The 69861-nt window shown below is 51.9% G+C and overlaps 2 protein-coding genes across 2 annotated transcripts; both read left to right on the plus strand.

Moving 5' to 3' along the window:
• The first annotated feature begins 14732 nt into the window (after nucleotides 1-14732).
• Nucleotides 14733-39055, plus strand: SEPTIN5 (septin 5). Its single transcript, XM_048822095.2, has 11 exons — nucleotides 14733-14896; nucleotides 22386-22482; nucleotides 23460-23546; nucleotides 24977-25100; nucleotides 25567-25701; nucleotides 26744-26861; nucleotides 27912-28013; nucleotides 28761-28857; nucleotides 31149-31284; nucleotides 33560-33662; nucleotides 34626-39055. The coding sequence occupies exons 1-11, from the start codon at nucleotides 14807-14809 to the stop codon at nucleotides 34680-34682; spliced, it is 1146 nt and encodes a 381-aa protein (XP_048678052.1). The 5' UTR covers nucleotides 14733-14806; the 3' UTR covers nucleotides 34683-39055.
• A 2360-nt stretch (nucleotides 39056-41415) lies between these two features.
• GP1BB (glycoprotein Ib platelet subunit beta) lies at nucleotides 41416-43817 on the plus strand. Its single transcript, XM_048822107.2, has 2 exons — nucleotides 41416-41840; nucleotides 42799-43817. The coding sequence occupies exons 1-2, from the start codon at nucleotides 41774-41776 to the stop codon at nucleotides 43419-43421; spliced, it is 690 nt and encodes a 229-aa protein (XP_048678064.1). The 5' UTR covers nucleotides 41416-41773; the 3' UTR covers nucleotides 43422-43817.
• The last annotated feature ends 26044 nt before the right edge of the window (nucleotides 43818-69861 follow it).

Raw genomic sequence — 69861 nt, forward strand, 5'->3', positions numbered from 1 at the left:
AGATTGCCTGGCTCAGGCAGGAGGCAGTGGGCTGCTCACGTGCATGAGGGCTATTTATGTGCAGGGAGGGGCCTGGCCTGGAGTGTTTGAACTGAGAAGTGCAAACCTGTTGTCTGTAGATTGCTGGTGGATGATGGAAACAGCATGCTTTGCCCTAAGGAGAGAGTCTTGCATTGTCCAACTGTGACCTCTTTTTGGCCCATTGATGGATGCAACTGATGGGCTCAGGAGAGAGCCTGGGGGAGACGTCTTCAGCAGCAGGCTGGTAGCTGGGCAGGGAGTGGAAAGGGAGCTGCCGTGGGGAGGGGAAGAACTAGTTACCGCCAAGGGGGATTGCCTTGTAAAATGTCGGTTGTGAGAGGTACTCCGGTGGGAATGCCTCTGTGCTGTCACAACTGGGCTGCAGCAACGAGATGGGCTTGGCACAGACCTGCCCTGCCAGCTCCCCGTGGGTGATTCGGCTGCCGCCTTCAGTGCCGTGTCGTTTTTCTGAGCTAATGGCATTTAAATACTGTGGGGCAAGCCAAGAGAGGACTTGTTTTCCTCTCTTGTGGACATCAGATACTCCCAAAGTTCTGCTAATTATAGCTCTGGGCACCAGACGGCGGCTTGGAAGGGTCCCAGCGCGGTCGGCATTGATTCTTCCAGAGTTGTTTTCTGGAGTCTGGCGGCAGCGCAGCCTGGATGGAAAATGCCTCTTTGCGGGACGGAAGCATCCTAGCGGTGGGAGGAGTGGAAATAAACAGGGGGCCCCTGGGGTTAGGCTCGTGCTTCTCTCAATAGGCAGAAATGCCTTCCCCCGCCTGCTCTTCGTTGGGCCTGGGCCACTTTCCGTGGTCACCGTTTTGTGCGCCTTTTGCAAGCGTATCCTCCTGCAGCTTGACTCCACTGACTTTCACTGAGTTACCCTGGCATGAGGACGTCTTGACAGTGATGCCATCTCCAGCTTGGAACAAGCCCTCTTTGGTGTATGGGCCCAATCTTGGCATCTTTTACTCCTGTGAGCTGCCTTGCCCACTTCAATGGGGCTCTTCTGTGAGCAGGGATTGCAGGATCGGGCCCTCTGACTGTAACTTGGAAACTGCCCTTTGTTAGGATTCTTTCCCAGGGCTGCGGTGTTCCTTTGGGTTATTCTGTACCAGTAGTGTGCTGCCTTGATGCCGACTGCCGGTGCTGTCGTTTATTTGGAGAAATCCCCTGGGTTTGGATGGAAAACTTGACATTTAGGAGGAGCCGGGCTTGTTTCCTTTTTTAATGAAGCAAAATCCTCACTGTTTTCCACCTTCTCTTTCCAAACAGCCCTCAGCCCAATGTATTTCAGTGCAGTGGAAAGATACGTCCCTAACTTTCTCCCGAGCTTCCCTATTTACATGCCAAGCTACATATACATATACATATAGCTATATGTGCTCTGTCCCTCTCCATTTTCCAGCTGTGGCTTTGAGATTAGAGGAAAGGAATCCTCACTGTGGAGCAGATAGGAACATGCTCAGGGAAAGGCAAGTAGTGCGGGCAGAGGTTTGGCAGTGCATACTGCAGTGGTTGCTAACCGTTCCCACTCTGTCTCCTCTCCATGCATCAGCCTCTCTGTCTCTCTACCCTCCGGAAGGTGATGTGCACTATTCAATCACATCCGGAACCTCTCCCTTCGCTATGAGCCCAACGCTCGAGCCTGTCACTCATGCAAGGAGTCTTATTGACCTCAGTGGGAGTGCTAACGTCAGTGAGGGCTCCAGGATCCAGCTCTTCAGCTGCGTCTGCAGGTTCTACTGCCAGTCCAGCTAGAGAAAAGCCAGCTTTCAGAGTGACTGTCTCTGAGGGATCAAGTGACTTGCCCACAGTCACTCAGGAAATCTCCTGAGTCCAGTCCCAAGACCATCCTTTCTCTCTCTCTCTCTACTTATTGCTCTTTGTAACTTACTCTAGACCTGAGACTGTTCCTGCTGTCCGAGTGCCTCTGTGTGGATTATAGGGTGTGTCGGAAACAGCTCTGAGCCGACCAGACTGTGCCTACTAGCTGGCAAGCTGTGAGTGAGACACTGGGTAGTATCTAACCTGCAGGGAGGTGCCCTGTGGCCAGCATGCACATCCATTGTAAAGCATGGAAATGGGAAAGAGATTGAAGGGACTTTAATTAATGAAGCATATTCCTTTGATGCACCTGGAACGTGTGATTTGTTACTCTATTGCTGTTCTGTGAATGACTTTGACATACTTTACATGGTAAAATAAGGCTGGCTCCTGTTCCCATGGAAGTCAGTGGAGCAGGATCAAACCCATGCCATCATTCTTCGCTTATTATAAGCGCGTGTATCACTCTTTGCCTCGGGATGTCTCAAAGTGCTTTACAAAGGAGCTCAGTATCATTATGGGGAAACAAGAGATTGCAGTATTGCAAATAGGGAAGCAAGAGAGGCGAACGGATTTGTCCAAGGTCACCCAGCAGGCTTGTGGCTGAGTCAGGAATAGAACCCAGGTCTGCTGAGAACCAGCCCAGTGCTCTATGCATTAGGCCTCACGATCACTCCTGTACATAAAGAATAGCACTTTACCTTTTCAAAGCACTTTACAGATAACAATTATTGAGTCCTCCCAACACCCACATACGCTGGGTAAGATAGTTTCCCTATTTGTGTAATGGGGCTAATACTGAGGCAGAGAAATAAATTTGCCCACGGCTACACAGCACACCAGTGTCAGATGCAATTAGGAATTGTGACCACCTGATTCTCCACCCCCATGCACGTTCCTTCAGATCATCCTGAAGCAGAGACAAAAAGCCCTTGAATAATGATGTAAAGAGTCAGCAGTAATATTTAATGCAAACCTGCCCTTTGGGGACTTTTCTTTTTTCTCATGAAGAAACGTCAGGTCACTATTTTATATATAAAATAGGGGCATTAAAAGGTGGATTTGACTCTGGTCTCTCCTGAATGAGCATAAAGTCTTTATGCGGCACGGGCCATAATGGTTGGGCCAGGATTTTTCAGTCTAATTGAGCCAAGTTTGGAAAGATCTATCCTTGGTTAAGATTTTTAATATGGTACAAATCCTGCAGTCCTTACTGAGCAAACACTCCCATTGAGGTCCAAGGAATGAGTAGAGCAAGATTTGGCTTGATATCTGTGGATTGCTCTTTCGTCTGCAGTCACACTGGGCGTCAACCGTGAAAAATGGTCTATAGCCCTTCACAACATCCGGGAGTTAATCTCTGTGGTCAAGGTAGCAACTGGAGTTGCCCATTCAATAGTCTAGTGTCTCCCTCTTGTGGAGGAATATAAAACTGCATTAAGGATGATGGCGTAGGCTTGGCAGAATTCAATTTATTTATTTTTTTATAATGTCGATGGGGAATATTGATTATTTTTGAGCATTTTTTTCACTTAATTTTCTGCAACTGTGAAATATGGGAGGGTCAGACAATAGTTATTTGACAGTAGACACTGAGATTCAACATCACACATCAAAATATACAAAGTAAATATCCTTAAATTAAACTCTGGTAAGTTTTCAAGCAGCATTTTTCTTAAACTCTGGTAAGTTTTCAAGCAGCATTTTTCTTACTTTCCCTATTGGTGGAAGTATATTTTTAATAGATTTGTGTGTGTGTGCCATGAAATCGACATTTACCAATAAAAATTCAGTCCTCCCAAGCCAGTCTCTGACCGTCAGTCAAAGCCTGCCTGTTACCGTGCTCCATCAAGAGCTGGTTGGAAAAAGGCACATTTGGTATGAAAATGTGCATGAGAAATGTCTAGTTTCCTTCTGTGTTTTGCTGAAAAATTTCAAAATCGTAATCTGTTCCGACCAGCTCTGCTTCCATCCATTTCGGCGTACGTACAAACTATGCCATAGTCATGAATACGCTGGCCGCGTGTTCTCATCTGATTTGCATGTGAGTAATGGCACACAGCCCAGCGAGCAAGAAGAGCTGGTGGTGCTGGGAGCTCTTAGTTTACATTTTATTCAGATTCGTGGTTGATTTCTCCCCTCTGGGGCCTAACAGCTGCACAGTTCCTGACTAGGTTTGAATTATGATAATTCTCAGCAGTCCCAGTTGTGCTCAGGGCTGTCCCTCTAGTGAGAGAGCGTCTCTGCCCCAGAGAGATCACAGGTATAAGACAGACAAGGGTGTGAGAGAGGCTATAATAGCATCCAGTTTCACAGAGAGAAAATGGAGGCATACAGGGGAGTCTATGGCCGAGTTCCAGAACCCAGCTTTCCTGAGCCTAGGGCTATGTCTGCAGTGTAGTGGACAGAAGAAAAGAGACCCCAGCCAACTTTGGAAGAGCTAGACCGAATCGCCAGAGCTGCGGCGGAACGGGCTGCTGCTCCAGGTCCATACCCAGAGCGCTGGGTGGGCGTGTACTGCTGCCGCTTTGCTGCTATGGTTATTCAAGCTTGTTAGATTAGAGCTCCCTTGGACGTGTTTACATGTGCTGCAGCTACGCCTTTCATCGCAGTGTGGACCTGCCCTCAGGCCAGGGCTTTCGCCACAAGACCATCCCTCCTCTTTGCCTCTTGTTCGCCCAAGGGCACGTTTTCAGCACAGCAGGCCGAGAGCTGGCCTTCTTCTTCCCATGCTCTCCGCTGAGGCTTGTACAGCACAGTACTCAGGAGATTTACAAGCGTGGCAGAACTCGGCACTCCCAAACGAGGTGAGAGTGGAGTTCCCACCAGCCCTGAGAGAGAGGAAGGGCAGGAGGGGTGCCAGGTTGAAGGAGAAAGGGTAAAAGAACCCAAGCATGTTGGTTGCTAACTGTTTGCCTGACGGGAAGGTGCCGATGAAAATCTGCAAGGATGGGGCTTCCTCATCCTCGGTTGGCAGCTTGTTCCATTGCCCAAATTCTTCTAGTTAGAAATGGTTTTTTTTCTGCTGAACCTTGAGCTTGTTACTTTATTCTGCCCTGACTGACGCTGAATAACTAGACCTGCTCTTCCTGGTAACGTCCCTTTGCTGCTTTGTGGAGAGTGGTAATCTCCTCCCTTTGCTGTAGGCTGAACAGTCGCACTTCCTTGAAATTCGCCTTCCGAACCTGTCATCCTTTGGGTTCTTCCCTTCTGGTCTCTCTCCAGTTTGTCTACACCCTTCTCCGAGCGTGGCGCCCAAAACTGAGTGAAGTCCGTGCCCCAGCTGAGGCTTAACTTGTGCCAACCAGAGTAAAACAACCTCCGCGCTTGGCTTCCATGTGATACACGAGGTTGAGTTGCCTAGACAGGGCGCAGCATTTACCTTCTTTACCTGAGAGGTGAACAAGGCTGCCATTTTCAGAACTGCTCTATGCAACCAAGACCTTGCATGCTCCTTGTTTCTGGTCCCCAGAAATGCATTAGGTGATGTGCAGCTTTCTGTGCTCTTCATCAAGTTGCTCTCTGTGTGATGTGCCTCGATCAAGCCTCACTGGGGATTGTAAGGAAGAGGGAACCAGTGGGATGGAGCTATTGTATTGCTTGGCTCTCTTGTTCTTCAGTTGCCAGCACTTCTCTGTCTTGTTGTTTGCATCTAATGCTAAGTCCTTCTTATCAACAGCACGCTAATGATCCTCCGGCGACACGTGAAAATTCCTTATTCTGCAGCATTAATTATATCCAGGTCCATCCTGCGAACAAGGGTAAAGAAGCTGAGCTGCAAGGCTCTGACCAGTGCCTTTCTGCACACTGGGCATGAGGATTTGGACTCTTCCCCCTGCTTGAGAACATGGTTTGAGCCCACCTCTCTCATCTCACCACATATGGAAGTGAAGCCTCTACCCACTTCAAAGCCTGTTGTGAGCCTGTCCCACTAGCCATTCCCTTAGCTTCTCTTTCCACTTGGCACTCTGGTCGAAGTGGAGTGAGGGCGCAGATACCAAGTGCTCTAGCTTCAGCTCTCTTGATGCTTGGACAGTGTTTTTGGCATCAAAGCGAGTGGTTTGAGCGGCCCAGCCCTGCAGCCAGCTGAGCATCATGGGCTCTTTCAAACAACGCTCTTGGTGTTGCTCGCCTGTTGCTGACAAGAGGCCTGTGGTCGGGGCTGAATGCCCACGTTTTATTGCCTTCAGAATGGCATCCAGGCAGTGACAGCACTGGCAGCCCATCTGTGTTTCCACTAGGCAGATCAGGGAGGCTTGATCTCATTAGCTAAGGCTCAGGCGAGAAGCCTAGTTCAAGGAGTTGGCAAAGGGTGGCACTTGCCTGCAGAAGAGCCGCGGTGCTGAAGAAAGCCATGCTGTTTGGTTCTCTCTCCGTCTTGTGGCACTTGGTCACCAGCAAACTTGGCTGACATCACGACTTACTTTGGTTTGGCTGTGGGTAGAGACTTGGCTGCAATATCAGGCTCACGCCCAAAGGGGCTTTTACAGAGGTCCATAAGTTGTGCTCAGTTGTACACCCTGGAGAGAGGACCCTCTGCCCTACACTGGCCGTGATGGAGAAGGTTGTCTGTTGCCTCTGCTCCATGCTTTGGTGTGCGGTGAGGGAGATACGCTGGGTTCTTCCCATGGCTACTGACACCAGGCCTGGATTGCGCAGTCTTAGCCAAGGACAGAGTCTATCCCACCACGATTTGTGAGCTGATCTATGTAATTTTGTCTTCGTTCGTTCCTGCTGCAGTTTCCTTTCCCCATTTGTCCTGTTAACCCTTGCTGTTCACTGGAGCACTCGTGTTCTGCTTGTCTGAGCTGTGGTTTTCAGTTTTGCCAGCGAACCCAAGTCAAAGCTGTGCATCCTTTTTCTCCAGGGTATAATTTTAGGTTGGGCGGCTGTGTGACGGCATAGCCCATTTCTGCTTTTAATTAAAGGGACCTCATCATGGTCCATACGGCCAAATCGGAGTCTCCTCTTTGTCCTATGTATGCTTACAAAGTGCACAGAGAAGGAAATTCACCTTACAGCCTATTTAGGGGGGTTACGTAGTGCAAGGCCCTTGTACTCTGGCCTGCTGCCCAGTGGGGAATTTCACCCATCGTTCTTTATGTTTATACCTAAAACAAATTCTTTCAGTGGTTTGTCTCCCCTAAGGTAGTCCAGTATTCGCTCTGCAGCCTGGCATTTACCTTCCTAAGGAGAAAACAATATATTACCAATAACCCAGTTCCTTGCACACAGCGTGCCCTGCCCCGCCCCAAGCAGCTTGCAATCTAAATAAGACAGGCCAAGAGCGAGAGACGCAGTGCAGGAGAGGGCGGTGGTAGGGATCACTGATTACGAGGAGCTGGGAGGACGATGGCTTGATATTATTCCTTTATTAATGGGTACACACGTGGAAGAAAACTGGAGTTCAGGAAGACCAGACTGTGCCAGGCGATGCTGCTGCTAGTTTCTGTGACCATGGCAAAGGGCTTTATTACAAGAAGAAGAACTGACCCATGAGATGGAATCCGCTTGGTACCGGAGTTCATACCATGCAGTGTAATGTCATTTTCTGTTCCGAGAATATTTGACAAGAAGCTGCGTGGCCCTGTGGGTAGAGCCCTGGGCTGGGACTGGAGTCCTGGGGTCCAGTCCCAGCTTTGCCGCTGGCCTGACCTTGGCCCAGTCACTTCCCTTCCTGTTCTTTGTCTGTTTTATCTATTCAGATTGTAAGCTCTTCAGGGCAGGGGTTGTCTCTCCCTTCGTGTTTGTACAGCATCTGTCAAGCTCAGTTGTATTCTGTGCCCTCGTCCAGCTCAATCCCAGTGATAAAGAGTTAAATTGGAGTGAGAGATCATGAAGTGGAGAGGCGCAGGCAAGGTGAGAGGACAGAGTGGGGAGGAGAGAGAGAGAGACCAAGTCCAGGAGCTGTTGGAAGAAAAGAGGGCCCTGGATCCTGAAATGACCCTATGTCCCTGCTGAGCTCCTGTCTAAAAGCTAATGACCTCAGAGAGCTGAGATAGAATGTGTTGGTCCTCCCCTTGTCAGAGTTGTCATGCATTTGACTTCTAATTTTTGGGGCAGGGTGAGCTTTACCACGGTGACGGAGTGAGGTGTTTCGAAGGGCACCAGCAGGGTAAGGCTGGACTTTGATGGGCCTCTGCAAGTTTCCACCTGGAGCCCTGGGAATTCCAGTCAGTGTGGCTGAACCCAGCTCTGCGACCATCTTGAGCTGATGGGGTGGGTCTGTAGACGGGTGTGTTTGAAAAGCACAGAACGTGCTTCTCTCTTTGCCCTGTAATTTCTGGTTTGGTGGCTGTGCCGGGTCAGGAGCCAGGATGACTTCCCCTAAAATTGCAGAAAAAGGCTGGGTTTGTGACCGGTAGCCACTCTCCCTAAAGCATTTTTCAATACTGTAGCTCAAACCCTGTAGCTTTAAGATGCACATTGTAGCCAATACCTGCCCCTCTGCATTTCCCTTTTTTTCCTTTTTCCTCTGTTCTCCTTTGCATTCCTTCTGTGTCCCAGGCCATTGCCTCAGAGGCTCAGCATACGGGTTTCTTGTGCAGAAAGCCGTGGGAACGTTCTTGCTCTTCACCCGCAAATGAGCGCCAGGTTCTAGCTGTGGGATCCTCCATTCAGTGGTGGATGGGGGCAGAAATCTTGCCTTCAGGAGAAGGCCGCAGCAATGTGAGCACTGTCCAACTATCCACTGAGCAGGAAGGACGCCCCTGGGCTATTCACACCTGGCACCAGGCCTTTTGATTAGCAAGGAGTATGGAGCGGTGGCATCCTGTGAGTGAATTACAGTCGGTGGGCCTGATTCTGAGAGGGGCCGAGCCCCCACAGCACCACACGGCAGTTGCAGTGGCTTAACATATCTCAGGATCTGGCCTTGATGTCTGGTGGCCTGAGCTCAGCACTGGTAGGGAGCGAAACACAGCGGCTGCAATTGGAACAAGCTGGGAGGCTCAGGGGAGGGTTACTCATGTGTGATGACAGCTGCTATACGGAGGGAGTTTTCCTGCTCTGGGAATGTTTCCCAGCTCTCCTCCCCTCCCCCTTTTGAACCATCATAACGTCTATTTGTAACTCCCTTAATGACATGTTTGCTGTGCTTCTGTATCCTCCTCCCCCCCATTGTCCATCCCTCCGTCTCTCCCTATCGTTACAATAAAGATCCAGTGAATTTAGTTTCTTCTCTGGGGGGTTCCATCAGCTGAAGCCATCCTCGGACCTGCTGTGCCCATGGGCCAGTCGCTTCCCTGCTCTGTGTCTCAGTTGCTCAATCTGTGAAATGGGAATAAGGATGTTCACTTTTGTGCTTTGAGATCCATGGGCGGGAAGTGCCATGCACGTGCTAGGTAGTATTCCTTGTGCCCAGGAGAGCCAGCTGAGGCTGTTTCCGCAGGGGAAGGGCTGGAATACCAGTTAGGACTGAGAGAGAGAGAGACTGGCACTGGGTTACAGCTTCAGGGGCAGGGGAACATGGGGGAGAGAGCAAGATCAGATGACCTTTGACGACGACTCCTTAGTGCCTCTGCTAAAGCACTTCAGCTATGGAAAGTTACTGCCAAATATTCCAGAGGAGAGGTCGGAAATGAAAACATGAGGAAAACACCCTGGAGAGATGGAGCTGAGCAGAGGAGGAGTGGAGCTGATAACACATTCTTTTCCCCGGCAGCTGGAATGGAGTTCTGTTCCTCCTTGTTCATTACAATGGCTCCTTTGCAGCTGGAGGCTGAAATCTCCTGCCTTCCTACACCCACCTACCTTGCTAGGATAGAACGACCAGGGGGAGAGTTTTTTAAAACAACAGCACTGGGCATTTAATTGGAAAGATAATGATCATCTTTGGAAAAAGGAATAAGAAGCAAAACTTAGGGAATTTGCTACAGACCGAATCCTCCCACTGTGTCTTTAAATAGCAGTCAGAGCCTGGTCTCAAGCTGCAGCAAAGGGTCAAAAATCCAAACCCAGCCTTAACTCACGTCTTGGTAAACTCCCTTTTCCCTCTCACCCGAGCCTGAAGAACAAACAAGCGAAGCAGATTGGGGCCTTTTTTAGCCCCAGTGTGTGGGCTCAGGCTGAGATGAAGCCCTGGACTCTTGGCCCTCGCTCTGAACTTCAGGGACTGTAACATACATGCCTGTGGCAGATTCAGCTGTGTTTAGTTTGAATGCAGCTGTTGTTGTTAGGGGCCTGTTGCGTGTAGTGGGAGTGTCCGCATCACTGACGGGGGCTGTCGCAGCTCAATGGTTAGAGGGGCTGCGTTTCACCAGGTTGCAAATCCAGCCAGCCTCCCCGATTCCTGCCCATCACAAGAGGCCTCAGGGGTGGGTCTGTAGTTGAAGGAGGCATTGTATGTATATGTAACATCGTTCCCCAGTGTTGGGAACCAATCCTAGTGCTCCTTAACAATCCTGCCTTGGCTTACTTTGTAAATATCTCTATTTGCTGAGTATTTTTCATACCACTAGTCACTCAGTAGGCTGGGAACATAGCAAGGCTTTGCACCCGTACAGCCCTGTCCATCTGAGGGGCTTGGAGCAGTTTACAGAGTGGCCAGGTGGAAACTTTAGGGCACTGGCAGCCAATAGGGAACTGTCTGGGAAATGGGTCCTCCAGGAATCAGTCCTGGGTGAGGATGAGATGTAAGCAGCATCCATCCATCCACCCACCACCCTGTAGATGTTTTGTCTGAGCCAGCTCTAGGCCACCTGGGCACTCGGTGTTTTGAATAAAAAGAACGAGGAGTACTTGGGGCACCTTAGAGACTAAAAGAAAAGGAGTGCTTGTGACACCTTAGAGACTAACCAATTTATTTGAGCATAAGCTTTCGTGAGCTACAGCTCACTTCATCGGATGCATGCTGTGGAAAGTGTAGAAGATCTTTTTATATACACACAAAGCATGAAAATATACCTCCTCCCACCCCACTCTCCTGCTGGTCATAGCTTATCTCAAGTGATCACTCTCCTTACAATGTGTATGATAATCAAGTTGGGCCATTTCCAGCACAAATCCAGGGTTTAACAGGAATGTCGGGGGGGTGGGGGTGGGGGGGTTGGAAAAAACAAAGGGGAAATAGGTTACCTTGCATAATGACTTAGCCACTCCCAGTCTCTATTCAAGCCTAAGTTAATTGTATCCAATTTGCAAATGAATTCCAATTCAACAGTTTCTCGCTGGAGTCTGGATTTGAAGTTTTTTTGTTTTAATATTTCGACCTTTAGGTCTGAGATCGAGTGACCAGAGAGATTGAAGTGTTCTCCGACTGGTTTATGAATGTTATAATTCTTGACATCTGATTTGTGTCCGTTTATTCTTTTATGTAGAGACTGTCCAGTTTGACCAATGTACATGGCAGAGGGGCATTGCTGGCACATGATGGCATATATCACATTGGTGGACGTGCAGGTGAACGAGCCTCTGATATTGTGGCTGATGTGATTAGGCCCTATGATGGTGTTAGCCCCTGAATAGATATGTGGGCACAGTTGGCAACGGGCTTTGTTGCAAGGATAGGTTCCTGGGTTAGTGGTTCTGTTGTGTGGTATGTGGTTGCTGGTGAGTATTTGCTTCAGGTTGGGGGGCTGTCTGTAGGCAAGGACTGGCCTGTCTCCCAAGATTTGTGAGAGTGTTGGGTCATCCTTCAGGATAGGTTGTAGATCCTTAATAATGCGTTGGAGGGGTTTTAGTTGGGGGCTGAAGGTGACGGCTAGTGGCGTTCTGTTATTTTCTTTGTTAGGCCTGTCCTGTAGTAGGTGACTTCTGGGAACTCTCCTGACTCTATCAATCTGTTTCTTCACTTCCGCAGGTGGGTATTTTAGTTGTAAGAATGTTTGATAGAGATCTTGTAGGTGTTTGTCTCTGTCTGAGGGGTTGGAGCAAATGTGGTTGTATCTCAGAGCTTGGCTGTGGACGATGGATCGTGTGGTGTGGTCAGGGTGAAAGCTGGAGGCATGTAGGTAGGAATAGCGGTCAGTAGATTTCCGGTATAGGGTGGTGTTTATGTGACCATCGTTTATTAGCACTGTAGTGTCCAGGAAGTGGATCTCTTGCGTGGACTGGACCAGGCTGAGGTAGATGGTAGGATGGAAATTGTTGAAATCATGGTGGAATTCCTCAAGGGCTTCTTTTCTATGGGTCCAGATGATGAAGATGTCATCAATATAGCACAAGCAGAGTAGGGGCGTTAGAACAACGCTTCCTCAGCTCTCGTCCCCTAAGTCAGTCATAAAAATGTTGGCATACTGTGGGGCCATGCGGGTACCCATAGCAGTGCCGCAGATCTGAAGGTATACATTGTCCCCAAATGTAAAATAGTTATGGGTAAGGACAAAGTTCAGCCACCAGGTTAGCCGTGACATTATCGGGGATAGTGTTCTTGACGGCTTGTAGTCCATCTTTGTGTGGAATGTTGGTGTAGAGGGCTTCTACATCCATAGTGGCCAGGATGGTGTTATCAGGAAGATCACCGATGGATTGTAGTTTCCTCAGGAAGTCAGTGGTGTGTCGAAGGTAGCTGGGAGTGCTGGTAGCATAGGGAATTCATTTGCAAATTGGATACAATTAACTTAGGCTTGAATAGAGACTGAGAGTGGCTAAGTCATTATGCAAGGTAACCTATTTCCCCTTTGTTTTTTCCTATCTCCCCCCCCTCCTCAGACGTTCCTGTTAAACCCTGGATTTGTGCTGGAAATGGCCCAACTTGATTATCATACACATTGTAAGGAGAGTGATCACTTGAGATAAGCTATTACCAGCAGGAGAGTGGGGTGGGAGGAGGTATATTTTCATGCTTTGTGTGTATATAAAAAGATCTTCTACACTTTCCACAGTATGCATCCGATGAAGTGAGCTGTAGCTCACGAAAGCTTATGCTCAAATAAATTGGTTAGTCTCTAAGGCGTCACAAGTACTCCTTTTCGTTTTGCGAATACAGGCCGACACAGCTGTTACTCTGAAACCTTAGAGACTAACAAATTTATTTGGGCATAAGCTTTCGTGGGCTAAAACCCACTTCATCAGATGTATGGAGTAGAAAATACAGTAGGAAGATGTATTGTACAGTACATGAAAAGATGGGAGTCGCCTCACCAATTCATCTCCAGAAATAAGGCTCCATCAGAGGGAAGGATGGGAAACCAGGCATGAAATATTTGGGCTGTTTCAGATCAATGTTGCCTGGACACATTTTTCCCTCCTTTTCCAGGTTCATCCGTCTGGGTCAGGTTGATAGAACTCGCAATCACTTTCCCAGGGCTTGCAGGGTGTCCAGCCTGATTCCTCTTGCTTCCTCCTATGCCTGTGTTTCTGTATGATATGAGGCCTCTGAGAGCATGTTCTCCAACTCCTCCCTGCTCTGATATTTACCGCCGAGGCGTAAAGCCATTGGCTGCTCTGTGGAGGACCCTCAGAGAGACAACGCAGTAGAACTTAGAGCAACCAGAGCTCCCACTAATAGCGGTGTACAGAGCACACAGGCGGGGCCCGGGATTGCAAGTGCTTATGTGACAGTTGCCATCTGGGCTGACGCGCTGGGGTTTGAACTGGGGACCTCCACAGCTAAAAGCATGAGCTGAAACAAGCTTGAGCTAAAGAGTCAAGGCCCTGGAGCCAGTTGTATCCCTCTGTGTATTGGCATCGAGGGGGACTTGAAACATGCAGTCCCCAGTGGGGTGCACAGAGAATATTCAGGGTGAGCCTTACCGATCAATGATCCACAGCATGAGAACTGGGGCGTAACAGGCCCAACTAGAGAGTGTGACCTGGGAGAAGGGGGACTGACAAGGAACTTTCTTCTGTGTGCCCAGCCTGGAACACACTCAGAGCCAATGGCGTTGAGCGTGGTACAAAAAGTTAGAGGTGTCGTCCCCCCCCCGCACCACCAGTGTTGTCATCTCTTGCGATTGTATCTCAACTCTCGTGATGGTTGATGTATTTCTTAATGTCCCAGCTCCTGGAGTCATGTGATTCCACGGGAATCTCAGCATTCGTTTTTTTAAAAAGTAAGTTTCTACCTGTTGTGGTTGCAGAGGAGAGCCTGAAAACATGGCCCAGTTGCCCTCAAAAGGTTTCCAACCCAGACCATAAATAAAAACACCCCCCATGTGGATTATTTTAAAAAAAACAAGCAAAAACCCTGCATTGTTCTTAAGCCAATTTCTTGGTTTTTAAACTAATCTGATGTTGGGGGAGGGGACTAACACACACGATTTTGGAATGATTGGGTTTGGCAATACTGTTTCCTGTGTGTGTCCCCTGTTCCCCCCCCCCCCACTTTTTTGTACCTCCATCCAAACTTAAATGACTTCCCTAGGGTCCAGCAAAGGTCATTTGCCCAATAGAGGTGGGTCTGTAACTAAAGGTCAAACAAACCTGTGCTCGTGCCCGGAGATGGGCCTGCACTGCATCTAGGCAAATCCGGAGGCGTTTGGATCTGGGGTGTGATCTGAACCCATGTCTCCTGGAAGCTTTGTGGACCCTTGAAACGTTCAGCCACAGGATTGCCTCTCGTCGGGGGTGCTCAGGGCCCGCTGCACCTTTGCTCAGCTCCACCAGTCAGCGTATGTAAGGAAAACACCAAATTTAAGAGTCCGGTTGAAAAACTGGATTCGGTTTCTGGGATGGGGCTGTGTCCTGTTTGCTTACAGTGCCCTGCGGGGCCATCCTCCCGTGAACGAAATTGGCCTGGGTTATTGTGAGCTCCCCCCCCCCAGTCGCTGTCACTTTGGTCCTATTCTTGTTCGCACGCCCCTCCCGCAGGCCAGGGAACCTCAGCACCACAGGAAATGGCTGTCGTGGGAGCGCTCGCCCTGGCAGAGGGGCCGAGCTGTGCGCGTGCGTGTGTGTGTGCACAGGCGGGGGGTGGCTGCCTTATGGATTTATTCAAGGCTGGGAGTGAACACATGGGTGGCTGTTGTTGGGTTTCTTTGGCCCGGGGCAGCTTTCAGACTTGCCTGCCGGGGTTATGGATTCAATCGTTATTCAGGAGCGATTAGTGGAGCGGCTGCTTTCTCCCCGGACGCAGGCACAGAGAAGCCGCCTGGTCAAGCTGAAGGTACAGGGTGTATTTATAGCTTGGGGTGGGGGTGGGGAATGCTGCCCGAGGAAAAGGGTTTAACCGCAGACGGGACCTCTGAAGGCAGAGGAGCGGAAAGACGCTGGGAAGGGGAAGAGCCAGGAAACAGACAGCGGGACTGGGTTGGGTGTGAGGGGCTGCAGGGAGGTGTCAGACAGCTGGGAGACACATGGCAGAGCAGTATTGTTTCACACAGTGACTCCCCTCCGCTCCCATCTGAGTAGGGCAAGGGAGGGACACTGCGTGGGTGTGTACATGTACACACTGCCTGATTTGTGTTACCATGTTAACGCTGCATTTCACTAACCAGGCTTTTTTTTTTTTTTTTGCTGCTGTTCTGGGCTGGTGACCGTGTCTCAAGTTCACCCACACACTGTCCTGCTAGGCTTGGCCTGGGAAGGGGGTGTGAGGGGAGCAGGCCATAAGAGCTGTGGTTTTTGATCCAGGCAGTTGCTTTTGCCTCTTGTCTGCTCAGGTTTCTGAAAAGGGAAGGGGAGTACAGGTCCGTCGCTGTACGCTCGCTGCCCTGGCAAAGATGCGGTGTCACATATGCCCTATACAGAGCAGAGTGGCTGCCCTGCGTTTATCTGGCCATCAGGAGGGGCACTGAGGAGCTGGCTGGGAACTGAGCACTGACCAACGTGGTTGGAGCACTCTCTGCACCAGTCAGGGGCCAGGACAATGTGTACGGGGCAGCATGCGCTGTGAGCCGGGGTGCAGGCAGGGGGGCCGTCAACATCCTGGCTTGGGATGGATCATTTCCTGCCGTCTGCCGTTCTCGTGGCATCTGGCTGATTTTCACCATCACACAGCCTTTAACTAGTCCCTAAGTCTAACTAAACCCACTGGGTCAAATTGATCCCTCGGGTAATCACTGGGTTAGTGATGCCGTTGTGTGAAATGGCAGGTCGGCCTATGTGGGGGGGGTCAGTTGTAAAGGAGATGGGAGAAGCCAGTGTGTGCGCGCAATCAAACTGCTCATGCAGCCCCTGTGGAGGCAACGTGCATTGTGCCACACACCTTAAATTCCAGTGTACATATGTAGACAGCCCCTGGCCGAGTGGCACAGCAGTACGAGGGATTTCTTCCCTTTGCCAGACACCCAAATGACAGTGCTCCTAACAGAGGGGTAGGGTGTGAATTTAATAGATCTCCGCCTACAGGCTGCTGTTACCGTCTGTACCCTTTGTTCACCATAAGCGCTCGATAGGGCTGACTGCGGAATATGCTGGGATCTCCCCAAGATACAATGTATCGCCGTGACCTTCGGCGAACCAGGCAGTGTGTCCCAAACTGGAGATTAGACCCCTTTGGTTTATAAACAGGGCCCCGAATGTCGGTGACGCCTCCGCTTTCACTCTGGCTGGCTTTAGCCGTTGCCTGTGGGGCATAGAATCATAGAGTATCAGGGTTGGAAGGGACCTCAGGAGGTCAGCTAGTCCAACCCCCTGCTCAAAGCAGGACCAGTCCCCAACTAAATCATCCCAGCCAGGGCTTCGTCAAGCCGGGTCTTAAAAACCTCTAAGGATGGAGACTCCACCACCTCCCTAGGTAACCTATTCTAGTGCTTCACCACCTTCCTAGCGAAATAGTGTTTCCTAATATCCAACCTAAACCTCCCCCACTGCAACTTGAGACCATTACTCCTTGTTCTGTCATCTGCCACCACTGAGAACAGCCTAGCTCCATTCTCTTTGGAAGCCCCCTTCAGGTAGTTGAAGGCTGCTATCAAATCCCCCCCTCACTCTTCTCTTGTACAGACTAAATTAGCCCTGTTCCCTCAGCCCCTCCTCATAAATCATGTGCCCCAGCTCCCTAATCATTTTCTTTGCCCTCCTCTGGACTCTCTGTAATTTGTCCATGTTCTTTCTGTAATGGGGGGGCCCGAAACTGGACGCAGTACTCCAGATGTGGCTTCACCAGTGCCAAATAGAGGGGAATAATCACTTCCCTCAGTCTGCTGGCAACGCTCCTACTAATGCAGCCCAATATGCCGTTAGCCTTCTTGGCAACAAGGGCACACTGTTGACTCATATCCAGCTTCTCGTCCACTGTAATCCCCAGGTCCTTTTCTGCAGAACTGCTGCTTAGCCAGTGGGTCCCCAGCCTGTAGCAGTGCGTGGGATTCTTTTGTCCTAAGTGCAGGACTCTGCACTCGTCCTTGTTGAACCTCATCAGATTTCTTTTGGCCCCATCCTCCAATTTGTCTAGGCTACGCTGGACCTTATCCCTATCCTCCAGCATATCTACCTCTCCCCCAAGCATAGTGTCATCCACGAACTTGCTGAGGTTGCAGTCCATCCCATCATCCAGATCATTAGTGAAGATGTTGAACAAAACTGGCCACAGGACCGATCCCTGGGGCACGCCACTTGATACCAGCTGCCAACTAGACATCGAGCTGTTGATCGCTACCCACTGAGCCTGACGATCTAGCCAGCTTTCTATTGACCGTATAGTCCATTAATCCAATCCATACTTTTTAAACTTGCTGGCAAGAATACTGTGGGAGAGCGTATCAAAAGCTTCACTAAAGTCAAGATATATCACGTCCACTGCTTTCCCCTCATCCACAGAGCCCGTTATCTCATCATAGAAGGCAATCAGGTTGGTCAGGCATGACTTGCCCTTGGTGAATCCATGTTGACTCGTCCTGATCACTTTCCTCTCCTCCAAGTGTCAGGGTCACTCCTCCAGGGTTGTGTGACGTCCCGAGGCCTTCGTGCGGGTGTGAGGCTGACCCTAAAGGACACGCACTCAAAGGAGACAGCAGGGCTCTGCCTGGAAGGATGTGGCTGTGGCTGACCTATCTCTATGCAAGCCTGGCTTCCTGCCCGCTGCTGCTGTTTTATTTGGGTCCAGTGGGGCTCCTTTAGGTATCTGGGTGTTGTGGGCTGCGTTAGGTGAGGCTTGGCCAAGCCCCATATTAGGACTGTGCAGGGGGAGAGGAAGCTTTTGCAGTGTTACCCATCCCTGAGGTCCAAGCCCCCAACCTGCTGGACGGCGGGATTTTACTTCTACTCCCGATCAGCAGGTGGGAAAGACACCCGCTCTCCTTCACCAGCTGTGCTCAGACGTCATGGAGCCCACCATTCCCCCAACACGGAGTCCCCTGCTCTCCCCAGGCGGATGACCCCAGAGTGTCAGTGTTGGAATATGTCTATTACCGCAGCATCCCTTCGAGCGTAAAAGGCACCAACAAACAATCAAACCTAATGAACATGTTGGATTTATCGTGTGACTAGGGCACCACCCACCTCTAGGCCTCGTGAGCTTTCTTGATTGACTACATCATCCCCTCTCTGCGGTGCGGATGTAGGACTCAGGTAGCTGACTTAGAAGCCATATTTGCCCTCCATTGAGCCCAATGCGCCACAGGAGTGTTACAGCTAGCAGGAATCTGACCTGTTGTTCAGTGCCTGTAACACGGCATCGGGTGGGCCCGTGTGCAGCTAGTCAGTCCATGCTGAGATAGATATTTTGGGCTAAATTCTGCCCTCAGACATGCATACACAGCCCCCACTGAAGTGGGTGGGAAATGTGCACACATGTTTCTGGGCAGTCGCTGATCCATGGTATGCATCCCATGATAGACTGCTTCAACCTGGCCTTGTTCGCGCTGAACTTCTCTGTCTGGGACCACAGTGGGGCAGGTTAGGCAAGCTACGTTAATATGAAAACACTAAATAGATCAAAGTATTTAAAAGACCAAAGTGCCTTCCTCAAGGGAAGGGAGGAAGCCCCATTAGAGCAATGAGGATCTCTTCCCCCCCTTTTCCTCTGGGGGAAACTGCTTCTGCACCCCACCTCCCCACACGTACACTTTGGAGCATGTGCACTCAGCCAGGCTCCCAGTGCAAGAGGGCCAGCTGGGATTCCCTTCGGCACTTGACAAAGCTATCCCTGAATTGGTCAGAGGAGTCGCTGGGGAGCAATGGGAGGGTTTCCCCTTCCCAGAGACTGAGCTGCCTTTGCATTAGCCATTCTAGACCAGGGTTAAAATACAACGAAACTGGAAGGGGAGCGCTCCTATCCATCAAGCAGCCCCAGCCGTGGGGAGGGGACCTCTCACCCTAGCCCTTGACTAGGGATGAAACGATCATTTTCAAAACGCTGAAGGGAAGGCATTGTGTCGGTGAGTGAGCTATTGATTAAAGGCAGCAGTCTGGGCCCAGTAGGATCTGTCCATGTGAAATGGAGCAGCCAGTCTCCTCTGAGGTGTACATAGAAGGAAGTAACTAGCATTACAATAGGTCTAATCTCTCCAGCTTGGCCTGAGTAGCTACCGGAGAGGCAATAGGCCAAACTCACCCAGTTTTGATTTCATTGAAGTTAGCGGAGTGACTCCAGGGCTCGGTTTGGCCCATCTCTCCATTGTCAGAGGCGGAGTTACCTTGTCTGGTGGGTTTTTTTTAAAAGAATAAACGATATGGGACGGGAGTTGTTATTGCACGGTTCCTGTTCCTAAGGTCCCCCAAGATAGGAGCTGGTGATCAACTGCTTCCAAAGACCATTCAGAATGACTCACATCTCCCTCCTGGACCAAACTCAAAGCGCATCTGTGTGAAAAGGGACTAGCAAAGGGTGCTGGCTGTTTAAGTCCATCTTAATTTACCACTGAACAACACCTAGGGCCTCCTGGGTTATTGACCGTTGTATTTTTGATTGCAGGCCAAGCAGCCAGAAAGCAGAAGAGCTCTGGCACATAACACACACCCAATAGAGGGGATCCTTTTTCTTAGTCTCCCGATTCCCTCTTGCAAACTGACACTGACCTTTTCTTACCCTTCTTAGCATGCGTCTCATCTGCCCTTTGCAAAGCACACCGGGGCGTAGCTGCGGCGTGTTCCCCAGGCAGCTCTCCCGGCAAGATCCAAGGGAGTTGGGTGCATGGAGAGGTTAAAATTCCCCTCGTAGTAATGAAGCCTGACATTGCCCGGGAAGCCTGAGATCCATGCCCTCCTTTCCAGTCAGAGGAACCAGTGACAGACCTGGAGCCTCTGTCACTTTTTATCAAGAGAGTTTCCTCCTTCGCTGCTGCTGCTTCCTGGGCCTGTGGTTTGGGATGTCAAAACCTTTTAGCTCAGTCAGCTAAACGCTTGCCTGGGAGGAACACTAGGGGTGCCGGTTCTAATCCCACTCCTGACTTCACTCTGTGATTTCATGTGTTCATTGCCCCCCCGCGTCTATATTAACTAAGGATGGGAAGGAAGCAGAGGGGATCAATGCTGAAATGTAGTGTAGAGTCAAGCCCAGGAGACTGGGATTGGAGCCTCTGGCCACGCCACTTGTCAGGGTTAGAGTGATAAAAATGTCACGGGTCTGGCAACCCCATTGGGAGACTCGCCCCAGTGGCACAATGCACATGATTTGTGGGGGTTTGCCCCAAATATTTGCTTTGGTGTAAGTAGCTTCTCCAGGCACTGTGCAGCTGGGGCTGAAGAAGAGAGAAGAAGAGGATCAGGGTACATCTTCAGCTGGGGTGAACTGGCCTAACTTTGCAGGCAGTAGGCAACCAGGGAGGGGGCAGTGTCCAAACCCATGGATGGAAGCACTGATGCCAGTGCTGGGTGGGAGCTGCGAAAGGCTCTTGGCTGTGCTGGTCTGTGTGGGCGGCGTGAATCCTGGTGGCGGGTTTGTTTTTAAGCCAGCCGCGGCGGGTTTGAAACACAGAATTTGGGCTGCATCCAGCCCGGGTGGTCGATGAATTGCCACGTGGCTCAGATTTGGATGGGAGCATGTTTGCCAGGTCCTTGCTCACCTGCCTCACTTGCCTGCCCCTCCTCTCTAGGGGCAGGCGGGGAACAGGAATATGCATGGAGCGTTGCAGCGAGCGGGGGGCAGATTTTGCAGCTGGGCTGTAGGGATCCAGGACTGGTGACTGAGCAGACTTGGCTGAGAGAAGGACTCCTCTGTGTAGCAACTGTGGTGTGCAGCCAACCGTTCTTCCCAAGATACATGAGCTATGACTGCTGGATTCATGGGCTTTTGCTGAGCTGAGCTAGAATTTGTGGCATGATAGATACCCAAACTGGCTCTTCCCCCAGGCCCCAGAAAGCTGCCTGTCACATCTTGAAGCCAGCATTAACCCCTCGGGTGGGGATGGGAGCGCTGGAGTTAGCTCTTCTTGGGTCGTGCATGCTGTGAGAGCTCTGGGAAATAATCGGCCTGTGCTAAAGGAGAGCTGCCTGCCTCACTTGATGAGATCCCACAAACTTTCCTTTAATCCGCCTTGGGTTTTATCCCTTTATGGGGCTGTGTGTGTGTGCAGAGGCATGTGGCGTGTCTCTGTAGGGTCTCATGCATGCAGCGTGTCACATGCAGGACTGTTTTGCATGTAGTGTGTGTTTACTTCGTCCATGCAGCATTTGTAGCATTTTGTTCCAGCAGGCGTTGAAGAAGTGTGCCTGACTGCAGTATGCGTGTGTGCGTATGTAGCATACAGCCGTGTATTTTCCTGCGGTGCGTGTGTAGGTACACAGCAGGTGTTGCGTGCATGCAGGGTGGTGTCCCCTATGCTTGCAGTATGATCGCCCAGGTTACATGCGGTTACAAGAGTGCCCTGTAAAAGAGAGATGTCCGTATCAATGTAACTAGTTGGTGAATAGGTGAGGTGCTCACAAATGGTTCTGGGTTTTGTAGGACCAATAAAACTTCTTGCTGTGCACTGCCAATGGCCGCTTTTGTGCGGCTCTTAGATGCAGCGAGAATGACCTGCCTGCAGTATCGTCCAGCGCGTGCACTTCCGACAAGGGGGAAGTGCATGCGTGTAAGAGAGGCCCGATGCGTGTTGCACACTTGTATTCCTGCATGGGAGAGGTCAACGCAGGTTTGCGCTGAGCTCCAGTGATGGAACGGAACGGGGAGGCTCGAAGCGCTTTATTATCCCTTGGATGAAAGCGCCTGAACCAGGGCAGCACCGGAGATGTTCTCTGCTATTTTGCCTTCTCCATTTCACTCTGCAGCCTCCTGAAACTTGACTCTCTTTTAAAATAAGCAGCTCGAGATTGGCCCGAATGCAAGAGAGGAAACCCCGAGAGAGCCAGCCAAAGGCAGTCCCTCATGCCCTTGTTGTTACACAGCACTAGAGTCTTGGCAGCATAAATTACACAGGCTTGTCCATCGCAAAATGTATGTTTTCCCCTTTCTTTGGAGAGACAAAGGAATATCAGCCCTGCAGCCTGGGCTGCAGGGGACCTGGAGAAAAACCCACATTTGGTATCTATGCTGGCAGGTTTGTCTGTTGCTGTGCCAGTCAGGAGGAGGAGAAGGGCTTGGGAAGCTTATGGAAAGATAGAACGCCCGCCTCTGCTCTTGCAGTTGGGGATGGGCGAGGCTGTCTCTCTGGAGGTCTCCCACATGCTGATGGGAGCCTGCCAGGGCCCCAGTCCTTCCACAGTCATGTGAGAATGGCCTGGTTGGCTGGCAAAGCAGCCCGTGAGCTGTCCCTGTCTGCCTCCTTCCTCAGGACCACGAGAAGCAGTATGTGGGATTCGCCACCCTGCCTAACCAGGTGCACCGGAAATCCGTGAAGAAGGGCTTCGACTTCACCTTGATGGTCGCCGGTGAGATTTCCCTGCCACCCCAGTGGGTTCCCTGGGAGCCTTCCTGCCTGCCTCCCTGGATAAGGCCCAGTTGCTGCTGGGCATAGTGTTGGGAGGACATCCATTGTGTCCCAAGGAGCTGGTGCTCTCCCAGTACAGAGTCGTACGGGGCAAGCACCCATGAAATGACCGCGGCTGCTGGGGGAGTGGGAAGCTGCTCAGCGCGAACAAGGAGGTGGCTCAAGCCCCAAGCTGGTGCCCTGCCCTGGAGATACTGAAGCCATTTCCAGGCCTGCCAAACCACTGGGTGAAGCCCAAGTGGCACTGATGTCCATGAGAGCGTTGCTAATGATTTCAGTGGGTCAGGGTTTCATCTTCTCTGTTGAGCCCAAATGTCTCCTTTCACCCTCTGCTGAATCAGAACCGATCCGCAGACTCCCACTAAAGAAACCCAGGAGCACAGCCATGAGCTGGCTGAGCCAGGTGCTCTCTGGTGATTGCCTGATCAGGTCCTGGGGCTATGGGGCAGAGGCCTGTGCCCACACCTGCCCACCAGCCCTCTTTCCCAGAGACTCCAGCATCAGCTGGATCTTTCCCAGGTTCTGCTTTCTAGTTTCCCAGACAAGCATTCTTTGACTCCTCAGCCCTGCCCCACCCTAGTCTGCCAGTCAGACACTTACTCTGGAGGAAGGGCTCTTCCGGCTCCCCCTTTAGCCCCCCTGAGCTGAGTGTGCTTGTCCCTCCACCAGCCGAAGGCGTGACTGCAGGTAGCAGAAACAGGGCTGGCTAGGAGCCTAGGCAGAGAACAGGGAGGAGCTGGGCTCTCCCATTTATACAGAGTCAGAGGGATCTCGCTGGGGATGTGCCCGCCAGTGTGCTGCCCCCGAAAGGGTCGTCTCTCGCTTGCTTTGGCTCGGGAGGCAGCATGGAAAGCCTTGCTCCAGGATTTCTTTGTAATCTGGGTGCTGGGTTGTGTTGCTTTTCTTTGTGTCCATTAGGAGAGTCGGGCCTGGGGAAATCCACCTTGGTGAATAGCCTGTTCCTGACTGATCTTTACAAAGACAGGAAGCTTCTCAATGCCGAGGGTAAGTGCAGCACAAGGGGGATGTGTGGGGCAGGTTGTTTCCACAGGGGCTAAACTGGTTCTCTTTTCAAATACAGCACTTGGAGTCCTCACATTAGCCACAGCACAAAGCACCCCACATTCCTCACTGCCCCTTAGCTGCCCCTTTCTCCCCAGCAAACCATACAGCCTCTAGTACTAGAGCAAGAAAAGTTTGGGGCGGGGATTTCCAAGCACTAGGGTTTTCTCTCCAAAGAAAAGATGCCGAGTGGCCTGCTACATGGGGCCTGTTTGTTTAGATCTTCAGCTTGGTCTCTCCTTCCTGGACAGTTGGGCAGAAGCAGGGATGCAGCCTTAGTCCCTGGCACATAGGAGGGCCTGCTTCTTTCATTAACAAGGATCTCTTTCCCAGAGGATTTGTGTCAGAGGCTGGCCATTTAGATCAGTTGGTCTAGTGCCGTATTGGGGTTTCTCCTAAGGTATCAGGTGTTGGTCACTGCCTGTGGCAGGATGCTGGCCTATGATATGATGTTACGTGGCAGTTCCTATGATGTCATCTAGAACAACACAGACTGTGTATGTAGGTTTCTAGGAACATCCTGTAATGTTGGGAGGCGGTGTTCCTGGTAGTTAGATCAGGGGCTAGGAGTTGGGACAATGCCACTAGCTCACTGTGTGGCCTTGGGCAAGTCACATAATCGCTCTGTGTTCCATATTATGCTCATTTTACCTGATCTTCCTCATGGGTTCAAATTTCCTCTGATCCACTCCCCTTTCTGGCCTGTTCGTAGTCCTGTGGACTTCAGCGAAGCCAGCAGGGCAATCGAGGCAAATGTGCACAAAGGCTGTCTGCTTAAAGTGAAAGTTTTCCATTAACACTGGTTTTGGATGGAAAATTGGATCTTCAATTAAATGAAATTTCCCCCCAAAAGTGTCTGCTTTGGGCAGGAAAATTCACTGGAAAAGTGAATAGCTGAAAACCAAAATATTTAAATTCTGAAATGTTGCCATGGTGCCTCATGGGAGTTTCGGTTCAGGTGCTTCATGCTCCTGTTTTCTTTCATGGACCAGGCTCCCTGGCTGCACTTGATTACCCATGATGCACCACCTCCCCGTACCAAGCCCTTGATGCATGATGGGAAATGTTGCCCAAGGTGGGCACCGGGCCTCTGTAGGCGAATGAAAGCAGGAAGCACCCAAACTACAACTCCCATGAGGCACTGCGTTTCCCATTTCAGAATCGGATATTTTGGTTTTCTTACATTTTTGCCCAAAAAAATACACTTTTCAGTGAAACGCTCCCCTGCCCATAGCAGTTCTGCCTGGGACGGTGCAGGGTAGTATTGTGGGAGTTGGCCTGATGCCGAAGACCTGTCCGTGTGCAGACCCAGCCTGGGGAGGGGGTCTCTCAGCGCTGTCCACTGGTTTGAGTTCATTTATTTCTGTTTGAAGAGCGAATCAGCCAAACGGTGGAGATCCTGAAACACACTGTGGACATTGAGGAGAAGGGCGTCAAGCTGAAGCTGACGATAGTCGACACCCCAGGCTTTGGAGATGCTGTGAACAACACTGAGTGGTGAGGGCAGCTGGGCAGGGGCGCCAGAATGGAGGGGCCAGGGGTCCATGGCCCCATCACTTTTTACTGGCTGTAAGGGCGAGCAACTGAGGGGGAAGAGATGGAGAGGAGTGAGCAGGGGACGGGGTCTTGGGGGGAAGAGGCGGGGCGGGGCCTGGGAAAAAGGGGCAGGGCCATGGTTCGGGCATTGGTGGCTCCCCCACACTTTTAGGGAACTTGCTCTGCTCTTGACCTTAAGGCTCTGTCAGCTGCCATTTCCTTCCCTGCTGGGCGATGGGAGCAGGGTGGGGGGGTGCCGCTCTCGCGCGTTACAGAGAAATGGCCAAACTCAGCCCTTAGCACTGCCCAGGACAGGGACTTAGGCTAGGGAAGGGGACAGGGAGCTGATGCCTCCTGTGCTGTGTATCTCCGAGGCTGCCTCCTGTTAAAGGCAGGGTTCGGTGTATGTTTTCATTGCTTCCCCCAGCTGGAAGCCCATCACCGATTACATCGACCAGCAGTTCGAACAGTATTTCCGCGACGAGAGCGGCCTGAACCGGAAGAACATCCAGGACAACCGAGTGCACTGCTGCCTCTACTTCGTCTCGCCCTTCGGACACGGGTGAGGTGCTGCGCTCGCTGGGAGCCAGGCCTCTGCCCGGGGCCGCGCCTCAGAGTGGCCCGTGCAAGGGTCTCGCGCGCGGGCTCCTGCTGCTGTTAGCAGGAGTCATGAGAGCAAAACCCTGCCTCTTCTGCTTTCCTCCCCCCTCCGCTATGGGGGCTTGTAGCAGTTAGCACCTACATAGCAGCACTGCCCAGAAGGTGCTGTGTCCTTGTTAAACCGTTCATCCCCTTACGCTGGTGGGAGGAGCCTGTGCCCAAATGTCTCCCTCTTGTGGCAATGTGGGGGATTGAAGGTAATGCGCCCGAGTGGGATTTGGGGCTAGAGGCGCTAACCGAGGGATATCTGCTCTTGCCCAGGCTAGCCCTCCGTCACCCCCATCTTGGGAGTTTACTCATTGACGTGACACACTCTGATCACATGAACTTGGCTCCACGGTGCTCAGAGCGAGGCCTGTTCTCTAGGCACTGATCCCCTGCAGGCCCAAAGCCCAGTTCTCTCTGCTGCTCTCCTGGGGGTGCAGAAGGAGAAAACCAACATGCAGCCCCTGATCGTCAGTCTGGCGGATCTGTGCCCGGTGCCGGACAGGGTGGGGGCAGAGAGAGCTTTAAGCTGCCTTTCCACCTCCCAGTCCTGGTGCCAGCCTGTTCCCTGGCGTACATTAAGGGAGCTTGCCCAGTGGGGATACCAAGGGAGCCGGATCTGATAGCTTCATGCAAGGTAGCTGAAGTGGGCCCAGGGTGGGGCCCCAGGCAGGGTTTATGCTGTAGGGGAGTATATACCCATCTGGTGTCTTTCTGATTCGATAGGCTGAGCTGTTATGTTCAAGCCACCCCCCATGCCCTAACTGCACCAGCTGAGAACTCTCCTTGTGGCTTGTAAAGTTGGCAGTGCCATTGCCCCAGGACCCGAGGCTGAGTTTCTCTAGCCCCCCAACTTACTGCTAAGAGGGCGTCTGGCCTGTTGCGAGAACTGGACTGTCCCCTCCAGAGGAAAAGCAGGAGGGTGAGGTAACCCCGGCCACTCGCCCTCCCTGCTGCAGGCTCAGGCCGGTGGACGTCGAGTTCATGAAGGCTCTGCATGAGAAGGTGAACATCGTGCCCCTGATCGCCAAGGCCGACTGCCTGATCCCCAGTGAGATCCGGAAGCTAAAGGAGAGGGTGAGAGATGCTGCTGTCCGACCAGAACATGTTGGCAGGGCTCGGGGCCGCATGGCTCCCCCAGTCCCAGGTTCTGCCTGAGCCCTGCTCGAAGGAGGCCGACAAAGCCCCCCCCGCTGGAGAGGTGATCAGTGGGGACAGCCAGCCAGGAGCGAGCAGACCCTGCATCCCCGTTTTGTGTCAGGGATGGAGCGGAATGGCCCGACCCATGGCCCTGTCCCATTGCTCCCCATGTTTCATGGGGCCCATGCAAAATAACCCCTGTGGGGACCCATCCAGCTCCGTCCCAGCCTGTGGCTGGGTCCCCCATCCGGCCTGGTGCCCTGCCTACCAGAGATCCCTGCTCCTGCTGCAGAGTCACCGCTCGCCTCTGCGTGACGCTCTGTCGCCTCTAGTGTCTCTGGCATAGGGCCCGGGGAGCCAAGCTGCTGTAACTGTAGCTTCTGCTCCTGCCAGTGGGCGTCACCTGCTTCAGTGCCCCCCTTATTCCTCTCCCACACACACGTGTGCCTAGGGCTAAGCTGGTCTTGTTTAGAAGACCGTTCCTCTCCTTCGTTCCTTCCCATGTGTCACCGGGCAGAGGTGTCCCTGCCCTTGAATTCAACACAGACAACAACAAACTAGGGAGGTTTAGGTGGGTCATTTATCCAATCCCACAGCAGCTGCTGGCGATAGGGCAAATGGGTCCACACGCTTCCCTCCCTGCCCATCTCCAGATGCCCCAGTCAGGAGCCAGCCCTGATGGGGCCTGGTTGGTTGGCGTCCCTGCTTTCATCACTTCTCCTCCTTGCCTTGGCCTTCCCGGGAGCATGGCAATCTCAGGAGAGAGTCTGTTCCCCGGAGAGTGCTCTGCGGGGTTTGGAGAAGAGTCCACAATGCGGTGTGCTTTCCCCGCTGGTATTCCCAGCCCGGGGGGGCCCCTCCCTTGCCAGCGACCAGAGCAGAGAGGCTGCAGTGAGGGCAGCCGGGTGCAGGGGGTTGCACTCTCTGGTCCTGCTGACGGGCTCTCTGGTGCTGTCATTCCTTTTGCCTTGCCCTGCGGGGGAGCAGATCCGGGAAGAGATCGACAAGTTTGGGATTAAAGTTTACCAGTTCCCAGACTGCGACTCTGATGAAGATGAGGAATTCAAACAGCAAGACCGAGAGCTGAAGGTGAGGAAGGCCCTGGACCTCTTCTTCCAGTTCAGTGGTCTCATCAAATAGTTGTTCCAGCAGTGGTTGCAGAGTCCCCAAGGCTCGTGTTTCCTGGGGGGCCAGGTGCCCTTCCCCCATCCCACCAGGAAGGATCCCCCAGTGTCAGCCAATCTGCATGTGTGATCCAGCAGTGCCGCTGGCAGCTTCTCGCATCCCACTTGGCGGTGCGGCTCCTTCCGTGTCCCAGTGCTGAGCGTCGGTTTCTGAGTGACGCTCGTCGCCACGGAGCAGCGATTCTCGCCCGACGAGCTGTCGGGAATGCATCGCAGGGCAGGGCATGCGGGTGAAACGATGCGACTGTGCACAACTGGCCGGGGGCAGACAATGGCCCTCGAGACACCGGGGAGGGCCAGGCCCCTTTCTGTTCCTGAGCTGGCTCGGGGCTGGCCTAGCAGAGAGTCCCTGAGCGTGGCATGCGCAGGGCAGCCTGGCCTGGTTAGGGGCAGTGTGAGCTGGCGTCCCGCTGACGGCCGCTCCGGAAAGGGGCAGCGTGTGCCTCTCCCTGGACGAGCTACGTGTTCGATGTCTGGAACAGGATGAGGTTCCTGCATGACTTTCCTGCCTGCACCCCCACCACTGGGCCAGAGAACACAGTCACCCTGTGTGGGCATCATAACCCGAGCCCTCGGGGCTCCCATCTGGGCCATGCGTGACTCCTGCCAGCCCTGCCCGGGCTTCCTCATTCCTCGGCGGCTCTCGTTTCAGGAGAGCGCTCCCTTTGCCGTCATCGGCAGCAACACGGTGGTAGAGGCCAAAGGCCAGAGAGTGCGTGGGCGGCTGTACCCGTGGGGCATTGTGGAAGGTAGGCCGTGTTCCTGGGCGCCTGGCAGGGAAGCCAGGAGGAGGGGTGAGGGCTGGCAGCTCTCAGGCAGAATTATGGCTGGTGGAGAGTCCGGCTCAGTGCTACGCTGGGGCTGCTGGGAGCTTCAGTGAAGGCCTGTGGCTTTGGAGCCCCATGGTGGTAAGCAGGGCCGTCCCTACCCGTACGCAAAGTACGTGGCTGCATAGGGCACCAAGAAATGTGGGGCACCCAGCTGCAGCTGCATCCAGCCCCAGTGGCCAGCCTGATGCCCTGGACGGATGCCCTGTTGCCTTCCTGCCCTGGCTGCTCCTGCCTCCCAAAGCCCCTGCAGTGGGGCTGCGTAGGGCACCACAGTCTCTAGGGAGGGCCCTGGTGGTAAGTGCGTGTTGGCAGCAGGGCACGCTGAGGGCTCGTCTGTGCTGTATTCACCGGGTGTGACTGCAGCCCGTGTACACGTACCCGAGCTAGCGTTAATCTTGCCAGCTCAGGTCCTGGTAGCAGCGAAGCTGCAGCAGCACGGGCTTCAGCGGTGATTAGACGGTGTCCTCTCATGTTCTCTCCCCACTGGTCTGCTTTTGGCCAGGCTGATGTTGGTGGCAGTGGCCTGTGAGCTGCTGTGTAGCCACGGGTTTGAGTAGCAGCCGTGTTAGTCTGTATTCGCAAAAAGAAAAGGCGTACTTGTGGCACCTTAGAGACTAACCAATTTATTTGAGCATGAGCTTTCGTGAGCTACAGCTCACTGCATCCGATGAAGCTCACGAAAGCTTATACTCAAATAAATTGGTTAGTCTCTAAGATGCCACAAGTCCTCCTTTCCTTTTTGTGTAGCCACAGTACACCCACAATGGGGCGGGTTTATTGCTTCGATGGGAAGAAACCGCGGTTTTAAATGAGAGCGATGCCGGCATTCTGCAAAGGCAGCTCCCAACCGCTAAGCCTCATTGGCTCCAGCCGGGGGAGTCGGTGGTGCTCAGAGAGCCCTACCAGCAGTGATGCGTTCCAGTGGAGAAGAGTGTTATGCAGTGAACATTTCTTTCAAGGGCTGGGCTGCCTCACTTGGCCTGTAACTTTCTGTTCTCCCGGATTATAAAATCCCCTGGGCCCAGTGCCCTGGAAATGGGGGTGGTGGCTGATCTGACTCTCCTCTGGCTTGTCGCGGCAGGGTGCGTGCGGGTATTGGGTCATACAGGCACTAGTGTGTTGTGCTAGGGTTGCTCAGGACACCCTGACGGCTCGGACGGGGCGGATGCATTGCAGCGTTTGTGTCTGGGAGGAAAAGCAGCTTGCGAAATCCGTGGTGTGACGTGGCCTGGCTGCTCTTGACTTTGCAAGCTAAAAAATAAAGGAAAGGAGGCAGGTCAGACGGGGGACCTGACCTCCCTTGGAACTGGCCCTTTTAACTGTGCAGGTACGCAGGGGAACAATTAACTGGAAAATCCTGAGCCAAGCCCACTGATGGCTGTTTCAGAAGAGGAGTAAAGCTGCTGTCTGCATGGCTATACAGGGGTGACACTTGTTAGATACACACAGACTGTGCCCATGCCTCAGGGCAGCCCTGGTGTGCCTGCCTCCCTGTGATTTCACCTCCCTGTTGTGTGATCCTCCTCTTCAAAAGCAAGTGAGTCTGGGCCTAATCCAAAATCCATTGGGATCAATGGAAAGAAGTCCATTGACTTCAGTGGACTTTGGATCAGGCTCTAGATTTAGGATGAAGATAGACCCAGAGACCAGGCTCATAAAGCCCTTCGATTTGATTCTGATTAGTTTCCATTGCTAGCTGCAGTCCCAGAGACTGTGCCCGATTTGATGAATACGATCCATACCCCTTGGAACCAGTGTCCCCAGTCAAAACCCGCCTGGCCCCAAGCCTCTGCCCACACAGTCTTCTTTCCCAAAGCCCTGGGAGCCAGGTGAGCTTAGCAGCCTGGCCTACAGGTCAGCAAATTCAGGCTCTTGTGACCAAGGGGAGAAGCAAGCTCTAGAGCAGAGGACCCTGTTGTTGGAAATATTCTACCTCCAGCCCCTTCCCATTGAAACCAGGGTGGTGTTAGCTTGAGCCCAAGTGCCCTGATATCACGCCAGCAGAGAGGCAGCCCCATGGGCATGTGTACCCAAGCAGCATGAAAGTGGGGTGCCGGGCAGGGTAGGAGATGGGCTAATGGGGTGGTCTGGAGGGACCTTGCAGGGACAGGGGTTGGATGTGGCGAGGCTCTGAAGGGGCCATTGCTCATCCTTGCCCCCGGTCAGGTGTTGGGGTGAAAGCCAAGTGCTGTTTGTTGCTGCTCCCCCAGTGGAAAACCAGGCGCACTGTGATTTCGTGAAGCTGCGGAACATGCTGATCCGGACACACATGCACGACCTGAAGGACGTCACCTGTGATGTTCACTATGAGAACTATAGAGCTCAGTGCATCCAGCAGATGACGAGGTGGGTGCCCGTGGGCGGTGCTCTTCTCCTGTGCGTCCGGAGCCTCGGGCGGGGGAGCTCTCATCTGCTTCCAGGTGCTGGCGGGGGTACTCTCTGCAGAGAGAAGTTGCAGATGGCAGCCAGGTGTACTGAAAGGAGAAACAACTAGTCACCGTACCCCAATCGCAGTGTCTCTGAGAACCACCTCGGGGAGACCTCTGCGAAGCCTGGTCGCTGCCTGGACACTCCCACCCTCAGCCCTGCGGTGTTGTGGGCACCGAGAGAGATGGTCCTAGTGCAGGAGCTCTTTTCAGTGGTAGGAAAAAATGGAGCTGGCCTAGTGACATTAACAGGGAATCAGCTGTCCCCCTGGGGATTTGTCTGTGAACGGCTCGTGTTGCCAGAGCAGCAGCCTGGAACGGGGGGGTTGGCAGCTCCCACGTCCTCGGCAGCTGTGGCCTGTCTTAGGCATGACATCACCCCTGAGATGCTGCTGTTTCTCTGGCAATGCGTCTGTTGGAGCAATTAGCGATTACTGAGTCTTAACGAGTCACCAACGATTGCCCTGCCCTCTCATGGGTCACTGTACTCTGCTTCCCTGCAGTTTCAGCTGGAAGGGAGAGCTGGTCACAGAAATCTCTTAAAAACCCCCCCCCACCCCTGCAAATTTGAAATGTCGAATTTTAAAAATCTCTAGCACACTTCTGTTGTAGATTGTGACCTTCCCTTCCTGTGCTCAGCTGTTGCCTAGTGTTGCTGTGTGCTCTCACGTTCCACCCCAGAAGTGGCTGTATTACACTGATGGGCAAGTAACGCTTGTACACTGGGTGTAAATATCTGTAAGTGTGCATGTGGATATATACATGTGATGTGTATGTGCGCACACAGCTGCATAGAATTACATTTCTATGACAGACAAACCTTTTTTATTTTCATTGGAGGGAATTCAGAATCCCAAGAGAGCTAGGTATGGAATGATTAACTCTAGAGAGCTGAGAGAAGTGGCTTGTTTGCCTAAATACTGTTTAGATACAGAATTTAGTAACCATTTAAAAGAAGATGATGAATAAATTACTTAACTAAACTAGGTTTCAGGGTAGCAGTCGTGTTTAGTCTGTATCCGCAAAAAGAACAGGAGGACTTGTGGCACCTTAGAGACTCGCAAATTTATTTGAGCATCAGCTTTCGTGAGCTACAGCTCACTTCATCGGATGCATGTCAGACTAACAAATTTATTTGAGCATAAGCTTTCGTGGGCTACAGCTCACTTCATCGGATGCATGTCAGACTAACAAATTTATTTGAGCATAAGCTTTCGTGGGCTACAGCTCACTTCATCGGATGCATGCATCCGATGAAGTGAGCTGTAGCCCACGAAAGCTTATGCTCAAATAAATTTGTTAGTCTCTAAGGTGCCACAAGTCCTCCTTTTCTTTTAACTAAAATAGTTACCTCCCTCCCTACATTTTTTTTGGTACTAAATCCAACACCCTTGTGGTTTGCCTCCAATTCTCATGTCTTTGCTGATTCTCTACACTTCAAATCCGAGGGAACTGGGATGTAATAGTTTCCTATGGAGCTGAACTCTAAGATAAATGTGCATTGAGTCAACAGGGCCACCAAGTGGTGAGAGGATGCAGTGACACCTTGGAATTCTCTAAGGGCTGCCTGTTGTTCCCCGAGGGTTCTTCACCACTTGAATGTAGTGCCCCGACTCTTGCTAGGATTCGTATAATTAAACTGGCTCCATGTTTTGGTCCTTCTGAAAAAGGTCTGTGAACATGGTACGGTTGCTTGACAAATGTTGATGTTCGTGCCGACCTCTGTCTATGCGTGGGTGTATGTGTGTGTATATTTATCTCAAACAGCGAGAGAGACCTCAAGACCATGATTGGTAAATGCCTCTCATAAATTTGTCATCCGCACAGCTCGTGGCTTATTGGTTTGCTGATGTGGCCTTAGGGTAAGGTGGTCAGAGATGCCAGCTCTTTAAGGGATTGGGTTTACTCTCCGCAGCTGGTTTGTGGCTTTCCCCTAGAATAGCTGCCGCAGCCCGCTCTTCTGAAATCTCAAGTGTGATACGTACCTGTGTGTGAATGGATCCCACACATCCTTGCCATGCTCCCCCAAACCGCATCCAAGCGGCCTGGTTTCTGTGCCACTCGCCAGCTGGCTGGCCAGGCGCTTGGGGCTGTGATTGTGCCCTGCGGTGTTTGTGACGGGGCCTCGTTCCCCGCTGCGCAAACCCCAGCTTGCCAGGAACAGACTCAATTTCTCCACTCTCTCCCCCCCACAGTAAGCTGACTCAGGACAACAGGATAGAAAGCCCCATCCCTATCCTGCCCCTTCCGACGCCTGATGCTGAAACGGAGAAGCTGATCAAAATGAAGGATGAAGAGGTGGGTACCCACTGCACGTTGCCCTCCTCAGCGATGAGCAGAGGGGCTGCCCCAGGCGAGGCTGTCCTGGGGTTCCCTGGTGCCCCCGTCCCTGCTCTACTTTTCCTTCTGCTGCCCTCTGCACTCCCGAGCTCCCAGTCAGGAGGGCAGGGCCCGGAGGCTGTGTCCGTTTCGGTCAGTGGCGATGCCATCCCGTGAACTGCAGAGCAAGGCCCTGTTCAATGCCAGCAGCCATCAAGTTCGGAGAGGAGTTAGAGGGTGTCTCTCTGAAAGCCCCTTCATCCCTCCCAAGGCTGAGCAAAGCACCAGTCAGCTCTGCCATGGTGGGCACCATTGGGTTCCAGAGTCAGAGGGTTTAAAGCTGGCAGGGACCACCCCTGCCATGGTCGCCCTGTGACCTGAAGCACCCAGAGTCAGTCGAGTGGGTGCGAGGACCAGGAGTGCACCAAGTGCAGGCTGGGACCACACACGGTTCCCTTGTACAGCCCGGCCAGGTCACGCTGTGCAGCTGCCAGGCCAGGGTGTAGCACAACCGCCTCCCTGTGCCAGCCGCTGTGCTGAGTTACTGGGGAAAGGGGCAGGAGCAGGACGTGGGGCAAAGGCGAGATCATGAGAAAGGGGGTGATAGAGGGCAGAGCCTCGGGCAGCGCAGTGCGTCAGGGTGAGCGCCATCCCGCCCGCCCTCTCCACCTCGCGGGGGTGAGCACCATCTCCCATCCTGCCCTTGACGGTGGGGGCTCCTCCAAACCCCGGCTGCATGATCCTGAGCACCCTGTGAGCCGTCGCTAGCTAGCCCATGCAGACAGCGGAGTGACACGCACCGAGTGGGGCAGATGGGGGCCTAGAGCCCCACTCGCAAACATGCCGTCCCAGTAACGGGGCAAGCCCACCACCCCCTTAGAGCATCCCACTGGCCGGGGCGGAGCCGCGCTCTGTCTGACCTTCCCTCTCCCTCTCCTGCAGTTGCGGAGGATGCAGGAGATGCTGCAGAAGATGCAGCAGCAGATGCAGGACCAGTGAGAGCCAGGAGGATGGAGAGCAAAGGGAATCCCTGGCGACCTTCTGGGGCCCAGCTTGAGAAGTGGCCGTTGTAGGAAGAAGTTCCCCGTTGTGTAGAGACTTGTGGGCGAGAGCTGTGCCCCCCCACCCCCTAATTTATTAGCAGTGACACTGGCTTTCCTGTCAGCTGGAGTGTGGAAGAGGCTCTTCACTTAGCAATTTACTGGTGTGTTTTTCTTTTGTTCCTTTTAAGCCTGGGAAGTGTCTAAGGCATTTTTAGAACCGTTCCAACTTCCAGATATACTCAGCCCTGGCCAGGGAACGCGCCTCTGTTCAAAGTCACGGTTTCGATGGCGCATTAGCTTTGAAGACTCTGTGTAAATGCACATAAATGTTTACTCCCAACCAAGGTGCTGGGACCCTCCCCCCCACCCCCCTGGGCCAGGGTGGGCACCTAGAAGGACAAATGTTCCCTCTGCACCAAGAGCTCATGACTTGGACCCAGCCAGCCACCCCTCCCCCACTGGGGGATTCCAGGCCACCCCCCTCTCTGCATGGGAGAGCAGTGGGCTGGGGGCGGGGTGGAGTTGATCAGGGGACACTGGCCTGCGGGGGTATTTTTAAGGTGCCTGAACATTCCTGTCTAATTTTCCTGTTGAGAAACTCCAGGATCTTTTGCACTGAGAGGGGAGAGATCAGCCCCACCCACTAGGTTAGAAGATACCAGCTTCCCCTGCCCTCATTTGGAGCAGTGTTTCTTGACGGCCGGTCCCTGGCCTGGCGCCGGTCCCTCAGATCTCCTTGACACAGCTTAGGAAGGCAGGGAGCCGGTCCCTGGAATCAAAAACGTTGAGAAACTCTGGTTTGGAGCACAGGGGTGAGGATGCGGCACTCGGTGCTGGGAGATCCCGGTTTGCGGACACAAGGAATACAGGAGCAGCCCATGAGGTGCCAGCATCTTCCCAGCCAGCCCTGCCCCTGCTGTGGCCAAACCATACTGTGGATCTGAGTCCCTGGCAGAACTAGGGAGCAGTTAGCAGGAAGCTTGGTGGCTTTTCCTTTGCTTCCTGCTCTCTCTGGGTTGAGGGAAGGGGTATCCCTGGTGTAGCCCCCGCCATCCAGCCTGTGCATAGCCCTTGGGCTCACTGGGAAAGGTGACACGCCAGCCAGAGGGACCAAAGAGCTGAGGGCAGTGTCCCAGTTTGTACCTGACCAGGGGAAGTCTCGGGGCAGGAGACAAACTCTAAATACGGAGCTTTCCTCATCCCTGAGCATTAGCAGCCTTGCTGGCCCCTGAGTCCGTCTTGCTGGGGAGGGAGGACATTTTCCTTTGCACCGTTCTCGCTGTGCACACGGGGGAGCTGAAAGACTTCTATCGGGGCAGAGGAGGCAAGACAGACTATGTACATGGCTGGCCTTATGGAAAATAGCACCCTTGGCTGCCCTTCCCCGCCCCACTCATGGCTGCACAGGGAGGAGTTTCTGAGCCTGGGGGCTCCCCTGACCGCCTAGCAGGAGGACGGGAAGGGGAGACGCAGGGGCAAGCCTGGCTGCCTGCACCTCCCCGCCTGGCTGGCAGCTCCAGGCGGTATGATCCGCCCCCGGCCCAGCTGGCCAAGGGCTTCAGCCCTGGGCTCACCTGCATTCACTCCCATTCTGGCAGCCCAGGCCTGCCATCTTGTGGCACTTGGATGGCGCCTCCCTGGGCAGTCGCCCATGTCTCCCACCCATAAGGCTGGCCCTGGCTGTGTAGGGAGCAGGTTGGTGCTGAATGGGTTGTGGGCAGCAAGGGAACGTTTGAGTCCCTGGGAGGAGGCTTAGTACAGCCCAGCTCCGCTGGCTATGCACTGCCCCCTCTCTTCCCTGTCACCCAGGACTCCACCCAGCAGCCTTTCTGGGCAGTAGCTTTAGGCATCCCCCATTTCCCGCCCCTGGTCCTAGCCATGGGGACCTGCGTGGTTGAGTCCCAGCGCAGGGCAAGCTGGCAGGATCTGGTGGCAGAGAAACGAGGGCTGTGTCTGCAGCAGCCGCTGTCCTGCTGTCATTTGCTGGGTTATTTTTAACCAAGCACAGTAAAGGAGCAACCAGAAGTGTGGCCTGTCTGATAGTAATGCCACTGGCCGGCCAGGGAAAATGGGCCCGGAGGCTAACTGGGTCTTCCCTTAGACTCCTTGGAGTGCTGGCAAGGAGCTGATTGCCTGATGCACATGGGGGTGGGTCCTTCTTGCCCAGCCCCTGGTTCCCGCTCTGAGTCCTGTGGGTGCCCATTTACCTGTGGCTTTGTGTTGTCCAGCTCTGACTCCTTGATGGCCGGCTCTTGGTGTGACACACGGCGTTGGCTGGGTCTGGTTAAGTGCCAGGGCTGCTTCTGCTAGCAGTGTGTCATGCTGGCTTCTCTCAGCAGGGCCCTGGGGCCTGATCTCTTGTCCTCTTGGTGAGTAGCGGGGGCGGTGTCTGTTACTCACAGGCAACCCTCTTTTGTCTCGGGTAGGTATAGGAGAGACGGGACAGACCTCAGAAATAATGAGGAGAGGCTAAGCTAATGAAGGGCAGCAGTGCCTCTTGGACAGATGTCTAAGCTAGGCCAGGGCAAACTGAACCTCTCAGCTTAGAGGCTGGCTTGTTTAAGAGGCCCCTTTTGCTGCCCCAATGAAGTGCAGAGCGGTACAGTGTGTCTGGGGCCCAAACTCAGGCCAGAAGAGCAATGTCACTATCTCCCCAGCTCCTTTGTCCTGTCCCGTCCCCTCTGTGCGAAGCACATAAGAGATGGGCAATGCCATGCCAGGGTAGACTGAGGGGCCATTTACTCCTGTCTCCAGCACTGTCCAATGCCAGATGCTTAAAGGGAAAGTGTGAGCCGCCTCGCCATAATGCACTTGCTTGTGTGGTATTGTAGCCCGAGGGGGCAGCTTCTTCCAGGCCTGGGCTGGTGATCAGCTACTATCCTGACGCATGAGGATTGCTAACTTGAATCAGTTTTGTTCATGCTAGTGTAACTGCAAATGCTGTTCCTGTTCATTGGAGGGTGTGTTCCCTTTTTGTAAAGCTTGATAAGTTCCTTGCTTCTGCATTATCCTGAGGCAGTGAATTCCACAAGTTAACAATCTGTTGCAGGTAAGGTGGTAACATTTCCAGATCAGCTAAGGGGGCCTCTGTGCCCAGCATGTTTTGGCCCAAGAAGGGGTAGAGGAGATCATCTTCCCTTTAGCATTAGATGACGGTTTGGTTGAGTGCAGCCTGCAGCTGTACTGGTGGTTGACTCCACAAGCAAGGCATTGAAGCAGGGCACTGCTGTGGGTCTGAGGCATTTGGCAGGACAGGGCACCGCAGCCAGAATTGCTGACTAAGACATCTGCCCCCTTTCCCGGCGAGGACCTCTCCATCAACTCAATGCAAACTTCTGCTAAATCAGGTAAGGTTTCCCAGACCCATTCCACACAGGGCTGAACTCCTCAGCCATGGGCAGGGGTAGCGTGGCATCAGAGAGGGAAAAGCACCTTCTGCCAAGGCAGCTAGAGCTGCAGCTTCTCCAGAGGGGGAAGTGGGACCACAGAGACCCACCAGCAAAGACAACACGGCAGGTTTTCTTCCTCTCGGGAGGCTGTGGGGAGGGCTGGCTGCCTGGAAAGACATTGGAAATGGAGGTGAGCCCCTGGAATGCTCTGGAGATCTGCCCCCTGTCTGCGTGTTCTCAGAGTGGAGTCTCCCCCTGTTGAATTGAGCTGCCCTGTGACTGGTAGAGGCGTTCCTGGGTAAGCATGGCTGGCGGTTCCTCCCCTGGCAGCGAACAAAGTAGAGAGTATGGCTAGGATGCTCCTTCCCCCTAACACCCCCCCCCCCTGCATCCTAAGCCTTTGCCAGTTTTTTGCGCTTCTGAGCAACTCCAGGCTCTGAGTCTGGCTCCACCGAGTTCTCGTGAGCTGTCGCTGGGCTGGGGGTTGTGGGTGCCACGTCTCAAACCGTGTGCCTGATTTGGGAGGTGGTTGTGGGATGAACCTGTTTGTGTGCCACTGGTCCTGGCTCTGGCCAGCACTCGCTGACCACCTGCATGCCTTGTCCTGCATCCTGTTCCTTTGGGGGCTGGGAATTCCATTCTTCACGCTGTGCGGCGGCTTTCCCCGCTCCTTCATTGCACACGCAGTAACCCTGGCTTGCTCGTGACCATGTGATTTCTGCATCCCCTTGCTCTGTTCTTAGGCGCTTCCTTTCCCCATTGTCGTTTTGGTTGGGTTTTTTTGTACATTACTGTTGAGTACTTTGTCATTGTGAACGAAGAGAAACAAACCCTTTGGAAACGTATCCATTTTATTAAAATGATGATGGCTATTATTATTATTAATAATGTTTACTACCTGAACTGGTCAGTGAAATAAATACATGAAAAAAACCCACAAGACGACCTTTTCCTGAGTTTGTTTTCTGTCTGCGGAAGGGGGACGTGTTAGGAGTGGGGACAGAAATGCAAGATGCCTGGAAAATTCCCCTGGGTGTGATCTGTCCAGTTCTCTAGTTCAATCAGATTAGGCTGGATGTAGGCATAGGCTGGGTCAGACCTGAGTGGCCCAGAGATCCTGTGCACCAGGACACAATGGCACTCACTCAGATCTGGAGGGGAACATGGACCGGAGGAGTCAGAAGGGTGGGGTAGAGGGGATTGAGAAGGGGAGAGGAGAGGGTCAGGATTGGCGGGGCAAATCTGTGCCCCCTCCCACTTTAGATGGCACTCCTCAGTCCCTGGATGAAATGCTCTGGCCTGGCTTACGCAGGAGGTCAGGTGGTCATAATGGTCCTTTCTGGCCTATGGAAAAATCTACCTGGGTGATCCCCGTTGTCTTGAGGCGCCACCCAAATGAAAGAAAAACACTCTAACAAAAGCTGAGCAGTTTGTGGGCCCAGATTCCCTGCCTGCCTTCTGCACTGCTGTAATAGTCGGAATGAGCCACTCCGATTTATTAAAAAGAACAGGAGGACTTGTGGCACCTCAGAGACGAACCAATTTATTTGAGCATCCAACGAAGTGAGCTGTAGCCCACGAAAGCTGATGCTCCAATAAATGGGTGGGTCACTAAGGTGCCACAAGTCCTCCTGTTCTTTTTGCGGATACCAACTAACACGGCTGCTACTCTGAAACCTGATTTATTAGAAATTTAAAGCGTAATGGTTTTAAAGCGTATGAGATGAGGTTTTATCCCCAGTCCTGCCTTCAGCTACAGCCCCACTGAATCAATGGGCCCAATTTTCCCTGGCCCTGTTCCTTAGGTCATCTTGGACCCCAGTGCAGCTGGGTGTCAATCCTTCCTGTTCTGGTCTGGTAGCATTTTACACCCCTGTGTAAATGGGTGCAGAGAGAATCTGGCCCAATGGGCTTACACGAGAGGTACTGTACGGGGAAACCAGGGGCAGGGTTTGTGGTCCTTAATGCATGCAATGGGGATGTGATCTCAGCATCCCCAGAGCTGTCTATTTTTATCCCTTTGGGTCTGCTGCTCAGGCTGGAGCGTCTCCCAGTGCCACAAATTCCGACGGCAGGATGTGGTAAACCTGCCTTGCTAACTGTGAGCTGCACATGCTTCGAGCTGCTGAGTCATCTGACTCTATCGAGACAAGCCCGCTAGAGCACGATGTTCCCATGAGCATTATCTTTCCCAGCACTGGCCAGCCAAGCCAGCCTGCAGCTTTCTCCTTTCCCCTGGATCTTGCCTTTTTGTGTCTGCAAGTATCGGGCTCTCCCGGGCTTCAGGCATGTGAGAGAATGCAAGTTTTCAGAAGAGCAGCTCGCCAGCTCCCTCCCTACTCAGCTAGCGGCCCAGGCCACAGCTGAAAGCCAGAGCACCTCATCAGAAGTCACTAGCTGCTCAGAAGGGCAGGGATTGGGTCAGTGCTTTAATGAAGGTCCTCCAAGGCATGCTGATACTGTACATAGCATGAACAGGATGTTCGGGGACACCGTGCTGCCAGGAGCGCTCTTTCAGATGAGATGTGAAACCAGTTTAACAGACGTGCTTTTCACAATGGTATTTGTGTGAGCTTGAATTTTCTGGTCCAATTTAATCTTGAGTAATTGCCTAAATCCACCTGCAGCTTCGGTTGGATACAGTATTCCCCTTCGCTTCCTGCTCCAACATATTTGGTCCCCATTTACTGGACAGATTCACTAAAGGGAGACCTGTCCACAACCAGTGAAGATCCCATCCCCCAGGGTCACTGATTACAGGCACTTCCTGTCCCAGACTGAGACTCCTTATCCTGTCTCCTTCACTTCCTGTCCCAGTGCTGCATGCTCTTAAAACAGCTGCAGGCAGCTGTGAAGCGACTCATAGTTTTGTGCATATGTAGTTCATAAAGAGCTTGAGGATGAAAGGCATAACAGGGTATTATGGGAATTACCTGGAGCATTGTCATATTGAAGCTGACACTGATCAATGTTAGGTTCCCCAAGCTTCCTTACAAACCTCTCAGCTGACAAGTGAGATCTCCGCCTGATTCTGCCTGGTTGCCATTGCTAAGTCTTTTCCAGCTTCGAGAGGGCCAGAGCTGCGTGCTACACAGAGGTTTGGGGAGCCGGGGAACAATCTGAGAGGTATTTGCCATTGCCAAGACAGAGCCAGACAGGCAAAGTGGAACTGAGTATGGGAAATTATGGGCCCTTCCCCAGGGGCTGATGGGGTTTTGAGGACTCTCCCATGGATTTCACATGAGGTTCCTTGCATATTTTCTTGCTGCTGCTAAGCAGAGCAATACAGAAAACAAAGCAAATACTTTGGGCTGCTTATCCTCTAAGAGGATGGCTTCCTTTCCAAAGGGTGCCAGGGTAAAACAGGGCACTGTTTTGAAAAGGGCAGGGCTGGACCACTCACAGATAACAGCAAAATGCTTTTGCCCTCTCTTTCCTCTGGGCCAAGACCCTCTGCCGTCCACCCGTCGTCATCAGGCCTGCCACATTTGAAGCGTTACCACAACCAGTGTCATCTTGCATCCCTCGGAACAGTTGCTTGGTGAAACCTCAGCTGTTCCGGCGAGACGGTGGCAGGGAGGAGTCCTGGGACTAGCTTTCCCCTTATCTTGCAGAGCCAAGTGGGGAACTAGCAGAGAGCTCAGCTGTGTACTTGCAAATGCTCCTGCACCACTTGCCCTCTTACTATAATCTTCCCTTGTGCCAGAGGCCAGCAATCTGCAAAGGTGAGTCTAGACACTGCGCTTCCTGCTAACTTTACCTTCTTCCTCGGTCACTTCACTGCACAGCATTGCTTTACGGTGAGGCACCAAGCTGCTCTCTTCTTACCCCCTGTACAAGTCAGAGTCCATGATGACCCTTAGGATTTTTTGCAAGAATTGCAATACTAGGACGGTCCAATGGCTTGTCTCTTGTCTACAGCAGTAACCAATGCTTAGATCCTTCAGAACAAGGGTAGCCCCCTACTTCTGCAATACAATCTCAGAGTGGGGAATTTCTACCTGAGCCCACCTGATCTTTATATGTCCTGATGCATGAGAACTGCTTGTCTCTGTCACTTTTATTCTAGCCGTGGAAACTGCATTGGCTGTTCTTAGTCATGCAACTGTCTAATCCTTTTTTGAATCTTCTGTAGCTTTTTGCCTCTGTAATAACCTGAAGCTTCTGTTAATGAAAGGTCATTCGGAGCCTGTGACTGCATGAGCAGTTTTGCACACTAACGTGACTGCTGCTGAATTTCCTTAGCTATTATAGTGCATCAGGAATGCAATCATGCAAATACCAGCTTCTCTTCACCGCCCTGGGCACCAATGGAAATGAGATTTGATGGCCTCAGCCAGTTCCTACTGGATGTCTGGTCACACCATAAGCCATCTGCCCTCCACAAACCCCGGGCTAAAATAGCAGGAGCACTCGCCTGTCTAGTATTACGAGAGAGCGAGCTCTTGCCCAACACATGCTGAAATTATGCCCTTGTCAGAGCTGGGGGTCTCTCATCTTCCTGGGTACCAAATTCACCCAAAACTTAAATCCTCAAAGGAAATAAAAGCCCTGGGTTTGTTCTGTTCAGTTTGACAGTGTCAGGTGTCTGCGTCTGCTGCTCTTCTTATGCTGAGTGCCTGAGGTTTGCGCACAATGTCCCAAGGAGTTCAGGGTCAGAGGTGGCTTGTGTGTGTGTTTCAGAGCTGAAGATGATCTGCTGGATCCTCTTCCTTTCCCTGCTGGGCTCTCTGCCCCTTGTGACGCCCACCTGCCCCTCGTCCTGCCAGTGCAGCGCCAACATCGTCAACTGCATGTCGGTAGAGCTGACCAAAAGCAGCCTCCCCGCATCCTTCAGCCCCTCAACTCAGACCCTCTTCCTCAACAACAACCTGCTCACCAGCATCCCCAGCGGGCTCCTGGACAACCTGCAGAGCCTCCAAGTGGCCTACCTGTGGGGGAACCCCTGGGAATGCGACTGCGACATCCTCTACCTGCGCTCGTGGCTCCAGTGGCAGCCGAATCGGACCCTGTATAGGAACGTGGTGTGTGCTTCCCCGGAACACCTGCGGGGCAGGATCATCGCGTACCTGTCGGAGGATGAGCTCATCTCTACCTGCCAGTACTGGTACTGCAGCATCGCGCTCATCTCCCAGATCTGCCTCTTCCTCTTCATCCTCCTCCAGGCTGTCCTGCTCCTCTTCATCATCTTGTTCCTGCATAGATTCCAGAGGATCGCCAATGTAGCCAGGCAGACCACCAAGGAGATACACCAGCACGTAGATACATGGGCTCCCCTTTCAGAGAATGCCCATGACATTGATTAATGTCACCAGGGCTTTCAGTCCTCATGCTTCAGGGCATAAGCTGATCAGCGGGGCCAGGAAGAACATCCTTCCTCCTGGGATTGTAGCGTTGCGTGGGCCATTTGGTGCATTATGCTGAGAACCAGCCTTTCTCTGAAGCATAAGGAATAGGCCACTGTCTAAAGCAGGACATAGGCTGGGCCTATTGCTCTGTTGCAGTGCAGCTAATCCTGGGGTGTTATAATTCTGCACTCTTCCAAAGGGATAGAAACAGGATTGGGACAAACTGTTCTTTTATCAGACCTGTGCAAACTTGGTTGCTTTGCTGAAGTGAAAACTGTTACTGGTCTGGTCTCATTAGAGATTTAGTGATGCTCTGTGCAGAATCACGTGCTCCAAGAACCATAAGGAACTAACTTATAGGGTATGTCTACACTACGGAATAAGGTCGAATTTATAGAAGTCGGTTTTTTAGAAATCGGTTTTATAAATTCGAGTGTGTGTGTCCCCACAGTAAATGCTCAAAGTGCATTAAGTGCATTAACTCGGCGGAGCGCTTCCACAGTACCGAGGCAAGCGTCGACTTCCGGAGCGTTGCACTGTGGGTAGCTATCCCACAGTTCCCGCAGTCTCCGCTGCCCATTGGAATTCTGGGTTGAGATCCCAATGCCTGATGGGGCTAAAACATTGTCGCGGGTGGTTCTGGGTACATATCGTCAGCCTCCCGTTCCCTCCCTCCCCCCGTGAAAGCAAGGGCAGACAATCATTTCGCGCCTTTTTTCCTGAGTTACCTGTGCAGACGCCATACCATGGCAAGCATGGAGCCCGCTCAGGTAACCGTCACCCTATGTCTCCTGGGTGCTGGCAGACGCGGTACGGCATTGCTACACAGTAGCAGCAACCCCTTGCCTTGTGGCAGCAGACGGTACAGTACGACTGGTAGCCGTCATCGTCATGTCTGAGGTGCTCCTGGTCGCCTCTGTGAGGTCGATCAGGAGCGCCTGGGCAGACATGGGCACAGGGACTAAATTTGGAGTGACTTGACCAGGTCATTCTCTTTAGTCCTGCAGTCAGTCCTATTGAACCGTCTTATGGTGAGCGGGCAGGCGATACGGACTGCTAGCAGTCGTGCTGTACCATCTTCTGCCGAGCAGTCATGAGATGTGGATGGCATGCAGTCCGTCTGCTGCCAGCCAAAGATGTAAAAGACAGATGGAGTGGGTCAAAACAAGAAATAGACCAGATTTGTTTTGTACTCATTTGCTTCCCCCCCCTCCCCTGTCTAGGGGACTCATTCTTCTAGATCACACTGCAGTCAAGATGCAGCGAGGTAAATCTAGCCATGTATCAATCAGAGGCCAGGCTAACCTTCTTGCTCCAATAAGGACAATAACTTAGGTGCACCATTTCTTATTGGAACCCTCTGTGAAGTCCTGCCTGAAATACTCCTTGATGTAAAGCCACCCCCTTTGTTGATTTTAGCTCCCTGAAGCCAACCCTGTAAGCGCCCCTCCCAGCGTCAGAGCAATGGCAAACAATCGGGCATCTGAGAGTGCTGTCCAGAGCAGTCACAATGGAGCGCTCTGATGGGGCTAAAACATTGTCGCGGGTGGTTCTGGGTACGTGTCGTCAGGCCCCCGTTCCCTCCCTCCCTCCGTGAAAGCAAGGGCAGACAATCATTTCGCGCCTTTTTTCCTGAGTTACCTGTGCAGACGCCATACCACAGCAAGCATGGAGCCCGCTCAGGTAACCGTCACCCTATGTCTCCTGGGTGCTGGCAGACGCGGTACGGCTTTGCTGCACAGTAGCAGCAACCCCTTGCCTTCTGGCAGCAGACGGTGCAATACGATTGGTAGTCGTCCTCATCGTGTCCGAGGTGCTCCTGGCCGCGTCGGCTGGGAGCGCCTGGGCAGACATGGGCGCAGGGACTAAATTTGGAGTGACTTGACCAGGTCATTCTCTTTAGTCCTGCAGTCAGTCCTATTGAACCGTCTTATGGTGAGCAGGCAGGCGATACGGACTGCTAGCAGTCGTACTGTACCATCTTCTGCCAGGCAGGCAAGAGATGAGGATTGCTAGCAGTCGTATTGCACCATCTTCTGCCAGGCAGGCAAGAGATGGGGATGGCTAGCAGGCGTACTGTACCATCTTCTGCCAAGCAGCCATGAGATGTGGATGGCATGCAGTCCTTCTGCACCGTCTGCTGCCAGCCAAAGATGTAAAAGATAGATGGAGTGGGTCAAAACAAGAAATAGACCAGATTTGTTTTGTACTCATTTGCCTCCTCCCCTGTCTAGGGGACTCATTCCTCTAGGTCACACTGCAGTCACTCACAGAGAAGGTGCAGCGAGGTAAATCTAGCCATGTATCAATCAGAGGCCAGGCTAACCTCCTTGTTCCAATAACAACGATAACTTAGGTGCACCATTTCTTATTGGAACCCTCCGTGCAGTCCTGCCTGAAATACTCCTTGATGTACAGGCACCCCCTTTGTTGATTTTAGCTCCCTGAAGCCAACCCTGTAAGCCGTGTCGTCAGTCGCCCCTCCCTCCGTCAGAGCAACGGCAGACAATCGTTCCGCGCCTTTTTTCTGTGCGGACGCCATACCACGGCAAGCATGGAGCCCGCTCAGCTCACTTTGGCAATTAGGAGCACATTAACCACCACACGCATTATTCAGCAGTATATGCAGCACCAGAACATGGCAACGCGATACCGGGCGAGGAGGCGACGTCAGCGCGGTCCCGTGAGTGATCAGGACATGGACACAGATTTCTCTGAAAGCATGGGCCCTGACAATGCATGCATCATGGTGCTAATGGGGCAGGTTCATGCTGTGGAACGCCGATTCTGGGCTCGGGAAACAAGCACAGACTGGTGGGACCGCATAGTGTTGCAGGTCTGGGACGATTCCCAGTGGCTACGAAACTTTCGCATGCGTAAGGGCACTTTCATGGAACTTTGTGACTTGCTTTCCCCTGTCCTGAAGCGCATGAATACCAAGATGAGAGCAGCCCTCACAGTTGAGAAGCGAGTGGCGATAGCCCTGTGGAAGCTTGCAACGCCAGACAGCTACCGGTCAGTTGGGAATCAATTTGGAGTGGGCAAATCTACTGTGGGGGCTGCTGTGATGCAAGTAGCCCACGCAATCAAAGATCTGCTGATATCAAGGGTAGTGACCCTGGGAAATGTGCAGGTCATAGTGGATGGCTTTGCTGCAATGGGATTCCCTAACTGTGGTGGGGCTATAGATGGAACCCATATCCCTATCTTGGCACCGGAGCACCAAGCCGCCGAGTACATAAACCGCAAGGGGTACTTTTCAATAGTGCTGCAAGCTCTGGTGGATCACAAGGGACGTTTCACCAACATCAACGTGGGATGGCCGGGAAAGGTGCATGATGCTCGCATCTTCAGGAACTCTGGTCTGTTTCAAAAGCTGCAGGAAGGGACTTTATTCCCAGACCAGAAAATAACTGTTGGGGATGTTGAAATGCCTATATGTATCCTTGGGGACCCAGCCTACCCCTTAATGCCATGGCTCATGAAGCCGTACACAGGCAGCCTGGACAGTGGTCAGGAGCTGTTCAACTACAGGCTGAGCAAGTGCAGAATGGTGGTAGAATGTGCATTTGGACGTTTAAAGGCGCGCTGGCGCAGTTTATTGACTCGCTTAGACCTCAGCGAAACCAATATTCCCACTGTTATTACTGCTTGCTGTGTGCTCCACAATATCTGTGAGAGTAAGGGGGAGACGTTTATGGCGGGGTGGGAGGTTGAGGCAAATCGCCTGGCTGCTGGTTACGCGCAGCCAGACACCAGGGCGGTTAGAAGAGCACAGGAGGGCGCGGTACGCATCAGAGAAGCTTTGAAAAACAGTTTCATGACTGGCCAGGCTACGGTGTAAAAGTTCTGTTTGTTTCTCCTTGATGAACCCCCCCGCCCCTTGGTTCACTCTACTTCCCTGTAAGCTAACCACCCTCCCCTCCTCCCTTTAATCATTGCTTGCAGAGCCAATAAAGTCATTGCTGCTTCACAGTCATGCATTCGTTATTCATTCATCACACAAATAGGGGGATGACTACCAAGGTATCCCAGGAGGGGTGGTGGAGGAGGGAAGGAAAATGCCACACAGCACTTTAAGCACAGCACTTTAAAAGTTTACAACTTTAAAATTTATTGAATGACAGCCTTCTTTTTTTTGGGCAATCCTCTGTGGGGGAGTGGCTGGTTGGCCGGAGGCCTCCCCACCGTGTTCTTGGGCGTCTGGGTGTGGAGGCTATGGAACTTGGGGAGGAGGGCGGTTGGTTACAGAGGGGCTGCAGTGGCAGTCTGTGCTCCAGCTGCCTTTGCTGCAGCTCAACCATACACTGGAGCATACTGGTTTGGTCCTGCAGCAGCCTCAGCATTGAATCCTGCCTCCTCTCATCACGCTGCCGCCACCTTTGAGCTTCAGCCCTGTCTTCAGCCCGCCACTTACTCTCTTCAGCCCGCCACTTACTCTCTTCAGCCCTCCACCTCTCCTCCCGGTCATTTTGTGCTTTCCTGCACTCTGACATTATTTGCCTCCACGCATTCGTCTGTGCTCTGTCAGTGTGGGAGGACAGCATGAGCTCGGAGAACATTTCATCGCGAGTGCGTTTTTTTTTCTTTCTAAGCTTCACTAGCCTCTGGGAAGGAGAAGATCCTGTGATCATTGAAACACATGCAGCTGGTGGAGAAAAAAAAAGGGACAGCGGTATTTAAAAAGACACATTTTATAAAACAGTGGCTACACTCTTTCAGGGTAAACCTTGAAAGTTAACATTACATACATAGCACATGTGCTTTCGTTACAAGGTCGCATTTTGCCTCCTCCCACCGCGTGAACGGATTTTGGTTGAATGCCAGCAAACATACACTGCAATGCTTTGTTCTACAGTGATTCCCCAGTACGTGTTGCTGGCCTGGAGTGGTAAAGTGTCCTACCATGAAGGACGAAATAAGGCTGCCCTCCCCAGAAACCTTTTGCAAAGGCAGAACCGCAAATGCCAGGGCAAAGTAATCCTTTCACATGCTTGCTTTTAAACCATGTATAGCATTTTAAAAGGTACACTCACCAGAGGTCCCTTCTCCGCCTGCTGAGTCCAGGAGGCAGCCTTGGGTGGGTTCGGGGGGTACTGGCTCCAGGTCTAGGGTGAGAAACAGTTCCTGGCTGTCGGGAAAACCGGTTTCTCCGCTTGCTTGCTGTGAGCTATCTACAACCTCCTCCTCATCATCTTCTTCGTCCCCAAAACCTACTTCTGTATTGCCTCCATCTCCATTGAAGGAGTCAAACAACACGGCTGGGGTAGTGGTGGCTGAACCCCCTAAAATGGCATGCAGCTCATCATAGAAGCGGCATGTTTGGGGCTCTGACCCAGAGCGGCCGTTCGCCTCTCTGGTTTTCTGGTAGGCTTGCCTCAGCTCCTTCAGTTTCACGCGGCACTGCTTCGGGTCCCTGTTATGGCCTCTGTCCTTCATGCCCTGGGAGATTTTCAGAAAGGTTTTGGCATTTCGAAAACTGGAACGGAGTTCTGATAGCACGGATTCCTCTCCCCAAACAGCGATCAGATCCCGTACCTCCCGTTCAGTCCATGCTGGAGCTCTTTTGCGATTCTGGGACTCCATCATGGTCACCTCTGCTGATGAGCTCTGCATGGTCACCTGCAGCTTGCCACGCTGGCCAAACAGGAAATGAGATTCAAAAGTTCGCGGTTCTTTTCCTGTCTACCTGGCCAGTGCATCTGAGTTGAGAGCGCTGTCCAGAGCGGTCAGAATGGAGCACTCTGGGATAGCTCCCGGAGGCCAATACCATCGAATTGTGTCCACAGTACCCCAAATTCGAGCCGGCAACGTCGATTTAAGCGCTAATCCACTTGTCAGGGGTGGAGTAAGGAAATCGATTTTAAGAGCCCTTTAAGTCGAAATAAAGGGCTTCATTGTGTGGACGGGTGCAGGTTTAAATCGATTTAACGCTGCTAAATTCGATCTAAAGTCCTAGTGTAGACCAGGGCATAGCTGGCAAGAGCCAGGGCAGTCTGAGCTAATGCTGCTGCTATGTAATTCATGCTCATTTGGTCCCCAGGGCTCCATACACTAAAAGACTGGGGGCTGAGCTTAGAAAGTCCCTGATTCTGCTGGTTTGTTACAATGTGGGCAGAATCCAGCAGGCTGGCCCCAGGGTTAAGTAACTGGAGTAGGACACAGGAGAGATGGATTCGATTTCCCAGCTCTGCCTCGGATTGACTTGCCCAGGGTGACAGGAAATCAGTCTCACTGTGCCACAGTAAAATTGGGATAATGTTCCTCCCTGCTGGCCACGCTTTGCCTTCTCTGTTTAGGGTGGGGCTGTTCAAAAGCCCACAGTGTTGCCTCAATTCTGTTCCCCGCTAAATGAAGGCGGGAGCCCAGTTAGGCCAATCCTGAGTGCTTCTGAAAGCCTCACCTCTTTATCTTCCTATGTGTCTGTATGCTGCCCAGCAGGATGGGGGCCTCTAGGGGCTAGTGAGATAGCAAGAAATACATAATGCAGCTTTAGCTATTTATAACAGTCCTTTCATTTCTGTAACAAAACCGTATTAAAAAAATGATGATGCAAATGGTTCTTCCCAGGTTGAAAAATGTATCTGGTTTAAACTCCTCGCAAACCATGCAAACAGGGGAACCACCCAGGAAAGGGTCTGGGGTGGGACCTTATTTTAAAAAGGATGTTCCTTGGAAATGGAATTGGGGGGAAAAGATTCACCCCGGACTCTGCAGCTGCTGGTTGTTAATGTGGAGTTTCTTTGAATTCAGGTTTTACACGGACGATTTGGGTTGTTTCTGGTTTTTATTTATGGTGAGGCCTGTGTTTGGTAATTTGCCAGCGGAGGGGCGAAGAGGAAGGTAGGTGAACTGGCAAGATGGAACGAGCATTTAAAATGAAGCAATGGCCCCGCAGGCCCATAATAACTCAGGGGATTGGGACTGGAGGCTTAGGTGACTGGTTTCCATCACAAGAGACCCCTGTGGCGGGGGCTGAGAGCACTGGCTGTTCCTCAACACACAAGGGGTTTACCTCAGCTCACCGATCCTGCTCCCTTAACAGAGGCACTGAGGACAAGGCCTGTAAATTGTTTTGGAGGCTGGATGGCAAAGAGTGGTTCTGGGGATTGTTGGGCTCCACATTCAGGGGCATCCTAGACCTGGGCTGGTTCCCAAGCTGGGGAGTTCAGCCGTTTCCTTTTCTGTTTAGATCAGCATCATTTGCTTTCTAGTTACAACTTCAAATGGGGACAGGCCTCTTGGGCCTTCCGTGGTTTTTCCTGCTGACTCAATCCACCAGCTGGGCCTTCAGGGCACACGCCAAAGTCTTGGGCCGTGTGGGGACAGGGCGCTGATCCAAAACCCACTTTGCAGTCAGTGGGAAGAACCGGTGGATTCCAGTGGGCCCTGGATTAGGCCCTGGCAGAGGGTCGAGTGCATAGGAGGGGTGTTGTATCAATCTGGATGGAAGAAATGGGCCCAAAGAGTCAAACTTGTGAACATGAGCATGTCACTGTCCAACATTAAACAAGCTTCGGGGTTTGGTTTACAGAGACCTCAGCCTGCTTAGCCCCATGGCCAAAAACCAAACCAAACCAAAAACAGCAACAAAAAACCCTCTTCAATCTTTTTAAGACACGGAACGGAAAGAAAGACCGCTAAAGCATTGGAAATGTAAAGTGTTGCATAAGGCTTTTATTTGAATAATGTCCCTGGTTCTCTTTCCCTGTAGCTGGAGAGTCTTTAGAAGGAACCCCTCCTGTTTCAGGGTGTTGCAGATGGTGTTAAAGATGTAAAGTAGTAACTGCTCCTGTGGGGAGGGAGAAGAGAAAAGGTCCCAGGGGAGAGGCTGCAGTTGTTGTTACTGTTGTAAAGTCTAGGCCTGTTTCCTAAAAGACAACAAGAAAAACACACACGAGGGAAAGAAGACAAGAGCAAAGACAGACAATGCAATTTCTGTCTCTGGTGCTGACTCTCACTTGCAACCTCCCTGCTGGAAAAAAGCAGGCCCAGCACGCCGTCTTCTTAACTCTGAAGCCAGGTAAACTTGTAACAGGGTTGGTCTGATTGGGGCAGGGCTCTTAGCTGCCCTTTTGTGTTTACAGGCTTACAGCAGTGTTACAAACTATCGTCTTGGGCTGGCAAAGCCAGACACTTGTACTAGGCAGAAGGCAAAAGGAGAGGGCTGGGAAAGAGAAGAAATAAGGTAGGGCAGGAAAAAGACACATGGAGCGACAAAGTGTCTCAGCCCTGGTGGTGTTTGGGATTCAGCTGGAGGTGGTGGTGTCATCTGGGTGCAGCTCTCTGGCCCAGGCTCTCAGGGCAGCTCACGGGAGTAGGACGAAGCAGGCCCAACGGTGTGACAGTGGGCGTCTCAGGAGACCGCCATGATGGCGAACCTCGCTGCTTCCCATTCTCCTGGCTCTGTCAGCCAGCGTCCGCCTTTGCCAAGTTTCTTCCCAAAGTCGCTTTTTTTTTTTAAGGTCCCCGAAAGGGCGGATCCCATCCCCTCATTATTTTGTCCATGGATAGTCCTAATTCTCAACACACCTGGTTTGGTTTGTTGCTTTCTGGGCCCACATTTCTCGTTTACCAGGCACGATCTTAACCCAGTCCTGGAATTAGGTCAGGAGGCCTTTTGGTTTGTACTAAGTCTGTCTGTCTGTCTCCATTTCGCACCTTTCCCTATTATTGCTAGGGATTATTGTGACACTTTATAAATTTGAACCCACTTTCCCTGAGTTCGGCTCCCAAGTGGAGTGGGTCTGCTAGGCCCCAGTTCTCACTACCAGGGAGGGTTTCTTGGGGGGCAGGGCAGGAGGAGAGTTTTATTTGTAAGTGTAGGCTGGTTGTGTGTGTGTGTGTGTGTGTGTGTGGAGGCGGGAGGATTGGCTGGGTTGCAGGGTGGTAATACGTATAAATAAATTGCAACCCCCTTGCTGGCTGTATCAGCAGAGCAGCCAGGGACTGACTGATGGCCTTGGCAGCTCTCCAGCCTAGCAGTGGTCCATCCCGCACACCGGAGGCACCTTGGCATTGGGCACAGGGTGGGGATAGCTGGCTTTGCTGCAGCTTGTGCCCGGTTCGAGAATGTCCCTCTCCCTCACTCAGCTGAGGTTTTTAAAAGCCTGGCCAAACTGGGGTGCTGGAGAAGGGGTGTACCCTTGTCATCTCAGGCCAAGCCACTGCCATGCCTGATGTCAGCTGCGAGCGGAGGTCACGCTGTCTCTCTCAAGCCCTTGGATCCATGCAAAATGGAGTTAACTGTGGAAATGCCACCCCTCTCCTCCGCCCTTCTTGACAGACATTACCAAGTGCTGCTAGGTCCTGAACAGTGATGGGCCTGTTGGCGCCTGCATTCAGCCTGCCAGTGTAAAATTCAGCCGGCACAATGCAGCTCTTGTGAAAGGCAGGCCTGCCTGGGGCCGCCAGCCACACCTCGAGGAAGCACAGAGCTGTGCGGCACGGGCTGGTGAGTGAGATGAACTCACTAGCAGAATCAACATTAGCCAGAGAAGGCTTCTCTCCTCGGTGCCGTCTGCTGCTCCACACCCATCATTTGTATTTCATGCTTCCCCAGTGCAGACGGCCCGGGAAGCCACTAAAAATAGGCGCTCGTGAATAAGGGAGAGAAGGTTACAGGCTCTGGGGTAGTCTTGAGGCAGCTGCATGTCACTGCTGCCACGAGAACACCCTGTCGTAGTGTCTCAGATGGGCCCTGGCCCAAAGCAGGCAGCAGAGAGGCTGTGGAGAAGGGTGGAACAGGAAATAACATCCGTCACAGAGGAAGTGGTGAGAGCACAGGGCTGGGAGTCAGGAATCCGAGGTGCTGTTCTTAGCTGTGCCAGTGACTCAGGATGTGGGGAAGGAGGCGGAGAAGTCCAGTGTTTTCCACTTCATTCTGGCTGGTGGTTCCCCCCTTTTCTATTCCCCCCAACAGCTGTGGCTGCATGTGCCCTGTATGAAGCCTGCACTGAACTGGGGCAGACGGTCTCCTGGGAGCCTGGTGTGATGCTGCCCCAGGCTGCTAGATGGCAGCAAATGCTCCAGAGACTGAAAGCAGCTGGCTTCATGCAGCTGCAATAGGGAGAGCTGGTGAAAGTGGGTCTCACCCACCCAGACTTCACCCAACCCAGACTGCAAGGGGCAGGGAGAGATAGGGAAGTGGGGGAGGCCTGTGGTCAGCCTGGATCTTTACACACATGAATTCTAGGGTGAGGCCAGATAGTCAAAGAGTCTGAGTCACAACTAGGTTAGTGAAGAATAGGCCTGAATTCTGTTTGCTGGCCCATAGGGGGGTTTCTATTGTCTCTGGACAGCCTCAGTGAGATTCAGCCAATGGTTTGCAAATCCCTACATTTCCCCTCATTTTGTTACAAATGTTTGCCTGAAAATTCAAACTGGAATTTCATGATCTGTTCTCCTGTTTTAACTAGCTTCAGACAGCCAATCAGAGAGCAGCAACACAACTAGGGACAGCGAGACGTTAAATTACAAAGCTATTAGTAAGGGAAATTATTTGAAGAATATTGTAACAAAGACATTCTCAGCAACTGAGGTCAGATTGCAAATGGGTCTTCAGCCAAGGAAGGGGCTAAATTCATGATGAATTGTACTGGAAATAATATTTTGATTAGCTCTAAGTAATTCTCCGAACCCCTGGTCTCCCACCCGCAAGGAGCATGCTCACAAGTGTGCATGTATGTAGTTGTTTTACAGATAGTGGCACGAAGACATGGAGCTAGACTGCTTTGTTCAACGCACAGGGAGAGAGGAGAGAAATGAACCCAGGAAAAGGGCTGGTTGAAAAATTTCCCTTAAAACTGTTTTTTTGAGCTGGGTGAAACCTAGTTATTGGTCGTATTAAAAAGCTTGTGTGAATGCACCCTTCAGTTAACATAATGTAGAGCTAAATTAATCACAAGCCTTCGTCTAAAGCCAAAGGGTAACGTGAACCCACCCAGGGGTTTTGGACTGTGTGGGTGGAAGTGCTTTGCTGAATATTGTTTTGGATGAGAGAGAGAGAGAGAGAGAGAGCAAGGGAGAAAAAGGGTGAACTCAGAGGACCAGCGAGCCACAGACAGCCTGAAGGAGTAGCTGAAATCATGGTCTCTGACCCTGGAAGAAGCCTGGGGAGAGGGTTTTGGGGTGAAGGTGCAGGCTGCAAAGCGTGCCCCTGGAGCTGTGAGCAAAAGAAGCTGCTTCCTACTGTTGATTCCTTCTGCGTTCAGAGGCACAGGACTTTGTACGTTCTTTGTAAATAAACAAAACTGCATCCAAGAAATACTTGTCCAATTCCTCTGCCTAACTGGAACAACCTACTACCCCTCATGTTTTTGGCTAGCCACATGGCTCAAAAGGGTAGTATTGTGTTTTAATAGGAATTGGATTGTCAACTAAATGGCATTTTGCATGAAAAGTGCCGGCTTTTGATGCAAAATTTGATTATAATTTTTTTTGGTCAAAAAAACAAATACCTGAAACGTGAAATATTTCGATTTGGATATTCCACCATGGTGCCTCATATACCTCATGACCCCATTCTCCTCTCTGGGTCGGGCTCCTACATCCCATGACCCAGGACTTCCGTGATACAACTGCCTTGCTCCACCATGAGGAGACATGGGGCATCATGGGAGATGTAGTCTTACTAGGGACCACAACCTTATTAGGAGCAGGAGACACCCAAACTACAACTCCTGTGAGGCACCAGGCGGCATTTCCAAATCAGAATATTTGAATTTTGATTTTGTTGCTGAAAAGTTGAAATTTGCCATGGAAGAAAGTCCTTATTCCCCCTATTTCAACCTAACCTTGAGGAACCAGGGTGCCTAAGACCCAGGGAACAGGAGCAGGCAGCCCATTCTCTGCTAATTTCTATGCTTCTCCTTAACCTTCCCTGCTTTTTTCTTAAGGCTGGTTAATTTTTGTTAGTTGTCTCCCTTCTATTGTGCCCTGCTGGTCTGTGCCTTGCAGATGTCTCTGTGCGCTGCAGACCCAGGGTAAGTATGCAGAGACTCCCCCTTCTCCTAACGACCATCGCAGAGCGCGCTATAATGCAGCAAAATTAACAAAACTTTGTCAGGTGGAGACTTTTACTTTTCCTCACTTTGCAAGGCACCAGCAAGCCACCTTGAGGGAGCTCAAGGGATCCTCAGGATGTCACTGATCCATCCAAACATACACAAATAGGGCAGAAGGCACAGGGTCACTCACGGGCAGAGGCTGGCCAGGAAGCAGCCAAGTGGCTCTGAAGGCATGATCCCGGGTCCATGATCACATGCTCGGCTGCCTGTCTGTCAGCACTGCCCTGGTGTGCCAAGAAAGCTTGTGGATTTAGCATGCCCAGGTAGACAGAGGGCAACTGCTGACTTTAGGTTTCAGTTCTCTGGGGAGGCAGGAGGGATCTCCGCTCTGCGTCGTTAAGACTTGGCACATTCGCGGTAAAAAAAAAAAAACCTTCTTGGCATCTTTTGCTCCTGTGACGCGCGTAACCAGCCCTAGTGACATGATGCTGAATTGTGCTGAGCCCATAATAATGTGGAGGCCGTGACAGCACGTCTCATCTGTAAATCTAGAGCCTGCACTCCCTGGCTTCCTATCACAGAGGCTTTTCTGCTGGGTTCTGGCTTGCTTGGCCTGTGTCGGGGGCTGCCGTGATGAGAATGGGCCTTCAGTCTGGTGGGAGGGATTTAGCCTGGGCTGTATGGTGAACGGGGAGAGGGAAGGTTGGCGGTTGGGGCTTGGGAAGCAGGGAGGCTGTGAAAAGAGGCATAGGCAAGTGGTCAGGGCTCCTTTGCAAATCAGTTCCCAGTGTCTAGGCCATAAGAGGATAAACACCTGCACCCGTAATGGCCAGACAGCTGGGTCTGCTTGATGGACACCCCCAGCCAGCGGTTCACAGTGCTCCTAAGTCGCACTTTCTCGCCAGACTCTGTCACTGAACGTGGGGGCTGGCTGGCTGGGTTTAGAAACCCCATGAAACCAAGCCCCAGTTAGGGTGCCCAGATGTCTTGATTTTTATAGGGACAATCTCAATATTTGGGGCTTTGTCTTATATAGGCACCTATTACCCCCCACACCCGTCCTGGTTTTTCACACTGGCTAGCTGGTCACCCTAACCCCAATGTGGCTGCAGTGACGTGAACCGATTGGCCAGGTGCACAAGCAAAACAGTCGGCCACATGGGGGGCCCCGCCGCATCCCATGCAAATGCCCAGTCATGAAGCAGACCTCTTTCCCTTGCTGGAAGCAGGGCACAGTGTATGTGGGGCAGGGGGGTGGAATCCCTGGCTCGATGCTTCTCCACACCACACGCTCCTCCCCGGTTCGCAGCTCAGGGGGTGTCTACACTGCAGCTGGAGTGTCCTTCCCAGCGCGGGGTGGAGATGGACACACGCTAGCTCTGCCTGAGCTCTTACGCTAAAAATAGCCGTGCGGCTGCGGCAGCACATGCGGCAGCTCGGGCTGCTTGGCCAAGTCCGCACCGGAGGCGGGTTTGTTCTCGGGTGACTAGCCTGAGCCGCCGCCTGGGTGCTGCAGCCACACTGCCATGTTTAGTGCACGAGCTCCAGCAGAGCTGACGGGTGTGTCTACCCACTCCGGGAAGCACCCCTCCAGCTGCAATGTAGACACACCATTACAGCCCCACTGACCATAGGACTGGCTCTGAGAGGCCTGTGGAAACCATTCTGATCTGCAGATCCTATTTATTCTCTCCTCTCTGCCCCTGCTGGGCTTGGAAAGGTCAGGCTGTCCCGGCGCCTCAGTTTCCCCATCTGTAAAATGGGGATACTGATACTGAGCTCCTCTGTAAAGTGCTTGGAGAGCGACTGATGAAAAGCACTACGTACGGGCCAGGTATTATTAATGTAGTGCAGTGGTTTTCAACCTGTGGTCTGTGGCCCTCTGGGGGTTTGCAGACTATGTCTAAGCTTTCCAAAAGGGTCCACACCGCCATTCAAAAATTTTTAGGGGTCCACAAATGAAAACAGGTTGAAAACCACTGTTGTAGTGTAATGGCTTTGTTGGCCTAACATTGGGCTTGCCGCATTGCTTGTGAACAGCAAAGTCATGACTGAGCTATGCAGGGCATCCTACATGAGTGCCAGGAAAAACAAAGCCTTTAGCCTACGCCATAAGGTATTCTCTTTGTCACAGCAGAACTATTTTAGAAATGTTTTAGCATGGCTTAAAATCATTGCCTGGTCCCATTTTCTGTCTGCACCTGCAAAGCCAGGATCCTTGGAGGCTGTGAGCCCAATTGTACATGGCTCAGAACTACTTTTATTCTAATCGTTTCCAGAAACCTGTTATATTATCTGCCATAACTCTTCTGGAATGCATCATGTTGCAGTGTTAAGGTTTGCGTGTATCACAGGGTGTGTGTGTGTGTGTATATATATATATATAATATACACACACACCCACACACAAACTCACGTTGACTTCAATGAAAGTTAGGCTCCTAAATACCCTTGAGGATCTAGGCTTACAATCCCTGCAAAGGCAGGATACTGCCGCTGTTAAAGGACATCACAGATTTAAACTGGTATTAGCCAAATTACATAAACACACTGAGCCAATTTTTCTTCCCTTACTCTTTTATGATGTGAGGCTGCTCAGATATATACACGGGTTTAGTTAAGACACTGAAAATGGAATGTGCTTAAATATTTATTTGTAAATGGAAGAAAAGTCAAATGCAGGGTTATGAAGTGGAAGGCCTAGAATGTCATTAGCAGACAGCTAATAATTTGTATTGTATAGCAGTGATTCCACCCGCGTATCTGGTTATTGTTTCTGTCACACTCTTTAACAGCTGTAAGGTGCTTTATAAGCACCGACTTGCCGTGGTAGTGGGGCCCTGATCCTTCAATAAACAATCATCGTGTTTCAAAAAGTAGTTTTTGTCCCTACTTGAAATGTAATCTGCACTCAGCAGAGAGCCAAAGCTCCTGGATACTTCTCTTCCCTAGCTTACTGGTGAACCGCTCATCTAAACAGATAGAGCTTGGTGTGGACACAGGAAAAGAGGCCTGACAGCTAGCCAGGCTGATCTGGGCAGATGCGATGACACCAACTCTCGAAACTTACTTGCTACATGGAAGTCTTTTTTTTCCTGATTACAAAAATATATAGCACCTTGTCTGTATCTCAGAGCACTGGACCAAACTGAGCCAGGATTCCTCTCCATTAGATCTATGTAGATATGGAGCCTAATTCAGCTAAGCTGCTAGTTCCCTATATATGTGTTGATTCTGGCTGGATTTCAAAGGGCTAAAATCTGCCCCATGGCAGCTGCTGAACGAATTGCCAGGCCTTTTCCCCTGGCACTTGTGGAGGACTGTTGGGGAAGCACAGATCCCCTTGAAACGAACCTAGCGCTAAGGCCTCAGACCATCTCATTTCACGGCTGAGAGCCCTGTGACCCCTTTTCATAGCCGCAAGAATCCCTGCCCTTTGTTAGAGGCTGTCTCTCTGCCCATCTGATGCCACAACAGTAGAGATCACCTGAGCCTGATATTTTGCCACCTTCATGGCCAAGCCAAAGGACCAAGCCTGCATAGAGGAAACTGATGTTATTAAAATTGGCCCTGTTCAATTATCAAGCCGATAAGGGATGGGTGCAATAGGACGCTGTAGGGTCAGTGCTGGGAGGAGTCAATGGCAAAAATCAAGACTGGCTTTCTGGGTACAACCCTGCATCTTCCTGGCTGTTCCGGGGGGAGCCAAACACTGAAGTGACTAGCAGCCAAGCAGGGAGATGCTGTGTTCACACCTACTAGAGGCAACAGGCTCCTCGTTTGGCACTGTACCAACAACAGGGGCTGCCAGTTTAACTAAGGAGGCGGACAGGCTGGTGTTGCCCACTTTAGAGTGGTTTGTCTGTTCTCTTTTCCATCCAGAGCGGTGAAGGAGCTGAGCCAGGCTGGTCACTTGGCCCGCAGCACCCACCAGAGCTTGCACTAGGCATCACTTTGCACTTCGCAGCGCACACGTACCCCTGTCCCACGCATGTCGGGCTTGCTCTCACTTTGGTTACTGGGCTTTAGTTTTACCAGGCTGCAGGATCGGGGGCAAAAGCTAAAGGCAAGGGGTTACATTCATCTCTGGTGGGACTGCGCTGAAGCCAAAGGATTTACAGTGAGGGTGAGTTTGCGCCCCCCCCGCCACCCCCCTGCCCACTGTTTGCCTGAAAGAAATTACTCCAGCCTCCTGGGACGGTGCCTGTCCTTAGCTCCCTTCTGTGCAGCATGCTGGGCTTGTCTGCCATGCTGTGCTCTCCATCTGAACTTCGGCAGGGTGATCTGGTTTCAGAGGAACAGCCGTGTTAGTCTGTATTCGCAAAAAGAAAAGGAGTACTTGTGGCACCTTAGAGACTAACCAATTTATTTGAGCATGAGCTTTCGTGAGCCACAGCTCACTTCATCAGATGTGATCTGATGAAGTGAGCTGTGGCTCACGAAAGCTCATGCTCAAATAAATTGGTTAGTCTCTAAGGTGCCACAAGTACTCCTTTTCTTTTTAGGGTGATCTGGGTTAGTCAGAGGCTTTATATGTGCAGCTCCTCGCGCTGTTCAAGAGATGGCGCCAGCAACCCAGTCTTAGCTCTGCTTCTCCATTACCTGATCTTTCAACACTGTGTTAGCAAACTAATTTTTTTCCCAGTATGGGACTTTAATTTCCTCCTATTGATCATGGCCAGAGAAGAAAGCTGAAATGGAGATTTTATTCCAAAGACAATGGCCCCCTTATGTGCCATGTCATGATCCCTTTGTACGAACCCGCCAGTGAAATGAGGGCACTTCCCTAGGCTGTTTTGTACCTTTCTCATGACAATCTTTATATTTTATCAGCTGTCTGGATTCCTGCGGCGTGCGAGAGAGAGAGGAGATAAATTACAAAATCTTTACATTCCACTGATGCATGAGATAATATGACAGTCAGAGGGATCGGGGCATTAGGTACAGTTATATGTTTTTTTTAAAAACCCATGCATTTCAGTGAAATGCTGACAGCCCTGATTAAAATCGGGCCTAATGTGGACAACTCCTCCACACAGCTTTGCATGCTTCTCCTGACCTGCAACAGCCCTCCTGCTGTTCCCGTCCTAGACCCTCCAAACAGGTCTGCCAGTGCACTTCAACCCTGACTCCGCGCTATTCTGATCTCTCCTCCCACCTCCAGCCCTGCTGATAGACCTCACTCCTTCCTGGCACCACCCAGGCTGCAACCTTCTGTCCCTGCTCCCATAAGTTCTTCCAGTGTTCTTCAATTCTTACCTAAAACATACCCTGTTATTGCATCCCTGGGCGTCTCCTGAACTGAGACCTGTAGCAAGCCAGCTAGACTGAGACCTTCAAATTCATTACCCTTGGACCAAAAATCCAACTTTGAAGGCAGGCCTTCAAAGGTGAAACGCTGATGCCCGTTTGCTTCCTCGGTCCCCATTTGTCAAACACACCCTTCATTAATCTTCAGTTCCCCCTTTGCACAGAGCATGCAAAAGGCATCATTCTGTTGTCTGTGCACTGCACCTTTAAATGCAGGGGAATCTCTCTACCAGCTGGAGGGGTAGCTGCCATTTGGTATTTCAGCTCAGGTGCAGAGGGAGTCCCTGTGCTCTCTTGTTCTCTCTGGTGGAGGCTTCGTATCTGGGCTGTCGGCATTAGTTGATCTGAACTAAAAAGCCACCTTGATGGCAATGGCCATGCTTTGGGTGCTATTTCTTGCTCCGGCTGAAGAGCTTGGAGCTCTCAATGCTAGTGACTAGCGAGTGGCCTGGGCTGGGTCAGAGAGGAGGGTCAGATTCGGAGAGGGGTTCAAACATCATGGCCTTGGGGGGGAGAAATGCTTCTGCTTGTCATCGTGCGCTGAGCAAATTGGTGTGTGTGTGTGGGGGGGTGGGGCGGGAAGCAGCCTCTGATATACTCCACCCGAAAAACTGGATGAAAAGAATAATGCAAAGTCCAGTATTCAAAAGTTTGAAAATGCTGGAGTTAAGGTTTCCTGTATGTCCTTAACGTGGCCCCCTTGTGCAGTGCGTTATGATACAGGCTTCAATTCCATGAGCACAGACTGGTTTTTCCACAGGAGGGACTGAGGTTTGATGCCTGGCCGGCAGTGTGGGGGAGGAAATGTGGATATGGGAGTGTGAGCAGGTTATGCAGGTGGCATGAGGAGCCCACCCCTGCAGTCCTGCTTAATGCCCCTTCACTTTGCCTACATAGGGATTGCAGGACTGGGCCTCAGGAGGGGAAGCCAGCCCAGGCAGGTGCAGATTTTATTATCTGGAGCTGCAAACAATGCCCCCCACCCCGACACCCCAACAGCAGGGGCCTGCACTTTGCTCCAGTCCCAAAGGGAAGGGTGGGGGTTTTAATAACTCCACAAGGATCTTTGTTCTAGGTAGAGATGTGAAACATGCCCTGACTGAAGGTGACAGACCAAGCTTCACCGAGGTCTGCGCTCTGCCTGGGGCCTGTGCCGGGAAGAGGAGCACAGAGAGGGGTGAGTGTGTGTCATGTGCTGGGGGGATGTTCTGACTCAATGTCTGCACCTGTCTCAGCCCACGGGGTGGGCGTTGCCAGTCTGGGGGCTGATATCTATTCTGGGAGTGGGACAAGAGTTTTCACTCCCCACTCCTACGCTCACGGATGACTTTTCTTAATGACTCCAAAGAAACCTGGAGACAACCCAAGAGACCATTTCAATGTGCACAGCCTGTCTAGCCCTTGGGCCGGTTTGCTGAGACCACCAGCTATATCCTAGTTTGTGAGGATGGTGGGTTTTTTTATATCTGTCTTTGTCCATTACAGACTGAACTGAGACCACTGAATTCATTCCACTCAACAGCTGTAATCTCCTAGTAAGACTTTCTGGATGCTACCAACTTGGGCTGGATTCAAATAACTAGTCTAGAGCTATCCAAGCCCTTGAGCCATCCAGTCCCTTCAGTTCAAACAGCATCAAAACCCATTCAGTAGCAATGGGCCTGAATCAAAACCCAAGGACCCAAACTGTGAGGAGACAAGGATGCAGATCCAGACTCTGCCAGTCTCTATGGTTTTGTCAGAAATCGCACTTGTGTATGTTACCACTTATTGTTCTTAGCCTTTATTATTTGTGCCCCAGAAGTACCTACGAGGACCATTGTGGTCATCTTGTCTGATTTCCAGAGCAACGCGGGCTTCAGAATTTCACCCATGATTCCTTCATCAAACCCATAACTTCTGGTTGAGCTAGAGCATTTCTTCTAGAAAGGCATCCTGTCTTGATGTAAAGGCTTCAAGTGACGGAGAGTCCACCACATCCGTAGGTAAGTTGTTCCAGTGTTCATTACCTTCCCTGCGGGGAAAACCCTCTGCCTTATTTCTAGTCCAAACTTGTGTTGCTTCAGTGGCCAGCAATTAGATCTTGTTATGTCTTTGTCGGCTGCATTAAAGAACCGTCTGCGATCAGATATCTTCAGGGACTCAGTGTGCTAGGCACTGTACGCTCATACAGGTGGAGCTGGGTGGGAAATGGTTTTCCTGTCTCATGAGAGTTTTCAAGACTCAGAACGAGTTTCCCAGGATGAGAAGCAGAAATCTTGAATATTTCCGCAAACCAGAAATCCGTTCATTTTTTGGGGGGATCAGATCAATTGCAATGGTTTGGTTTTGATGATTTTTAAACTTTTCATTTTGATTTTGACCTTTTAAAAACATTTTTAGAACGATCAATTAACTTAAAGCAACTTTTCGTTTCAAAATTTAACTGGAAAAATGAAGCTTTTTAGTTTGGCAAATGTGAAAGTAGGACCCCCCCCCCCCCCCCCCCCGCAAAAAAAAATTTTTTTCCAAAATGGGAAATTTGTCAACACCGACCTCTTCCCATAAGCAGGCTTGGTTTTGATGAACTGGTATTTTCTGATGAATAAATGTTTTGTCGAAAAACTTCCAAGCAGCTCTACATGCCGTATAATAAAAAGTCAGTCCTTGCTCCAACGAGCAGGGAACCCGCGGGACGCCAGTGGGTAGCTGGAACAAACAGGGGGAAGGAGAAGGCAAACAGTGAAATAACCCTGATTAGCTGAATCAGCAGAAGTACTAGCATCCCGCAGCCTGGCCATGTGTAGGCCTCATGGCAGGGGGGAGTTACAGTCCCACGTGGGAGCTATGTCCCTGCTGCATATAGATCCCCCAGAGGGGCTCTGTCTGGCCTAAGTCAGGGCTATATTTTTGTCTTCCCCTTCTCCTTTGGAAGAGTGGCATTAAGTGCATCTGGGCCACACCAGGACCAGCGGCAGCCTGGGCTGCTCCCCTGGAAAGCAGAGGCCTTGTGTCACTCAGCCACTGGGGACTTGTTCACCGTAGGGGTATGCGAAGGGGTGCTCTGGGAGGTGTTGAGTTCCACGTGTCGACACGGGTGTCCGCAGCCCAGCTGCGTCTCTCTCCTTTCAAAGGAAACGTCTGCTGGGGAGGGGGCATCTCCCTAGCCAGGAAACAGCTTGAGTGCACATCAAACAGGAGCGTCCCTCTGGGACTGGGGTGGGGGAGGGCACGAAGAATCCCCTCCTTCCCACCCACTGCGGAGGACAGTCTGGGATAGGAAGAGTCAAACCCAGTGTATAAAGAGGAGAGCCCAGTCGGGCGGCAGAGCTAAAGGCCCAGTTCCGCCAACCCCGGGGAGAGCCCTGCAGGGGGAGTCTGAGGGTGGGAAGATGAATTCTCATTGAACCCCCACCTTGCGGGGGTGTTAGCGGGACTGAGCTGAGCCCCGCTGGGGGTAATGTGCTCTCTCTCATGGTGTAAAAGTGCCTGGGGACGTTTGTTACTGACACCGAATGGGAATCGGCTCCAAGCGGGAACATCACTGCTCAGACTAACACGTACGTCAAGTGGATGGTCGCCGGGGATCAGCCTCACCCTTGCTGCTGTTCTGGGGGCCTGCTTTGGAGAAAAGATGCCAGGAGACTTGTCTGAGCTAACAGCCATGCAGCGGGTGCCATTAAAAGCTGGGCACTGCCCACCCGGAGAGGGTCCATTTCCCAGGGCATTTGCATTATTTCCTCCTCTTAGCAAGTACCAGGAAGAACGGGGAATCCCATGATCCTCGCTGTCCACTCTCACCAGCTGTTTCTCCTTGCTGCTGCCCTTGTGCTGAATCCCTGGGTGCCAGACTTCGTTCACCAAAGTCCCCCTTATTGACCAGTACGCAAGGACTCCATTCACCCTGCCCTGGGCTATTGCCGGGTTTGGGCTGCTGCTGTAGCATAATGGTTGTATGTGGCCAACAAAGGGGGGTGCAATGGCAGGGAAACCCAAGTTCGTTAAACCCACCGGCTGTTCTAAAGCGGGGAAGCGGTTCAGTCATTCTGTGCCCTTTCCCTCCTCCTCTCCTGGTGGGTGGGAAGGGTTTGGATGCAGCCGGAGCCAGCAGAATGCTGCAAACACAATGGTCACAGATGCTGATTCGAGTTCTGCACTGCGACTGGGTTCGATCATGTTCGTTCCTGTGTGGTGTTCTCGGACAGGAGTTTTGAGTTGGCAGGAATGTTTGCAGGGCGACAATGCACAGAGACCTAGAGTCACGTGGTTCTGGAACAAGAGCATTCACTGTTTGCTGTCCAGCAATTGTTACTAATTGTTCTGCTGTTTGGAAAAGGTTCCAACACCCAATTAAGGAGTGGAAACAATACCATGGAGGTGGGGAATTGGGCACCCCAGTCACAATAGTCAAAGCACATAGTGTGCAACACCCCTTAGGTTGACATGTGTTCACGTGGGCTTTTGGGCAAACCTTTAGGGTTTTGCAGGTATTGGCATCAGTGGGGAGCCCAAAAGAGGGCCAAATGTGATGGGTGATGTATTGGCAATGAGTAATTTGACCAGCTCCATACTGAACATTGTTCACATGAGGAAGGGTTTGCTATTCACTGAGCAATAACCATAGGGGGAAAAAAGAAAAGGAGTACTAGTGGCACCTTAGAGACTAACAAATTTATTTGAGCATCAGCTTTCGTGAGCTACAGCTCACTTCATCGATGCATCCGATGAAGTGAGCTGTAGCTCACGAAAGCTTATGCTCAGATAAATTGGTTAGTCTCTAAGGTGCCACTAGTACTCCTTTTCTTTTTGTGAATACAGACTAACACGGCTGCTCCTCTGAAACCTGTCATAGAGGGAAAGCGAGTGGCCAGACTGATAAGGGTAAAAGGACGTAGCTTGGCTTGAAGGGGGAATGCCAGGATGTTCCTCTCTCCGCTGGAGCTCATTCACCTCTCTGGATAAAGCTAAACTAGGGCTGATTCTTGGCCTTGTGAGGCAGGTTCGGAACCCGGCACAGCAACGCAGGGCTCCTCTGTATAGTCACGCTGCCCCTAGATGCTAGAAGCCCATGTAAAGATGTGGGATAATTACTGTTGACAGGTGGATCTTGTTAGCTCCAATCAGAACCTAAGCAGGGCGCCCTGGGCTTGGTGACAAACGGGACCAAAGTTCTGAGGCAAGGGCCCTGGATTCTGGTGCAGCAGGCTGGAAATTCAGAGGCAACTTAATTTCAATTTTAAAATGATGGTTTTCAATTAAATCAGAAAACAGGTAATGAAATCAGATCATTAGCCCCATTTTGTTGCAGCTGATAGTAAACTCCATTTCTTTTACGTTGTCCCCAGATTATGGAGCTTTGGTATGCTAGGGAGTTTTGTGCTGACAACACACATGAAGTCGTCAGTGGCTCAGCTGGAGGTTTAGGAAAGTAGGTGGGGGCATCTGCTGAAGTATGGATGGCTGCTAAGGATTGTGAGATAAGCACATGAACTAAGATGTTGCTGCTTACATGACCAGAAGTGACACAGCTAACAATGTTGACATGTATACTGTCATCATTAGGTTTCAGAATTAACAACCCCATTGTTGGGACAACGTAGGCAATTCAGATTTCTCAGAGCTGTTTCAGGCTGTTTGCGGACTCAAGAAGGCCAACACTTTTGGTTTACACTTGTCACATTTTCCAGGTTATCTTCACACCCATTAGGGCTAGAAGCATAATCTTTTAAAATGAAAACGTAGTTCCTGAAACAAAATTTGCAGCAATGAAAGATAGGGAGAGAAAGGGTCAAATTCCGTGGCAGTAGGATACCAGTACAGCCTTGGTTATAAGAGACATCAGGGTATCTGGAGGCAGAGGGAATTATGGGCGGGGACAGAGCAGATCCTGCGGGAAAGGCCTAGGAATGACTAAACTTGAGGAGAAAGCTGAGGCTGAAGTTTGTTTGTTGTTGTTAGCCAAGTTGCCAGCAAAGCCAGCCTCGGGCATAGGCCAAGTTTGGACTCAGTGCTGTGAGATCTATGGCTGAAATGCACTGTGGAAGAACTCAGTGTGGTGACAATTGTGTTTAGACTGTTCAAAGCCGGGGGGAGATGCCACCTGCTTACATCTTGGCTCTTGAGGATACGGCTGTAGAGCGATTTCTTGGCTTTTGAAAGGTATCTGGTTGCTTTGAATGGCAGGGTTTTCTCAAAATGTGTTCCTGGGGCCCAGCTGCAGACGCCTGGCCTTTATTCCTTCCCCCTCGCCCTCCCTACTCCATTCAGCCTATTCCATTTGAACCCCGCGCACGGTGTTTAAATTGTTTAACTCTAGTATCTCCCTCGCATATGTAATAGACTGTGATATTTATTGTAATCTACGAGACAAGGAATAATTGACAAGTTCCATTCCTTACCGTCTCCCCTTCCTTTCATTACACAAAGGGGTCACATATCAGAGTCACACACCTTCATCTGCCAGCTTTTTTTAATCATTTCCTAAGATGAGCTTGATGTATTTTTGCCCAATTTACCTCTTGAGTGGTCCCCAGTTTGCAGCTTACTACAGGCACCTGGGGCATCGGTTACGAGGAAGGTGCTGTCGGCTGAGCTGATACTGTGGGCATGCACATTGTCTTCCAAGCCTGTGATGACCCTGCTGTTTAAGGGAACCAGGCAGGGCACAGGATAATATAACACCGAGGATATAGATCTTACAGTGCTTTACAAAGGAAGTCAGGATTGTTAACCTCATTTTACAATTGGGGAAACTGAGGCACAGCGAGGGGACGTGACTTGCCCCCGGTCAGCCAGCTGCTTAGCCAGGAATAGCACCCAGGTCTCCCGAGTCCCAATGCAGTGCTCTGACCATTGGTCCACCCTCCCTGCAATACGAGGAAATAATGGAAGACCACTGCACTTGGTTATTTCTATAGAACTTTCCTTCTCTCTGCTGCCTTTACAGAGCTGGCTTATGAAGGGGATGCCAGGCTCTGCGCTTCACCACGTCTCTGGTGACTGGGCATTAGAGGTTCAGCCTTTGTTTTTCCCCAGGAGTGGGCGGGACAGTGCCTGCGATCACCCCCAGTTTGTGTGGCAGTGGTGGGCTGGCTGGAGGTGTCAACGTCACCTGACACGTTGCTGAGCTGTCATCATGGGGCGACACCATGACCTCGGTGGCTGTGTGATAAGGCTGCAGCATGCTGGGTCACCCAGACGTGTAGCAACTTTGCAGCGTGGCGGAGTTTGTCTCACTAATGCGTTGGGGACTCAGGATTCTGCTGTAGGTCACTTTCCATCAGTCACCCCACCCGCAAACATTCAAGTGTTGTCTAAAGGCGGGGGGGACTGGGCTTTCTCTCTGCACACTGTGTGGCGCAGTGCTGAGATGGCCCTTGGACCCGGGAGGGACCTTTCTAGCTGTGGTGTCATTGAGCATGAAATGGCTTGTGGATTGTTCAGGGGTGTGGATGTCTGTAACTCTTCGCCTGGTCTCCTCTGCCCACAACGAACCTGCAAAGGGCGTCAGGGCCTCGTCTCTGTTGAAATGCTGCCCCCAGAATGGTCACTACGCAGCGGTAGTTGCAGTAAGTACAGGTGCAACGGGCACTGGGACTAGGACCCGAACATTGCCCCGGTCCCAAAGCAGCGCTGGAGCAAGGACTGGAAGCCGGCAGTCCCAGCGGGCAGCAGAACTAGAGTGGGGTAAATCTGTCCCAAGTTCTCCAAGCTGAGGTGTGCTACATTCATGCCATCGAAGAGCAAAGAGCCCATCCTCCTGCTCGGCATTCTGCCTCTGGGGCCCCAGTGCAGCGTGACCCAGCGCTCTCTGTTCCACCTCGCAACCTGCTAGGAGCGCTGCCTTCGGGGCTCCAGGCCTGGCCCCTCAGCCGTCTTTCCTCCTCTGGTTCCTTCCTGCTGTCCCTGGCTCCCTTCTGCTCTCGTACCCCTCTGCCCTTCTCTGCTCGTTCCTTGGCCCTCCCTTTCTTTGTGCCTCTCCCTGCCCTCTCCCCACTCTGGAGGCTGGACAGGAAGGGCTCTCCCAGTGCTGGCAGGAGAGCAGGCTTTATCAGGGCGCCCCTTTGCCTAGCGGCACCATTCTGCTGTGGGACGTGCTGTGGCTGCATTTTTCTAGCTTCTCTGTGTCTGTGTTGTTCTCTCCCTGAGGGACGCCGTGCCGCTGACTCGGTCTCACGTTCCTCCCGCGGGACCGTGACACAAGCCCAGCCAAGCTTTTCACATGTGTTTGCAGAAGGACCTTTGCTTCTGCGGTTTGCCCACCCCCCTCCCCAACCATGGCCAGGTGGTCCAATGGCTGAAGCTGAGATTTCTCCTGCCCTCAGCTGCCAGACTTAATTAACCTCCTGCTAGGGCTGGGCCATTCATTATGGGAAACTAGATCCATTCCATAGGCCACTTTTTGTTTTTCTGGCACCTCATGTATCTATACAGGACAAACCCAGCTCTTCCTCCATGTCTTTGTATGATGGGGTCTGAGAGGATGGGGACGATTGAGTTCCACCAATGCCCTCGCCTCTGCACAGCCAAGGAGGCTGAGAGTTGGAGGGCTGGCCAGCCTGACGCTGCCAAGAAGGGAGCCCCCTTGCGAGAACCTGCACAATCTGTTCCGCAGGAGCCTGGCTTCCTGCCCTCAGACTTGATGGTCCCGGGGAGATGAACACGCCATAATTATCTCAGCATATTGGCCATTTTTGAGGGTCACGTCTCACGTTCCAACAGGGGAGAGGCCCCGATGTCCTTTAGCAAGGGCATTTATCACCTGCAAGGTTCATGCTGCTGGCTGACTTGCTTGATCCTTCTTGACTCCCTCTCTGGCTCCTGGCCTGCCACCCTGACTCACTGAGCCTGCTTTGTGTTGTAAGGGGCAGGTGCTCCTGGGGGCTTAGCTCCTCGCTCCTTGCAGTTGGGGTCTTCTGGGACAAATAGAGACACTGCCCCAACGTGAACCCTGGCAGTGGAAGGCTTTGCCACGTGTCTTTGTGAAGGCAGCAGTCCCCTCCCTCCCGTAGCCATTTAGGGAATAGGTGTACGTGACCAGTCAGAGCATTGGCTTTCCAGCTGAGACAATGGCCTTCAGTGGGAGACTGAGGAGCAGGAGG

The sequence above is a fragment of the Caretta caretta genome, chromosome 15 (assembly GCF_965140235.1).
Source record: "Caretta caretta isolate rCarCar2 chromosome 15, rCarCar1.hap1, whole genome shotgun sequence".
NCBI classification, from domain to species: domain Eukaryota; kingdom Metazoa; phylum Chordata; order Testudines; family Cheloniidae; genus Caretta; species Caretta caretta.

What these genes read in the sequence shown, in the direction of transcription:
- SEPTIN5 (XM_048822095.2), top strand. Translation starts at nt 14,807, where the DNA reads ATGGATTCAATCGTTATTCAGGAGCGATTAGTGGAGCGGCTGCTTTCT. An exon ending in CTTCACCTTGATGGTCGCCG is followed by an intron (nt 22,483 to 23,459) that starts GTGAGATTTCCC and finishes TGTGTCCATTAG; the next exon opens with GAGAGTCGGGCCTGGGGAAA. An exon ending in GAAGCTTCTCAATGCCGAGG is followed by an intron (nt 23,547 to 24,976) that starts GTAAGTGCAGCA and finishes TTCTGTTTGAAG; the next exon opens with AGCGAATCAGCCAAACGGTG.
- GP1BB (XM_048822107.2), top strand. Translation starts at nt 41,774, where the DNA reads ATGCTCCTGCACCACTTGCCCTCTTACTATAATCTTCCCTTGTGCCAG. An exon ending in GAGGCCAGCAATCTGCAAAG is followed by an intron (nt 41,841 to 42,798) that starts GTGAGTCTAGAC and finishes TGTGTGTTTCAG; the next exon opens with AGCTGAAGATGATCTGCTGG.